Raw genomic sequence first — 72089 nt, 5'->3', positions numbered from 1 at the left:
TATATATTTTGCTAGTCTACCATCTTGCTTATTTCGTGTGAAATGAATGACTGTGACTCTTGGGTGATGAGACAGGTACAAAAATGATGCTTAGTTTCAGGGAAAATTTTGCCAAAATTTTCGTAGACTCAGACGCTTGCTATGATGTGAAATTTGATTGTTTTACAGTTTTATTTAAAGAAAAAATCGTCAAGGAAAATTGAGGACTTGAGAGTAACAAAAATCATGATCTTGAAACACACCTTGAATGCAAGAGGATTGACTAGCATGCTTATCTGGAACTTCGAAGATAACTTCGTTAGAAATGAAGGTTAAATCTTGATGTCGCTTTCTACCCATATATATATAAAATCTGGAATACCCTTAGCGAAACCTCTAGCTTCGCCATAGACCACTAAGTTCTACTGTTGTCACTTGGAACGTTAGAGCCCAAAATTGCACAATTTTGACGTAGAAATGACATCAGGTAGCTACTCTAAAAGGGATGTTATTTAGGAATTTGTCAATACGTCCTGAATTCACGCAGTTACACCAAAGCAAACAAAAGAAACAATTTGATGAAGTGTACCGCACTTTGGGTACAAGATCGGAAATTCCATTCTCTTTTTTACCATCTAAAATCGAAGAAAAGAAAGAAGGGCGAGATAAACAAATAAAGAGCTAACTTTCTTTATTATTATGTAAGATTATAAGGTTCAAAATTAATCGGCGCAGGAGCTGCTACAATTGCTTCAGCGGTAGCTGCTGCCGGTATTGGAAATGTTTTCAGTTCCTTAATTCTGTTGCGAGAAATCATTCATTGGCAAAACAATTATTAGGTTATGCTATTTTGGGATTTGCTTAAATAAAGTCGAAGTGCAGAAAGAGAATACGTGCAGAAAGAAAAGTCTAATGTCATTAACAGATAGATATAAGTTCATACATGAAGAAGGAATAAGAGAAAATAAAGAAAATAAAAAACTTAACATATCAAAACATATCTACAAGAATAGTGAAGATTTAGAGAATGGAGACCAAAAATAATTGCAGTCAATTATATCTGCACAAATTTACAGGTTATGACTTCATAAAATTTAGATATTTGCATGCTGTCCTTTCCGAGACGAAGAAACAGAACATTTCCTCGGTGTGCAAATGGTTTAAAAGCTCCTTCTCAATATATTCTCAAGCTAAATATACAGTTCATTTTTCAGCACAGTTTCTTGCAGAACTGAAGCATGAACTGGTCCAAAGATACAAATATCACTACTGGACATGATATAGTAAACTTTTACTAAATATAGAGGGAAAATGCATAAGTATGGGATTTCCAACGATACATTTAAACTTTGCGAGGTCATATTACCCTGAACTATTTTAAAATGGAATACATTTACCTGGAAAATGTCACAACCACATCTATGTTGTGCAGTGGAGTACACACGCCTCAATGCTTTTTACCACTAAAATTGTTAAATTTCATTTTTTTTTCAATCTTCTCCTTTTTTTCTCTGTTCTTTCTCTCGCCTCCATTATCAACAACCCAAAAAATCACTATTATCATTCCTGATTCACTAGATACCATATCTTTACCACCTCCAAAAGAAAATTTTGACTTCCATTTTTTATTTTCACCTATCATTGCATTTGCCACCTTCATTTTCCCCCCAATAACCATAGAACTTTATTACATTAATACAAACATAATTCTAACTACGCCGATCAATTAGAGTACAACATAAACGAAAGGTTGATATTTTAATCCTCGAGAACTTCTTGTTGCGGAAGCCAAATGTATATAGTGTGAATAAGTCACAACTACTATACCAAAAATTATGACAGCCACCAAATAATAAATAAGACAATAAAGCAACAATAAAGGGAACACCAGAATTTACGAGGTTCGGCTAATTTTGCCTACTCCTCGGACACAACCAATATTTTATTTCACTCCAAAAATACAAGTGAAATAATACTAAAGAGAGAAGATACAAATGCCTTAAACAGATGAGAAGGCAAATGAGAGGTGTGTTTCAATCCTAAACATTAGGCCTTCTTTTATAGGGGAAAAATCCCCCCAAACTTAACTCCCAACCAATGTGGGACTTTGGCATTTTGCCAAACTTCAACAAATCTCCACCTTGGCAAAATTCCACATTTTCAATTCTCTCTCAATAACAAATTTTGGTTGTGTCTTCATCTTCAATCTTCAGTGTTCAACAATGTTGATCAAATCCAAACAATGTTGAAACTTGACCGCAGTCACCACCTTTGTCAGCATATCAGCAGGATTCTCTGTAGTATGAATTTTCTTCACCGTGACTCCACCTTCTTCTATGATTTCTCGTACGAAATGATACCGAACATCAATGTGCTTCGTCCTTGCATGATAAACTTGGTTCTTCGCTAATTGAATAGCACTTTGACTATCACAAAAAATTGTGATACCTTTTTGTTCAACACCAAGCTCCTTTAGCAATCCTTGAAGCCAAATTGCCTCTTTCACAGCCTCTGTAATAGCCATGTACTCTGCCTCTGTTGTAGACAAAGCAACTGTTGACTGCAAAGTAGACTTCCAACTAACTGGTGCCTTTGCAAAAGTAAACACATAACCAGTAGTTGATCTTCGTTTGTCCAGATCACCCGCAAAATCTGAGTCACAATATCCAACTACAGACTGATTGTCTTCCTGCTCAAAAACTAACCCGACATCTACAGTATTATGAATATACCGTAGAATCCACTTCACAGCTTGCCAATGCTCCTTCCCTGGATTGTGCATATATCTGCTAATAACTCCAACAGCTTGTGAAATGTCAGGCCTTGTGCAAACCATTGCATACATCAAGCTACCAACAGCATTTGCGTATGGTACCTTTGACATATACTCTCGTTCAGCTTCATCCATTGGCGACATAGTAGTACTTAGCTTAAAATGGGAAGCAAGTGGAGTACTAACTGGCTTAGTCTTGTCATCTATGCCAAAACGTTGAAGTACTCTCTTCAAATATTCCTTTTGAGATAAACAGAGTTTCTTTGAACGTCTATCTCTAATTATCTCCATGCCAAGAATTTTCTTTGCCTCACCCAAATCCTTCATCTCGAACTCCTTCTTCAGTTGAATCTTCAACTTATCAATTTCTTCCAAATTCTTGGAAGCTATCAACATATCATCAACATATAGGAGAAGATATACAAAGGAACCATCTTTAAGCTTGTGCAAATACACACAATGATCGTATTTGCTTCTCTTGTACCCTTGCCGCAACATAAACTCGTCAAATCGCTTGTACCATTGTCTAGAAGATTGTTTCAATCCGTACAATGATTTTTCAAGTTTGCACACCATATTTTCTTTTCCAGCAACTTTGAATCCTTCTGGCTGAGTCATGTAGATTTCCTCCTCCAAGTTTCCATGTAAAACGCAGTTTTTACATCCATCTGAACTAGTTCCAAATCCAATTGTGCTACCAAAGCCAACATAATTCTAATGGAGGAATGTTTTACAACTGGAGAAAACACTTCATTGTAATCAATTCCCTCCTTTTGAGCATATCCTTTGGCCACCAATCTTGCTTTGTAGCGAACATCTACTTGGTTAGGAAATCCTTCCTTCTTTGCAAATACCCATTTGCACCCAATTGCTTTCTTTCCCTTCGGGAGATTGGCCAATCTCCATGTATGATTCTGATGAAGGGACTGTATTTCATCATTCATGGCAATCCTCCACTTATCTTCTTCTGAACTTTGGACAGCGTCTTTATAAGTAGTAGGAACATCATCAGCTACAATTGAGGTTGCACAAGCAACCGTCTCTATGAGACGAACAGGTTTCGTTATTGTTCTTTTTGGCCTGCTGGTTGCTATTGATTCAAGTTGTTGTTGAGGTTCCTGAGTTGGAATCTCCTCTACTGGCTCTCCTTCCAGAGGGTAATCTTCATTTGTTTCCTCCTCTGCTTCTTGTGTAGGAAAAATAAATTTTCCCTCAAACTCCACCTGCTTAGAAGCACCTTTATTTTGTTTGGTGTCTTCTGTTACCTTATTTACCATAGCAGATTCATCAAAGGTAACATCTCTGCTGAATATTACTTTCTTTGTCATAGGACACCATAAGCGATATCCTTTGACTCCAGAAGTAATTCCCATAAAAATAGCCTTCTTTGCCCTTGGATCCAATTTTGACTCCGTCACATGATAATATGCAGTTGAGCCAAACACGTGCAAAGAGTTATAATCTACAGCAGGTTTTCCGTACCATTTTTCAAATGGTGTTTTGCCATCAATAGCAGCAGATGGTAGACGATTAATGAGGTGGCATGCATATGTAATTGCCTCAGCCCAAAATTCTTTGCCCAAGCCAGCATTGGACAACATACACCGTACCTTCTCCAGCAAGGTCCGGTTCATACGTTCTGCCACTCCATTCTGTTGTGGTGTATGTCTAACAGTGAAGTGTCGGACGATGCCATCATTTTCACAGACCTTATTGAAATGATCATTTTTGTATTCACCTCCATTGTCTGTGCGAATACACTTGATCCTCCTGCCTGTTTGATTCTCCACCATCGTCTTCCATTTGAGAAAAATTCCCAACACTTCATCTTTGTTTTTCATTGTATACACCCACACTCTTCGAGAAAAATCATCAACAAAGGTTACAAAATAGTGCTTCCCACACAATGAAGGTGTTTTGGAAGGACCCCAAACATCAGAGTGTACATAATCCAAAATGCCTTTAGTATTATGGATCGATGTACCAAATTTAACCCTTGTCTGTTTCCCTTTGACACAATGCTCACAAAACTCCAAGTTGCAAGCCTTTACTCCTTTTAACAATCCTTGATCTGATAGAGTTTTCAAGGATTTTCCTCCAGCATGTCCCAAGCGCATGTGTCATAGCTTGGTTGCTTCTGCCTCTTTGTCGTCACTGGATGTCACTGTCGCTGTCCCAATAACTGTACTGCCACGATAGCGGTACATATTATTATTCTTCCGATTAGCCTTCATTACCACTAGTGCACGAAACATACTCTCATCACTCCATTTTCTGCAATGATTTTGAACCCTTTTGATTCTAGGGCTCCCACAGAGATGAGATTCTTCTTCAAATCCGGTACATATCGAACATCTATCAATGTTCTGATCATTCCATCATGGTTCCTTAATCGTATTGAACCAATGCCATATGAGGTAAGAGGGCTGTTATCCGCTGTGTGGACGACTCCATATTCTCCTTCTTGAAATTCCACGAACCAGTCCCTGTTGGGACACATATGATAGCTACAAGCCGAGTCCATCAACCATATGTCTGATGATGTTGATGACTCTGTTGTAACTAATGAGAAGTCTGAATCATCACAATCAGCTACATTTGAATCCATAATAGCCTTTCCATTGTTATGTTTGGCCTTATTCTTCAACTTCGGACAGTCTTTCTTCCAGTGCCCTTTTTCTCGACAAAAGGCACATTCATCTTTGCTGGGTCTGGATCTTGACTTGGATCTTCCCTTCTTTGTCCTCGTTTGATTTTGAGGACGACCCCTCACAAACAGTGCTTCTCCTTCTCCGCCCTTCTGTTTTTCTCGCTTTCTTTGTTCATAGCTGTACAAAGCCGAACAAACTTCTCTGAGAGAAATTTCGTCATTTCCATGGAGTAGAGTAGTTTCAAGGTGCTCGTACTCATCAGGAAGTGACGCCAACAACATTAAGGCCAAGTCACCATCATCATAAGTTGTATCCATATTTTGCAAATCTGTGACCAACTTATTGAAACTGGTGATATGTTCATTCATCGTGGTACCAGGAACATAGGTGAAGTGAAACAGTCTCTTCTTCATGTACAATTTATTTTGACTGTTTTTCTTCAAAAATTTATCCTCCAGTGCTTTCCATAATTTACTTGCAGAAGTTTCCTTTGTGTATGGATATTTCTGCTCTCTAGCAAGGTAGGATCGAATGGTACCGCAAGCAACACGGTTGATAATTCTCCAATCTTCTTCTCCAATAACATCTGGTTTCTTTTCTTCAATGGCCAGATCTAGCCCTTGTTGAAAAAGGACATCTAGAACCTCGCCTTGCCACATCCCAAAATGTCCGGACCCGTCAAATATTTCGACCGCAAATTTCGCATTTGACACAATTCTTGTCATAAGCGAAGATGTCAATGATGACGTATTGTTGACACTTGATGTAGATTCTTCTTGTTTATTGTCTCCCATCTTTGACACAAATATTATTTAATAGCTGACGACACAAATCAAGATTATTTCCTTTCTGATGTGGAAGATCAGACTATGCTGCAACCACAGAGCATACTTAGACAGTACCTTGGCTCTGATACCAATTGTTGCGGAAGCCAAATGTATATAGTGTGAATAAGTCACAACTACTATACCAAAAATTATGACAGCCACCAAATAATAAATAAGACAATAAAGCAACAATAAAGGGAACACCAGAATTTACGAGGTTCGGCTAATTTTGCCTACTCCTCGGACACAACCAATATTTTATTTCACTCCAAAAATACAAGTGAAATAATACTAAAGAGAAAAGATACAAATGCCTTAAACAGATGAGAAGGCAAATGAGAGGTGTGTTTCAATCCTAAACATTAGACCTTCTTTTATAGGGGAAAAATCTCCCCCAAACTTAACTCCCAACCAATGTGGGACTTTTGCATTTTGCCAAACTTCAACACTTCTAAGAGGATAGTACAAAAAAATTAGAATTGTTGTCGTCGCCGGAGACAAAGCCATCGCTGGTGGTTTTGATACTCTCGAGGCCCGGAGTTGTCAAAAGGGGATATTGTTGGGTCTTTGTTGTTGCTGCAAAAGGGGATGTATAGGTAAAAATGAAAGTGGGATAATTTTAGAAATTGGGTTTTGAGAAGAGGTGAAATTGGTGAATTAAAGATAATTAAAGGTACCCCAATTTCAAAATTCGTGTAATTCTACCATCCCAATCAAGAGAACCAATGGTGCGCAGACCTTCAGCGAACTTGCAACAGGCTTTAATGGAGTTTGATAATCTCCGGACAATGATTTCTAAACAAAAGGAAATAAATTAAAGAAATATTATTTTAAGTTATAAAGATAATTAATTATATAAATTTTAATTATCTTCCTTTTATTAATAAAATATAACTAAAGGTAAAGTATCCAATTGTAAAATGACACATGTCGATATTAATAGATTTTTACGGCAGTTTGTGCTTTCACACACTTTCTGTTCATCTCTCAAGGGAATATTTATTCCACTTAAAAATAGGGGGGTAATAAGACCCCCGTAAAATTTGAAAATCCAACTATAGGTCAGGATACTTATGCATCTTCTCAAATATGGATTTGATATTCCTATATCAAGTACATAAATACACAATAAAAATTACACTATTTTGGTATGTAAAGTTAAAAAGTTCCAATAGATGACCATCAGGCGACCGCAAACATGTGTAAAACGTAGTTCCTCAACAACAGCTTAGCTTAGTATAGCTTAACGTAACTAATGTGGCAATGCTGGATACTTCTGTTCAATAGAAGATGAAGTGGAAGGATAAAAAAACTTGTGATCAACATTAGGGGCGGAGCTAGCTTGTTAATTGCGGGTTCGGCTGAACCCAGTAGCTTGGTTCAACCCCAATATTTGTCTTAAAAAATTTATTAAACTATATACAAATTATTTAATTAGAACCCAATAACTTAAAAACTAGAATTTCGAACTCATAAATTTAAATCCTGACTCCACCTCTGATGAGCATCCATAAAAAAACTTATAGTGGTAGGTCATGGCCTCAGTTAATGTATCTAAAAAAAACATGTTGACAAACTATTGGGTCGTTTGGTTGGGAATCAAGCCATCCATGATTAATTATTCCGGGATAAGTTATCTACCCTCCCATAGGGATTAAAAAAATACTATAATTCCTACCGCGATTTTATTTCAACCAAACATAAGATAAACTCATCTGAAATTTAATCCCGGGATCCAGGTCTTGTGGATAAATGAAGAATTGTGGATCCTCCCAACCATAAAATAGGAGTTGACAGAGGAAGGAAATATGCTCTTAGTTATCCTTTATCCCTCATATCAAATGTTCATCTCAAATTTAATATCGAGATTAATTATTCTTATCTCTCGTAACAAACGAGCTCTAAGGGTGTTGTCTATGTTTCAACCACTCTTTCTTTATGTTTTTCCTTTAACTAAAATGGGAGGGAAGGGGCAACGATCCCCCTCCCACCTCATGTTATACCATTTTCATATACCTAATTTACATAGATTTATACTTTAAAAAAGATACGTAAGTGGATAATGCTTATTTAATGAAGTAGACTGTTATAATATTTAATTTAATACTAACAGAAATAGACTATAACCTAAAATTATGTACAAACAACCGCGACTAAATAACAGTGAATTTCAAGGTTGTTAATTCAAAACGGATACGTTTTATTCTTAAAAGTCAATTCCCACGTCTGACTTTTTTCAAATTTGGTATAATTGATATAAATATAACCAAAAGTAAAAAAATCCTCAATAGAAATGTATTGACGTTTTCTATTATCAATTTGTACAATACATGATTTCGTGAATCGTGATCATCTCGAAGTACTCATTGTTATGAGTAAGCAATATCTCAGACTGTAATCCAGCTTGTGCATTTTTTTCACTGTTTGGTGTCCGTTATCAGTATTAGGGTCCCAATTAATTTGAGTTCGCATCACATGACACACATAATAGTTGAACTCAACATTTTAATAAGCTTAGTTGCGCACTGTTCACATGACTCTACGTCAACGCCCAAGTCTAGTCATGTCTGTGAAAAAAATGACCTTAAAAAAAACAATCTTAGTGTACAAAGCATATCATATTTAAACAAGGTTCGAGAAAGGGTTATACCCCAAAGGGTGTAATATAGATAGTCTATCTTAATGCAAGCGTTAGTGACTAACGCCACAGTTTGACCCGTGACCTATAAGTCACACGGAAATAATTTTACCATTGATCCAAGGCCCCCTTCGTCAAGAAAAAAAGGGGTAAAATTCAAAATAGACAGATTTACAACTGGTAATTGAAAAATAGTTACAGTTTTAAAAGTAATCGAAATTTAGCTATTTTCATGTAAAGATAAAATTTGAACAAAACCCTGTTAAAAATCCAAAAATATTTCGGCATAATAAGTTGGAGTTCGAATTTTTTTATAAATGAACTTCCAACATAATATGCTGGAATTTTATAATGTGCTAGAATTCTATCATAATATGCTGGAAGGTCATATGCAAGAGCTTCATAATACATTTTATGCTGGAACTTTCCGTGTCCTGGAGTTCCAACAAAATATGTTAGAAGTTTACGCGCATGAACTCCATAATCCCGCATATTATGCTAGAACTTTCCATGTTTTAGCAATACATTATATAGTGACTATTTTTAATGACTTTGCAAACACTACTATTTTTTTATTACGAATCCGAAAAATAACTAGCCCGTGCTATTTTAACCAAAAAAAGACCATCATTGATATATTTTTGTCCATTCACGAAAGTGAATGGACAAAAATAGTATTTGATACCTTTAATATTGGTTGCGGATGAAATTCTAAGTGGGCGTTTGGACATAAGAATTGTAAAATTCCGAAAAAGTGAATTTTTAAGCGAAAATAGTATTTGAAAATTAGAGTTGTGTTTGGACATAAATATAATTTTGGATTGTTTTTGAATTTTTGTGAGTTAACTGAGTAAAAATTTTGAAAAATGGTTTTTTGGAGTATTTTAAATTTTTGAAAAATTTTAAAATTCATCTTCAAGTAAAAATTGGAAATTTTATGGTCAAACAATAATCTTCTATATCTATACTATATTAAAAGTACGAAGGCCTTTAGCGAAATGTCGTTCATCTTTTTTACTCTTTAAGAATTACTTTAACACTAGACAAAATAGTCATTTAATTATTTAGCTAATATTTAGGAATAAATATTTAATTATTTTCCTAATATTTAGGACTTTAAAATCAACTAAATTTTGTGCGTTAAAATCCTTCCTTATTTGGACGTACATAATGCAACATCTTTGTATTTCTTATAGAAGGCTTTATGTAGTGAGATATATTGCTTCTTAACAAGTTTCCATATATTTCTTTTTTTATTTTGTTTCTTAATGTTTTAATCAAATTAGACTAAATTAGATTAGGAAATAAAATTTATAAGTTAAAAATAATACAAGTATGAACAATGAATGTATGAAATTATGCCGTCCTATGCATTTAAGTTGGACTCTCCTATTCTTAATATAAACATGCAAAATAAAATAAGAATTATATTTGTTGTAAGTTTACCTTTTTCAACTGTCTTCATTAAGATATCATTCAGGTATTTCTATGGCTAGAACTTTTCTTTTCGTTATTCTTTTGTAGGATTATTTTTCAGTTTGTTTTTCTTCTTGTTTAACCAAAAATCTGAGTCTTTGGTCAAAGCTAAAAAGAAATTCGGGTTACTAATAATCAGGAGACAAAAATAAAATACTTTTGAGAACGATGGTAAAGAAGCAAATAGATGTATATTTCAATAAATTCTCAATAGTATTTCGTGTCCTTACAAATGATGATACTTCTTCCTTTTATAGATAATTCTAGGTAAAGGAATGAAGCCTCAGCTTTAATGATATAATCATGAGTAATAAATGATATTAAATAAGCCGTTATACAATCATTCCTATTAAATACCGACTTCATAACGTATCAAGTATTTAATAATGAATTTGGACTCCTTTCTGTCACCAGATCTTTGCTTTCAATGCCTTCTATCCGTTGGCTGTAGATAATTTAAATTGGTACGAGACTCGTATCTATACGTTGTCTCGTGCCTATTTAAATTCTTCTTCCCGTGGCTGTTTCCATCCGTGCCTCTTAGTCAATTGCTGCGCTTTGACCATTTAACTAATCCACGTGTCATGCCACATCATCTTTTAATATAAACTCAGTTTTTTCCCAATACAGATAGTCCCCCCACTTTCCATTTTTTTATCAATTAAATAATTGGGAAGTGGATCCTCATGTAAAAGGAATTTTTACCACAATTAATGCTCATGACAGTACTAACGTCTCATCAGTCTTTTCCATTTAATGTTCTGCCCATGTGTCATTTTCTAATTGATTCCACTATTCATACTCTTTTTCGAGACTTCTTCACTCTCACTATTTACGAAGTGATAGCTGCCTTTATTATAGGCTTTTCATCATTACACTTAAAAAGTTGACGGTTCCCATTTTACACATAACTTTGTCCTCCTTTGTCTTCTTCACAAATCTTCAGCACATACTTCCTTCTTAACAATGTCTTCTTCAAACCCTAACCGTAAAAAAGTTCCAATTCTAGATCAATTCCCCAACGCCCCTGTTAGACACAGAAGAGGCGGAGGAGGTAGGCTTCGAACAGGGTTAGAATCTACGCGAGGCGGCTCCTCTGGTTCTTCTTCAAGGAGTTCTATCCCAAAAGCCCCTTCTTCTAAAAGTAGGGAAATTCTTGATCCTTCTCAAGAACCCTCAGTTGATGATATAGTTCCCGGCGATTTGTCTTTTGAAAGTGACAAAACGTCTCTTCAAAAACAAATTAAAAATTTAGAAAGAGCCGATACTTATCCAACAATAGTTACCGAGCTTACAATCCCCACCATAAGAAGAGATTGTAACTGGAAGGATAGTTTCTGAATGTCAATTCCTTCCCCAAATCAAAGAATTTCATCTTTTAGAAGTGTGTATTCTTCTGTTTACACTTACCCCTTCACTTTAGGTTTCAATCCTCCGATTGACCCAGTTATTCTCGATTTTTGTCCTTTCTTTACAATTTGTTTGGCCCAAATCGGTCCATTGGTGTGGAGAACAGTGGCTTGTTTGAGATATTTATCTTCCAAGGCCAATGTCAATTTCACTTTTTCTCACCTCATTCATCTATACCATCCTAACTTAATACGCCATGGAGTTTTTACCTTAACTGCAAGGAGCAAAAAGGTTTTGGTAAACCCTGAGGATGATAAGATCGTGGATGGTATATTCGTTACGCTGCTGTCCGTATAGTGGACTTGATTGGTCAAACAAATATTCCCTTCCCTGAGAAGTGGAATTTTGAACGTAGGTTTCCTTTTATTTACCGTACCTACTTTTGAGATTTTCAAAAGAAAGTTGTTTTTTAATCTCGTCCCTTCTTGGTTTTTTGTAGCAACCATGGGAGATGTGGAACCTATTCCCAACTTTCGTGATTGGGTAGACTCACTTTTGAAGATTGCTTCTAGGGAGCAGAGAACTTGGAAGTCAATTTCTTCCTTACATGGCTGGAAAGTCGAAACACACGGTATCCCCTCTTTTATAATTTTTTTTTTCATGTTAAGCGCTTTTTCCTCAACTTTAATCATGTATATCCATCCTTTAATCAGGATTTGGCATTAGAGGAATGACGACTGAAGTAGCTATGGCCATTCGCATGTCTGCGAATGCTGCTCTTGATTTGGATAAGGCTCGAGCCTCGCTGCCTAAAAGGAAAGCTGCAAAGGAAAGTTCTGAAGAAGAAGAGGAGAGTACCTCCCTAATTACCAGGCCGAGGGTCAGGAGACGAATAATCATTGATGATGAAATTGAAAACATTACTGCTCGTACCTCCGCCACCGAGCCTATTTTGATTCAATCTGATGAGGACACCGAACCAAGAGATAATAATGAATCAATTCAGCATCTTTTTGACAGTGGTTTCGGGAGTGGCGAGCTCGGCCCTATTTTTGATGAAGCTCCTCTTTCCTCATTTATTCCTATTTCCTCCATTCCTCTGCCATCCGTAAGTATTTCGTTACCAGTTTTGACGGCTTCAGTTCTTTTGCCTGTCTCTACCGCTCCTATATCCGTTCCCCTGGCTGTTTCTACCGCACCTTCTTCCGCTCCTGTGTTGGTTTCTACATCTTTTCCTTCCATTCCTTCCACTACTCCTCTTCCCTCTGTTCATCATACAGAGACAGGTTCTAGCAGTGGAGGTATGACTATGAGAAGTGTTACTTTGGAGGTTCCCGCCAATCATAGCCTCTTGAGGAAGACCGGCAGAGCTGATGTTTGGCTCGAACCTCTAATTAGAGATATCGAGAAGAAGAAGATGGAGAGCCATAGCTGCTTAACTCTGATGAATGACGTAGTTCATTCTACTTTGAAGGTATTTTTACCAACAAGTTTTTTTTTAAAAATTATCTTCAATCTCTCATTTCCATGACTTACCTCTGTAGGCTAATCTTATTGGCACGGAATTAATGGGAAGAGTTTCCCTACTGGAAAGAAGAGCTCGTGAGTCTGAAAAGACTATGCACGAGGCCGAAGAAATAGATAGGGGAGCCCAGCTTGAAGCAACCAATTGGAAGGAGCAGTTCGAGAATGCTCAAGGGACCATAGAGGAGTTGCAAGAAGATAAAAATCTCCTGGAGCAGCAAAACCGTGGTTTAACTTCTGAACTGGCAACTGTCAAAGCCTCTTCAAGCCAATTGAAAAGAGACAAAGAGCTTTTGGAATGCTCTTTGTCAGAACAATTATCCAGGGCTAGTGAAGAAGTTAGAGAGCTGAAGGCACTTTTGGCTAGGAAGGAAGAATATGCAGGAGAGTTAGTGCAAAGCTTGACTCAAGCTCAGGCTGACTTACAGACTTCTTCTGACGAGATTCATGCCTTGAAGAGTTCTCATGCTTCTCTTGAAGCTTCCCTTGATTCCCATTTAGCTGAATATCAAATCTTAAAAAACGATCTTGCTATGTGGGAAAAGGAATATGGACTTCTAGAGGAAAATTTTAACATAGAAGTGAGTTGGGCTTTCCTGAAATCTCGTCGTGATGCTTTGACGGAAGCTGCTCAAGAAGGTTTTGACTTGCAGTCTGAACTGGCCAAAGTCATAGATACCATTGAGAAAAGTCATCAGTCTGCTGATACTCCTTCTCCTGCACTTGAAGTTCCTGGAACAGAAGAACTTTTAAATGAAGAAGTGCATACTGCAGCAATTGGGATTACAATTCCTGCTTCAGCTGAAAATGTTGCAATTCCACCTTCAGAGGGTGAAACTTCTATAACCCAGTCTGTGAAAGTTGAAGTTTCTGTGACTCTTGTTTCCCTCATTGATCCTAACATCTCAAGCTCTGCTGAAATCGTTCCTGTTGCTACTTCTTCAGAAGTTGCCACCGTGCCTGTGGCTGAAAGTGAAATAAATATTGCAACTTCTGATGTGCTGACCCCTTCAATTGAATGATGGTTTTATCCCTTAGTTTTTAAGGGATTTTTTGGTGAAAGTCCCCAGTTATCATAATGGGGAACTTGTATAAACTTTAATTGACTAAGTTTCTACTTAGTCTTTTTAATTATATTAAGAAGTTTTGTTAGTACTGCAATGTGTTCTATTCTTGCCTTTACCTTACTTATTTAGGACTTATAGAATAGTTTAGCATTTTTATCCTTTGAAAATGTTTTATGACACTTCTCATGACTTATTAACATGAGGCTTATAAAAGAGGGCCCTTTTATTTTATCGACACTTAATGAAGAAGACGTCTCAACTTCATAATGGTGTTATAATACGATGAAAGTAATAGGAAAACACACGTTTTATATGAAACAACTTTGGCAAGTTTTTATTCATAAACTTTTAACAAGTGTTTGACTGTTACATGTATTACAATACATCTACAACTTTCTCGTAACTGTTTTTCTTGTAACAGATTTGTACATAACATAAAATAAACAAGGTTTTTCTTCATAACCTGTTTCAGTACATAGTCATGACCCTATCTTTACATGTTAAGAAGGGTTTGAGAGGTGACTTTGTTTATGAGTTTGAGAGATGACTCTGTTGTTCTCATGAATGCTGAAGACTTCGTAACTTTTTCTCAACACTTGCTTCTTTGTGGCCGATTTTTGTTCGATACTCGTATCTGTTTCTCTCTACACATATCTGTGTATAATATGTAGTCCCCCAAGTGTTTGAGCGGTGAAGTATGAAGCCTCGAGCACTTGTTTATTTCTTTTACTTTGGCCCTTTTCCTGAAACAGAAAGATATACGGGACTCGACGGTGCGATTATAGATGAAGACTGCCTAACTCGTGTGTATTTCCATCAGATTAATTGTAACCCTGGGCTAGGAATTTAAGAATACTCCATTTTGCCTTGCAGGTTGTGACTCATCATTTGGCACGAGTTAGGATATTTTGCCTAGCATCTAAAATCGTTAGTAAAATATTAATAAACCAAGAGAGAAATTTTAACATGATGATACCTGACCGTAGGTACTTTCTTAAAAGTAATATCTTTTTAAGTGGACAGCATTCCAATGTGAGGGTAAAACTTTACCATCCATTGTTTCCAACTGGTATGCTCCTTTTCCCGCAATGCCACGGACTTTGTATGGTCCTTCCCATGTTGGACTTAGCTTTCCTGAGTTAGCAGCTTTTGCAGATTGGAACACCTTTTTAAGCACGAAGTCCCCAATTTTGAAAAATCTGAGGCGTGCTTTCCAATTGTAATATCGTTCTATTACTTGCTTTTGTGCTGCCATTCTTATCAAAGCAGCTTCTCTTCTTCCTTCAAGTAAATCTAGGCTAACCCGCATCTCTTCATTATTAGATTCCTCCGTTGCCTGATCGTATCGTGTGCTTGGCTCACCTATTTCAACTGGAATTAAGGCTTTCGTACCATAAACCATCGAAAATGGTGTTTCTCAAGTGCCTGTTTTGGTCGTTGTACGATAAGCCCATAGTACTCCAGGTAACACCTCAGGCCAATTACCTTTTGAATCTTGTAACCTTTTTTTCAAGTTATTGATAATAACTTTGTTAGTTGATTCTGCTTGTCCATTCCCCACTGGATGATATGGCGTAGACGTTATTCTTTTGATCTGCCAACTTCGAAGAAATTCTGTAACTTGTGCTCCAATAAATTGTGGTCCATTGTCACACACGATCTCCTTTGGTACTCCAAAGCGGCATATTATATTTCGCCATATGAAGTCTTTAACTTCTTTTTCTCGTACCTGTTTAAATGCCCCTGCTTCTACCCATTTAGTGAAATAATCTGTAAGTACAAGTAGAAATTTTACCTGACCTTTTGCTTGTGGAAGTGGACCTACGATATCCATTCCCCATTTCATAAAGGGCCAAGGGGCTAAAACAGGATGTAGTAACTCAGCTGGTCTGTGCATATTATTGCCGTACCTTTGACATTTATCACATTTGGACACGAAACTGGTTGCCTCTTCTTCCATCTTAGGCCAATAATATCCTGTGCGAATTAACGTTCTTACCAGTGACCGTCCTCCTGCGTGATTCCCACAATGTCCTTCATGTACTTCTCTCATGACATATTCGGTTTGAGAAGGACCGAGACACCTTGCTAGTGGTCCGCCGAACATCTTTCGATAAAGATTACCTTGATATAAACAATATCGTGCAGCTTTTTTGCGAAGCGCGTAAGCCTTTCCTTTGTCATTAGGCACGGTTCCGTGCTGTAAGAAGGCAACAATTTCATTTCTCCAATCCCATGTTAGATGATTAAAATTTACCTCGTTTTTATCAGGTTCAAGAACGGAATGAAATAGATGTATGACTGAAGCATCTGTATTGTTTGCCACGTCTGCTGCGGATGCAAGGTTAGCTAAAGCATCTGCCTCTATATTCTCATCCCTTGGGATCTGCACTACTTTCCAAGTTTGGAATTGCTTTATTAACTCCCGTACCTTTGCGAGGTATTCTTGCATTCGTGACTCTCTGGCTGTATAAGTCCCCAGCATCTGATTAACCACGAGTTGAGAATCACTCTTGATTATAATCTGTGTTATGCCGAGTTCTCGTGCCAATTCTAAACCTGCAATTACAGCCTCATACTCTGCTTCATTGTTAGTTATAGAATGACATTTTATAGCCTGTCTAATGGTCTCACCCGCAGGTGGTACGAGGACTATTCCTAAGCCTGCCCCTTTTACATTAGATGAACCGTCAGTGTATAAAACCCAAGTCCCCGGGTTCGCACCATTAAAAACTAATAATTCTTTTTCTGCTTCTAAATGCATCCCCTGGCTAAAATCAGCCACGAAATCAGCTAGTACTTGAGACTTTATAGCGGTCCTGGGTTGATAAATAACTTCATACTCACTTAGTTCTATAGCCCATTTTGCTAATCTTCCTGAAAGTTCGTGTTTATGCAAAATATTTCGAAGCGGAAAAGCAGTAACTACAACAATGGGATGACATTGAAAATAAGGTCTTAACTTTCTAGATGTCATGATCAAAGCTAATGCTAATTTTTCTAGCTGTGGGTATCGTATCTCAGCTTCCAATAAGGACTTGCTTACATAATAAATAGGAGATTGTTTACCTTGGTCCTCGCGGACTAAAACAGCACTTACTGCGACTTCAGATACGGCCAGATAAATGAGAAGTTTTTCCCCCACCTTCGGTTTTGCCAACAACGGTGGTTTTGACAAATAAGCTTTCAAATTTCTAAGGGCTTGTTGACAATCTTCATTCCATTCAAAATGATCTTGCTTTTTAAGTGCAGAGAAAAACTTAAAACACCTTTCCGAGGATTTGGAAATAAATCTCCCCAAAGCTGCAATTCTTCCCGTTAATCTTTGTACTTCCTTTTTATTAGTAAGTATATCCGGGATTTCTTCTATTGCTTTGATCTGAGAAGGATTCACTTCAATACCACGATTAGAAACAAGAAAACCCAAAAACTTACCTGATGCCACCCCAAATGCACATTTTTCTGGGTTGAGTTTCATATTAAATTTTCGCAAAATTTCAAAAGTAACAGATAGGTGAGAAACATGGTCGTGAGATTGCTGGGTTTTGACGAGCATATCGTCTATATATACCTCCATCGTTTTCCCTAAATGTTCTTGGAACATTTTGGTGACCAACCTTTGATAGGTTGCCCCAGCATTTTTGAGGCCAAAGGGCATTACCTTATAACAGTAAGTCCCCCTGTCTGTGATGAAAGAAGTTTTTTCTTCATCACCAGGATCCATTTTAATCTGATTATATCCTGAGTATGCATCTAAAAAACTTAAAAGTTCATGATCTGCGGTTGCATCAATTAGTTGATCTATATGCGGTAAGGGAAAGGAATCTTTTGGATAGGCTTTATTTAAATCGGTATAATCTACACAAACACGCCACTTACCATTTTTATTGGGTACGACCACCGTATTAGCTAACCAAGTAGGATATTTTACCTCACGGATTGATCCGATTTTTAATAACTTTTGGACTTACTCCTGAATCACCTGGTTATTGAAAGCACCTTGTTTCCGTTTCTTTTGCTTTATTGGTGTGAAAGAGGGGTCCTCATTAAGTTTGTGAGTTACCACATTTGGTGGAATACCTGTCATGTCAGCGTGGGACCAAGCAAAGCACTCTAAGTTAGCTTTTAAAAATTCGATTATCATACCTCGCATGTTCGTGCTTAAATTGGCCCCGACATAAACCTTCCGTTCAGGCCATTGATCAAATAACATCACTGCCTCAAGATCTTCAATTGTCGTTTTGATGCTTTCATTTTCTTCAGGTTCTTGAATTGTGTCAGGTCTTGAGTCCAAATCCGTCTTTTCTTGTTCAGTTGAAGTTTGATCTTTTTTACATTCAACAGTTTCCTGTAATTGCTACTTTTCTTTATTCTCGGCGCTCGTACTTGTTACAACGTTGACACTTTTAGCCATCTGCTGATCCCCACGAATTTGGCAAATTCCCCATGGTGATGGGAATTTAATAACCTGATGTAGAGTTGATGGGACAACGTCCATATCGTGTATCCATGGTCTCCCCATGATCATATTGTAGGCCATTTCCATATCAACTACCTGAAATTTAGTTTCCTTCACAACACCCATAGCAAAAGTTGTTAGAAATACCTCACCTTTTGTTACTACACTTGAATTGTCAAAGCCTGACAAGGTGTGCGCCTTGGGTATCATTTTGTCTTCAGCTTGCATCTCTCGTAGTACCCTTAATAATATAATGTTTACAGAACTCCCTGGATCAATCAAAACTCGTTGTACATTAGTATCATGTACAAGTAAAGATATTACCAGTGCGTCATTATGTGGAGTTGTTACTCCTTCGGTATCTGCTCATCAAATGAAATACTTTCATTTTCAAGGACCTGCCGCACTCGTTTCCCGTGTGTAATTGTTACCTTAGAAACCTTGTTGGAGGCTGTATAGGTTACGCCGTGAATGTCCTCTCCCCCGCTTATGACATTCACTGTCCTTTTGGGTGAAGGAGGTTGTGGTGGCTCTTGTCTGTTTTTCATATAAGCTTGTTTTCCTTTCTCACTAAATAACTCAGTGAGGTACCCTTGCTTTAATAAATGATCCACTTCACTCTGCAGGAATCTGCATTCTGAAGTTTTGTGCCCGTGATCGTTGTGAAATTCGCACCAATGATCCGGATTGCGTCTACTTGGATTTGACCGCATCTCTTTTGGCCACCGTACCTTATCTCCCATGCTTCTTAAAACAGCTACGAGCTCGGAGGTAGAGACATTAAAATTATATCCACCGAATCGCGCCTTTAAAATCCTGTCATCGTCTCGTGATTCTTGTCTGTTCCAATCATTCCTGAACTTTGAAGAAGAACCAGAATCCCGATTCCTTGATTTTTGATCATATTGCTGGCTATCTTGTTTCGACCGTGGGTCCTTTCCTGCGGGTCCCATATATGGATCGTACCTGTTTTTACCTGATCTTTTTTCGGTTTCTGACCTTCGGGTACCGCCCCTTTCTTCATGATGGAGCTTAGGTACGGTATCTTCTTCGATTCGCAGCTTCGTGCTATACCTGTTGTAAACATCATTCCATGTGGTTGCAGGAAATTCTCTAAGACTTTCTTTGAGTCGTCTCGTGGCTTCAGAACTTTTGTCATTTAAATTACTTGCAAAAGCTATAGCAGCCCAATTGTCAGGCACACGAGGTAGAGTCATTCTTTCACGCTGGAATCTATCAACGAAGTTTCTAAGCAACTCCGAATCCCCTTGTTTGATTTTGAAAATATCTTCCATCCTTTTCTCAACCTTTTGTGCTCCCGAATGTGCTTTAATAAAAGAATCTGCAAGCTCAGCAAAAGAATTAATAGAATTTTCAGATAAAAGAGAATACCAGGTTAATGCACCCTTGGTGAGTGTTTCTCCAAATTTCTTGACCAATACTGATTCAATTTCTTGTTTGGTCAAGTCGTTGCCTTTTACGCCGGTTGTAAATGCAGTTACGTGGGTCTGTAGTACCATCATATTTCGAGATGTCAGGCATTTTGAACTTTTTCGGAATTAGAAGGGGAGCAGCACTAGGCTTCCATGGTTGTTGTGAGTATTTGTCCATGTCTACTCCTTTTATTACAGGTGGAACTCCAGGGATTTGTTCAATACGCTCATTTTGTTCTTTAAGCTGTTTCTGCAAGGTTAGTACTAAATTTTGCAAATATGAATTATTTAAATTACCTGGTCCCCCTTCTTGTGGTTCACTGGGGGTTGCTCCGTTTCCAGAATTATCAAGACCAGAACGGGGGTTCTCCAATGTATTATTATTAGGAGTTGGTGTAGGTGGCGCAGCAGGCAATCGACTAACAAGTGCCTGAAGAGCTTTGCCGACCTGTGCATCAATTAGCTTTTGCAAAGCTTCAGTTGTAACTCCTTCAAAATGTTCAGATTGCTCTTGTTGATCAGCACGTGATTCAGTAACAGGAGTGCCTTCACGAGATTGACGTGGTGAATTTAGAGGAGAAGGAACCACATTATCTTGATTTTGATGTATTTGATTCTCATGGTTTCCCAATGTGTTGTTACTATTGTTGTCGGCGTTGTTGTTTGACATGGTGACGCCTAATAGATAAGATGTAGCTTAAATGGAAAGATTATCAGATTCCCGGTAACGGAACCAATTTGTTTAACCAAAAATCTGAGTCTTTGGTCAAAGCTAAAAAGAAATTCGGGTTACTGATAATCAGGAGACAAAAATAAAATACTTTTGAGAACGATGGTAAAGAAGCAAATAGATGTATATTTCAATAAATTCTCAATAGTATTCCGTGTCCTTACAAATGATGATACTTCTTCCTTTTATAGATAATTCTAGGTAAAGGAATGAAGCCTCAGCTTTAATGATATAATCATGAGTAATAAATGATATTAAATAAGCCGTTATACAATCATTCCTATTAAATACCGACTTCATAACGTATCAAGTATTTAATAATGAATTTGGACTCCTTTCTGTCACCAGATCTTTGCTTTCAATGCCTTCTATCCGTTGGCTGTAGATAATTTAAATTGGTACGAGACTCGTATCTATACGTTGTCTCGTGCCTATTTAAATTCTTCTTCCCGTGGCTGTTTCCATCCGTGCCTCTTAGTCAATTGCTGCGCTTTGACCATTTAACTAATCCACGTGTCATGCCACATCATCTTTTAATATAAACTCAGTTTTTTCCCAATACAGATAGTCCCCCCACTTTCCATTTTTTTTTTTTTTTTTTTTTGTTTCCCTCTTTAACGGTAGTTGATTATTTGAAGGCTTAGATGAACATGTTATTGTTATGATTAATATCGGATAAAGATTTACATGTTTAGGTTAACAGTTTTGTGTCTTTTATTAAAATTTTATAGTCCCCTAACTTATTGGATAGGTGCTTGATATTGCTGGAGTAAGATATGTTATTTATTCGTATTTATTTATGTACAGTTTGTTATATATATGGATAAGAATACCTATAAAGATTAGATTGTAGTTTGCTAAACATTCACTTAAGGTGATGGATGCTTCATCATATGACTTACTTGCCACCAATATTTCATGTTGGTAAAGTTAAATATAACAAAAAATTGAGCATTTAACTTTTGAAATTTTACAGTCTAAGTCATTTTTTCCTAAAGAAGTTATAACAACAACAACAACAACGTATAATCCCACTAGTGGGGTCTGAGGAAGGTAATGTGTACGCAGATTTTACCTCTACCCTAGGGTAGAGAGATTGTTTCTAATAGACCCTCGGCATCCTTCCCTCCAAGAACTCCTTACCTTGCCCTTGAGGTAATTCGAATTCACAACCTCTTGGTTGGAAGTGGAGGCCGGTTGCTTACCATCAGAGTAACCCCTAAAGAAGTTATAAGAGCCGAGAAAATCTAAAAGAGATACTAAAGAAGTAAGATTTGGTTATTATCTATATCTTCCCAATTAAGTGATGGCGCTTAATAATTTTGAAATAAGAAATGCACAACACCTTTTTTATAGTTTTTTGAGATTGTGATATGGATTTTAGTTATATTCGTATCAATGGAATTTAGACTTGAAAGAAATTAAAATTCAGTGAAATTAACATAAAAGATATTAGAATTTGATGGAATATATCAACTTAAAAGGTAAACTTAATTTGTTTGACTAAGATGATTGAATAGGTCTAATATGGGACATAGTTTCTTTCTTTATCGTGCAATTAAATAAGATTAACAATAATCTTTTTCATGAACTTACATAATTTTTTTAGTTTTTTTCATAATTCAAACACAAATTTAATATTTATTTATTTAACTTTACAAAATTTATACTCATTGAGAGTGGATACTTGCGCAACACACCTACCAATGCACTAGTTTAGAAAAAAAAGGTAAAAAAAATTCGAAAAAATCATGACCAAATGGGGTCAAGTGTGAGAAAAATGATAACAAGGCAAATCCTAACAACTTGTTTGGATGGTTGTTACGCATCGTTTCATAATGTATCGTATCGTACTGTATTGTATTGTACTGTATCGTTTAATAAATACAATGTTTGGATAGATTGTGTCGTTTGTCATCGTTTCATGATATCAAACACCAGTATTATGAAGAATAAACTTGCAATATTATAAAGAAAAATTATGATGCAAAGTAAAATTACTATATAAAAAAGATAGGGTAAATGATAAAATAAAATAATTTAATAATAATAAAGGGTGAGATTGAGAGAAAAAGACAATGTAACGACGCGACCACACCAAATCGGTACAATAAAATTTAAGTAACAATCAAAACAAATATTTTATTTAAAATAACAATACAATACGATACAATGCGTAACATCCATCCAACCAAGCTGTAAAGTACTTTTAAACATAATAATCTTTTTAAAAAATAATATTTTTTTTAAAAGAGAGAAAAATAAAAATATAATTTTGTAAACAAAAAAAAAAGAAAAAAGAAAAAGAAAGAAAACCAAACTATATAACCCTTGCCGTCTTGAACAAGAAATCTAAGTTATAAACTCTCTTTCTCTTCTCTTCTCTACTCTTCTCCAGCAAATTGGTCATCTCTTTCTCTACCATTTTCTCAGTTCCTCTTCCAAAGAAAAGCTCTAGTTTTATTTCTCAAAGAGCCAAACGCTAATCTTACAAAAGCTGATAATGGCGACAGCAGCCACAATGACGGTGAGCTCTGCCGGCGGTTTACTCGCAATGCTGAATGAAAGTCACCCGCAGTTGAAACTTCACGCGCTCTCTAATCTCAATGCTTTCGTTGATTACTTCTGGCCTGAGATTTCCGCTTCTGTCCCTGTAATGTAATAATAATACTTCAATTTCCTCCTAATTTTACCTTGATTTTGTGTGTCTCTGCGTGTGTGTGTGTGTGTTTTATGCGTTAGTTTCTTTTGTTTTGTGCAATTTAAATGTTTAAACCCTAATTGAGTTTTCACTATAGAGAAGGTGTATTTTTTATTCATATAGTTTTCAGAATACCGAAAGAGTCTTAGCGTAACTGGTAAAGTTGTTGTCGTGTGACCAACGTCACGGGTCGAACCCGTGGAAACAGTCTCTTGTAGAAATGCAAGGTAAGACTGCGTACAATAGACCCTTATGGTCTGGCTCTTCGCGGCGTCCTGCGCATAGCGGAAGCTTAGTGCACCGGGCTGCCCTTTAGTTTTCAGAATACTGTGTTGGTGGGTGGGTTTTGGAGGGGGGGTTAGCAGTTGAAGTAAAAAGAACGAAAAAGACTGTAACTTTGGGGGAAAGATTGGAGGAAAGTAGTTGATTGATTGCACATTCATCATATGTGTTTTATGATACCAAAAGCTTTTTTTCCCCTTCTTTTGCAGAGAAAGCTTGTACGAGGATGAAGAGTATGACCAAAGACAACTAGCAGCATTAGTTGCTTCAAAGGTATTTTTTAAAATTTTTGTTTAGAATCAATTCCCCTCACCGATCCAAAAGAAAGGAGGTCAATTATTCTGCAGAGCAGATAAGAAAGTAAAAATGTCTAGCCTCAGTGGCGTAAGCAAAATTTTCCTTAAGCGGTGTCACATATAAAGAAGTAAAAAATGGCATTTTCGACACTGCTTCAACCTCGGTACATCCGCCCGGGTGTAAACCTTATACTTAAAAATACATTTCCTCCCTCTTGATTAATGAATTATCTTGAATCATATTTGGTTACAACCTATTATACCTAACAAACCTTTGAATATCAAAGCGACAGATTTATCATAAATTTTCTGTAAGAAAAGTTGTGATTTTGAGGTTCGAAAAGGCTTGTTATTGCATCATGGTTATTTGGATAATATTTTTGAGTTGCCAATCTTTTTTTAGGGCCAATCTTTAAGAAATTTAAATTAACTCCTTCAATTTGACGATGTTGCTCCTACCATTGACCCTTTCTTCCAAGTTAGATGCATTTTGAGATTTTGAACTTGATTTTGAAAGTTTGGAAGATGCTTTAGAATAATCTATTGAAATTTGAGTTGAATTATAAATTAAAATATCTATTTGAGAACCTCCAAATAATTTTATAGAGTATACTCATAAAGTAAAACTATTTTAAGAAATTCAAAAAAAAAAAAAGGTAAAAGAACGATATAATGAAAAAGTAACAAAATAACTTACTTGACCAAATTAAAAAAAAAAAAACAATGGCAAGAAATACTCTCCATCTCAAGAGATACATTCTTCCGGGTAGTGGCTCAAATCCTTGTCCTTTTTTTTCCAGCACAAATCCTCAAAACAAAAAAAAAAATAGATATAAACCTCATCAAGCAAGCTCGATCTCACAACCTTGCCTAAATAAATCAAACGCTACGCCATCCCAGAAGAGCTTGATGACAAGCCGTGTCACGCTTATTTGTTTTTGTACCTTATATGCTATTTTGCAGATTATTTATATATACATTTAACAAAAAATTATGACAAAGCGGTGTCCTTCACCCTTACTGCATCTTCCCCTGTCTAGCCTTATTTCACTAGATAATTGTTGTGCAAAAGAAGACCGAGAGAGGGAGAAAGATTATCATAGAAAGAATTGATTTTTTATGAAAAGATGAATAATTTTCTCTCTAATCCTCTCACAGATTATCACATGTTCTTCAGGTTTTCTATCATTTGGGTGGACATAATGACTCATTATCCTATGCCCTTGGAGCTGGCCCTCTTTTTGATGTTACTGAGGACTCTGACTATGTTCATACCATTCTTGGTAAATAAATGAAATCTGTGCATACTCTTCCAATGAATTTCTATCTGTGTATGCACTTAGTTACTTAAGATTCATATATTTGCAGCTTTTCTTGTAAGGACTTGATTCCTAGCTTAAACATGTCTGTTGTTTCTGTACTGTATCGGCCAAAAGCTGTATTATTCAGTCTAATGGTGTTAAAGCTCAATACTTGAGATAGGTGCTTCCTGGGTTGATTGAACTCTCGAAGTGGGAGGCTTTCACTTGTTTTAGCTGCTGTATCTTAGATCATTAAGCTGCTTTTTTGTTTCTCATTTAATTAATAAGCACCGGGTTTGTTGATGTGCTTTTGTCCTCTTTTCAGCTAAAGCACTGGATGAATATGCAAGTCATAAGACTAAGGCAGCCGAGTCAAATGATGAAGCTGTAAAGGTGGATCCTAGGTTGGAGGCTATCGTTGTGAGGATGCTTGATAAGTATGTTAACTTTGTCCATATTATAAAAGATAATGCATGTATACTTCTTTTATTAGTAAGTGAGACTGATAATATATTATGTATATTTCGTTCCTTAGGTGTATAGAGGAGAAAAAATATCAACAAGCCATTGGCATGGCTATTGAATGCAGAAGGCTGGATAAGGTTGTTAAAGCAATTAAAGAGAGTGGTAATGTTGATGCAACTCTATCATATTGCAGTAATATCTCCCATAACTTCGTCAGTCGCAGAGAATATCGGAGTGAGGTATCGATTATTATGATATGTACACAATATTGATCCTTGAACACACTAGGCCTTGTGCTTTTCCCCCTTCTTTTCCCCTTTCAGTGTTGCTCTATAATCTGATCTGCTTGCTTGAGTTTACCAAAAAAGGCAGAGATGTTGCCCCCTTGTCTGTTCCCATGACTGTGTTGTCACTAGCAAATAAGTAATTTTGTAGTAGCTTATTCTGTAATTCTCACGTACTACTAGCTCTCTGTTCAAAGCAGTCATTTATACCTCACCAATTGTTTCCTTGTTTGCATCACCTTCTTCAATTCCCTTCTCAGTATGATCACCCTGATCTAAATCTGCATGTTATCTTCGTTTCTTTGGATGTATTTTGTTGTAGATAAAGGTGAAATACTGAAAATGATTACCTTAAGTTGAGGAAGTACTGTTTTCACATTTATATACCAGATTAATAGACTACTAGCGATTTAATTGCTTCTATATCAACAGGTGCTTGATCTTCTTGTTAAAGAATATGAGAAGCCAAAATCATCTCCAAACTATTTGAGCATGTGTCAGTGGCTTATGTTTTTGGATAAACCAGAGCGCGTAGCAAGCATATTAGAGAAGCTTTTACGTTCAAAAAATAACAATGATGCTCTACTGGCATTTCAAATAGCTTTTGACCTAGTAGAGAATGAGCACCAAGCTTTTCTTTTGAATGTAAGAGACCAACTTTCCAGTCCACAACTACAACCACCTTCAGAACCTGCACTCATACCTGCTGAGTCTGATACTGCACAAACTGGAGATGCTATTGCTGCAGAGGATGTTGCAGTGAGCGATGAAAATCAGCCTTCTATGCCGATTGCTTCTAGTGCAGATCCAAACGAAGCAATATATGCAGAGAGGCTGGAAAAGATCAAAGGGATTTTATCTGGAGAGACTTCAATAAAGTTGACCTTGCAATTTTTATACAGCCATAACAAGTAATATTAATGCCTTTTAAAGTTTCTTTCTATATTACTTTTTCGACACATGAATGAAAACACTTAGTTTTCCCTTTTTCCATTAATCTGTCCTACAGGTCAGATCTCCTTATTCTCAAGACAATAAAGCAGTCTGTTGAGATGAGAAACAGTGTGTGTCACAGTGCAACGATATATGCAAATGCACTTATGCATGCTGGAACAACTGTAGATACATTCCTTAGGGAGAACTTGGTGAGTTGATTTTGAGTATCTGGCAAATAATCTTCTCTTTAGCATATTGCGTCTGCAGCACAGCAGTTTGTTCTAACAGAAACATTCTGGTCAAATTATCAGGACTGGCTAAGCAGGGCAACAAATTGGGCCAAATTTAGTGCAACAGCTGGATTAGGTGTTATTCACTGTGGCCACTTGCAGCAAGGAAGATCACTTATGGCCCCTTACTTGCCGCAGGGTGGGGCTGGGAGAGGTGGCAGTCCATATTCGGAAGGTGGTGCATTGTATGCTCTTGGTTTAATTCATGCAAATCATGGGGAGGGCATCAAGCAATTTCTTCGTGATAGTCTACGGAGTACCGACGTGGAGGTAATTAGTTAGATCATGCTTGCCGGATGTCCTGTAATTGTTCCTCCTATTTTTTTCTCACATTGCATGTCTTTTTTTTCGGCTGCAGGTTATTCAGCATGGTGCCTGCTTAGGGCTTGGGTTGGCAGCTTTAGGAACTGCTGATGAGGACATTTATGACGACATTAAGAATGTGCTATATACTGACAGTGCCATTGCTGGAGAAGCAGCTGGTATTGGTATGGGTTTATTAATGGTTGGAACTGCAAGTGAGAAGGCAGGTGAGATGCTTGCTTATGCTCATGAGACGCAACACGAGAAGATAATCAGGTAAAGTAGACAGCTTATGCTTGGCTTATGCTTGCTGAATACTTGAACTGTATTCATCTAATGGGTATCTTTTGATTTTTATCTCAGTATGAAATATCTTTTGCTTGCGTATCTTCAGAGAACATTATATTGATTACTTTGATAATGCAAAGAACACAAAAGCTGGACGATTATAGACTATGTAAAGCATTTCGATTAGCAGTACAAAATTAAAAAAAAAACAATTAATTGCAGAGATTTATTTGATTGCATGTATAAAAGGAACAATTTTGACTTATTCTGACTGGATAAAATAAGGTCAAAATTGTGAAGTTATTTGAATAATGTTAATTCAACTAAATGAGGAGTCAAATAAATATGTTTGTTTGCTTTATTTATTTTGACTGTTATAAATAATTAGATATATATAAAAGTATAACCTATATTACTTTACATGAATAGGATAACCTGCATATGTCATTCAAAATGTGGGGGATGATTGAAGTGTTTTCAGATGTTAATATATGATAACATGTACTTGACCATTTCCTTCTGATGTTGCATGCAGGGGTTTGGCATTGGGGATATCCCTCACAGTCTATGGAAGAGAAGAAGAAGCAGATACACTGATCGAGCAGATGACCAGGGATCAAGACCCTATATTGCGTTATGGTGGCATGTATGCTCTGGCATTAGCATACAGGGGAACAGCAAATAATAAGGCTATCCGTCAGTTGCTACATTTTGCTGTATCAGATGTGAGTGATGACGTCAGGCGGACTGCAGTCTTAGCGCTTGGATTTGTTATGTATTCTAATCCAGAGCAGGTTGGTACTTTTCCGATGTGATGTCGTTCTTATTGACCTCGTCGTGTTATATTGTCTCAGTTTTAAACAGGATTACTAGTTTTCACTGTCTTCTAAAAATGTGCAATGTTTGGTTCCGCGTACCCATCTCCCCACCTCCTATCCATACCCCCTAAATTTTTTTTAAAAAAAGAAGAAGAGAAAGGGATTAGCTAAAATTTCAGTTCTAAAAATGCAAATTGTGTTTATTTGCAATTTTGCATTGAATTTGCAGATGCCTCGTATTGTCTCATTGTTATCTGAGTCTTACAATCCACACGTGCGCTATGGTGCGGCTATGGCAGTTGGCATTTCATGTGCTGGTACTGGTCTGAGTGAGGCAATCTCATTGTTGGAGCCTTTGACATCAGATGTAGTTGATTTTGTACGTCAAGGCGCTCTCATAGCCATGGCCATGGTGATGGTCCAAATAAGTGAAGCTTGTGATTCCCGTGTTGGTGCCTTTAGGTATTTTACCCCCAAATTTCCGTGTTGAGTCTTTCTTCGTTTTTCCCATCATCCCTTTTCTTAATAGCCTTTTGCTTTTATCTTTTTCAGGCGGCAACTAGAGAAAATTATCCTTGATAAGCATAAAGATACCATGAGTAAGATGGGTGCAATCTTGGCCTCTGGAATTCTTGATGCTGGTGGAAGGAATGTGACAATAAAGTTACTTTCGAAAACAAAACATGATAAAATTACTGCAGTTGTTGGACTAGCTGTTTTTAGTCAGTTTTGGTATTGGTATCCGCTTATATATTTCATTAGCTTGGCATTCTCACCCACAGCTTTCATTGGGCTGAATTATGACCTAAAAACGCCAAAATTTGAGTTTGTATCACAAGCTAAGCCGTCGTTATTTGAGTATCCTAAGCCAACTACTGTAGCCACGACAACTTCTGCGGTCAAACTTCCTACTGCTGTTTTATCAACTTCAGCGAGGGCCAAGGCCAGGGCTAGCAAGAAAGAGGCAGAGAAAGCTAGTGCCGAGAGAGCATCTGGTGTGGAGTCATCTTCTGCTGCCACAAGTTCTACTTCTCCGTCTATGCAGGTTAAAATAAGTTTCTGTTTACCCATTTTGTCTTCACAGTTTGCTTCTCTTGTATTGTACACTGCCATTGAAACTGTTATTATTTGCTCAGAAAATGTGACCTTTCTGATGGCAGGTGGATACCCCTGCAGAGAATTTGAAAGTACCAGAGCCATTATTTGAGATTTTGACAAATCCCGCTAGGGTAGTTCCTGCTCAGGAGAAGTACATAAAATTTTCAGAAACAAGCAGATATTTGCCAATCAAAGCATCACCTTCTGGCTTTGTGCTTCTGAAAGATCTACGTCCCGATGAACCCAAAGTATTTGCTCTTACCGATACACCCTCATTAGCTGCATTCAGTACCAGTGGATCAGCTGGACAACAGGGCTCAGCCTCAGCGATGGCTGTTGACGAGGAGCCTCAGCCACCGCAGCCATTTGAATACACGTCGTGATCTATTGTAATCGAAAAGCTTTGGCTGAATGATTTGGTGTTAATCCAATGGGAGGAGGCTGAGAAGGCATTGAACCAAAGAACAGTTTTCCGTTTAAGACTTGCATTGGAAAGGCAAGAAAAGGAAAAGGAAAAGAAAAAAGAAAGGATTGACACTGTTTAGATGTATTTTACTTATTTTCCTTCTTGACTCTGTTAATTTGTACAGTTTGGACAACTCGATTTGTAGTTTACAAATTAAACCTTTTTAGTTTGTCTTTGCACAATTATTAGGAAAAAGAGTTGAAATTATTTCTTGTTTTGGACGAATATGAAAGTAAACGTGCTAGTATCTCTTTTAGTTTTATCTAGGAAAAACGAAGAGTAAGTACAAGTCTCATGGAGACTTTATCGGAGTGTAATATTACTATGTTTTAGATGTCAACTTTGTGAAAGTCAACATTGTTTACAAGGACTTAAAATGAAATTTAAATTGAAAGGAATCATTTTTGCTAGAGAAATAAAACAAGATAGTACTCCCTCCTTCTAATCCATAATAAGTGATTTTTTAGCTATTTTTACGTAAATTAAGAAATTCACCTTTTAACATTAATTAACAATGAAATTGACCATATTAACATTTACTATCTCTTCACATAAACACTTCTAATACATATATACTCTAATATTATATACTCCAAGGGCAATCTAAAAAAAAAATTAATTCATTCTTGAAATCTGAAAAAATTAGATATTTTAGACCACAAAAAAAGACCAAAAAGTTACTTATTGTGGATCGGAGGGAGTATATGCTATGAGTGAGTGTTATAGTCGTTTACTTAAGCAACCCGAGCCAACCATCGTAAGTCATGAAACACCAGATGAACTTAGTGTCAAATAGAAAAAGTGGGTCTTAGAACTCAAAACGAATGAGGTAGAAACATCAAATGAACTTAGTCTCAAATAGAAAAAGTGGGTCCTAGAACTCAAAACGACTGAGTTGGAATAGGGCTGTGCACGGATCGGATCGGATTGGAATTTCGGATTTCGGATTCTAGAAAATGCAATCCGATCCGAATTATATCGGATCGGATTTTAAAGTTTGGATCGATCGGATATCGGATCGTATTATTATGCCTCAAAGTTAAACTAATATGCATATTTTCTTTGTAAAAGAGGCAATACATTAAGAAAAATTCATGTTTATGCAATTATGAGAGTACTATGGTGTCAATTTAGTTAAATCTAGCAATTGTAAAGGTAATAACTTGGAGGTTGATGTAAATTAAAGTGTAGTATTTATACATGTCCTAATAATTTCGGATTTCAGATTGGATTGGATTAAAATATACCAATCCGAAATCCGAAATTTTAATAAACATAATTTGAAATCCGATCCAATCCGAAATCCGAAATTCAAAATTGAATGGATCGATTCGGATTTCGGACATCCGATCCGAATGAACAGCCCTAGGAATCATGCTCATTCAAGACTTAATATTTACACCATATTAAATAATTTAATCTTAGGAGTTATAGATTAAAATAAAAATATATATCACTTAATTAAATATAATTAACTAATAAAAATTCATATACACAACACTACCTTATATTAATTAGTTTAGTACAAAAACCAATTAAATTTTGTCTCGTTTCACTTGCCCCACGATGAAGCAAGTCCAAGTGATGACAATTCACCTTCGTACATTAATTTTTCAATTGACAATTTCTAGGCTGCTAAAGTGCTCACGTGCATGAATTTTATTAAAAGGAATATCTCCAATATGCAATCCAAAGAAAAATTCAAACTTTGAAAAAAATTCAATTTCTTCAAAATCATAAAAAATCACATATCAGAGCTTAAGTATTTATTAAAAGCTCATGTAAAGAGGTGGTAAAGTTGTTCTGCCTGTGATTCACATTAATATGTGGAGGTGAAAAGTGAGTAAATTTGTGAGGTGGAAATTAATCCACAGGCTCCTCTTATGTATATATATATATCTTTATATGCATGTATTTTTAATTTTTTTAATATATAGAGAGATATATAAATACAAACAAATATCACATAAAAGTCAAAGACAACTTCTAGCTGGAAAAATTGGTCCATCATTTTAGATAATCTCTTCAACACCATATATTATCTGTTTTGGTCTGTCCTTTTGGTTTTTGTTCTTATTTCAAGCAAAATCTCACTTAAGTTTACCTCTTCTTGTTTTATCCACTACTTGTTGTCCAAAGGTTAGTCTTCAAATCTCTATCTTTTTTTATGAGGGACGGATTTAAAATTTTAATTTGATGGACTCACACTGAATTCATTGTACTTTTAAAATTATGGGTTCGAATTTAATATCTGTTGAAATTTTTGTTGATTTATACGTAAAAAGTATACTCCGCGTCAAGAAAATACTTGATTTTGAGGAACGTGGTGCTTCTTGTACATACAACTTTTTTCATTTGATTCTTATAATTTTATTTTCATAGTAATATTATTATTTAAAAAGAAGTATTTTCCTGAATATCTTTTTTTTGGTTTTGTTTCTTAAAAATCTTGTCATGATAGTTTGATGATGAATTTGTCTGTTTCATGCAGGTGGACCCAAAGAGTGAAATTCATCAAATTTGAGTTTGCATGAATTTGTGAACAGTCAGAGTTTTAGGGTAAAAACAAAGAAACTACAAACATACAATGGAGAAAAGAGAAAACAGCCAGGTACACAAAACACACACACATATATATAGAGAGATTTGTACTTCCTCAGTTTTCCTTTTATCATTTTCCATTGTTTGTAATATCTCTTACTTTGACATATCATTATATTTTTAGACTCTCCATATATGTTGTTTCACTTTGAACATGAAATATTATTGCAGGCTTCTTTACCTACAACTTTTCAAATGGTTGGTGAAACTTCTCATGTAGCAAATAATACAAATCAAATGGTTGATTATTTGCTTAATTCGCATTCTGTACAACAACAACAACAACAACAACAACACGAGAGTTCATTAGGGTTTTGTCCCTCTGGTACTTCTCTTGACAAGTTGAGCTTCGCGGATGTGATGCAATTTGCAGATTTTGGACCAAAATTAGCCTTAAATCAAGCCAAGGTATCAGAGGAAGATGCGGGGATTGATCCTGTTTACTTCCTTAAATTCCCAGTTTTAAACGAAAAGTCGTTGCAAGATGATGATCAAGAAACCCTAATGGTACCACAAAAAGAAGAGAAATTTAAAGTTGTAGATGAAAAGGCTAATACATCAATGCAATTACCATATGTTGGTGAAAATATTGAAAGAAGTCCAGGGAATGAAGGCAAAAGCAATAAGAGAAAGAGACCAAGAGTAAAGACTACTGAAGAAGTTGAAAGCCAAAGAATGACACATATTGCTGTGGAAAGGAATAGAAGAAAGCAAATGAATGAACATCTTCGAGTTTTGAGGTCTCTCATGCCAGGCTCCTATGTTCAAAGGGTAACAAATTCTTGACTATAAATTAAGTTTATGAAAAATAAATAGTATCGTAAGTTTTTTATATAGAGTATTAAACTGTGTGTGACCACTTTATCTAAAAGTTTAGACTGTTCGAGAGAGCATACTTTTATTTATTTAATGATGTGACCAGGAGGTTACGGGTTCGAGCCGTGGAAACAGCCTCTCGCAGAAATGCAGGGTAAGGTTGTGTACGATAGACCCTTGTGGTCCGGCCCATCCCCATACCCCGTATATAGCACGAGCTCAGTGCACCGGGCTGCCCTTTAATGATGTCTTCAATGCGTCCCCTCACATGTGAGCCTAATTAATTCTTGTGCCAAGACATTAAAGTTCTTTTTGATAATTTCTTATTGGTCGTATGTGAAACTCGAACAAAGAACCTCTATGACATGCTCTTATACCATACTGAAGTGTGTAATGACCATCTTATCTGAAAGCTTAATTAAATTGTTAGAAATAACACACTATTATTTACTTACTGATGTCCTCGACATTATTGTAGGGAGATCAAGCATCAATTATTGGTGGAGCAATTGAGTTTGTGAGAGAGTTAGAACAACTCTTACAATGTCTTGAGTCACAAAAAAGGAGAAGAATCTATGGAGATAATGGTCCAAGACCATTAGGAGATAATTCATCAATTCAAAACCCTAATACTCCTCAACAACCAATAATCTTTCCTCTTCCAAATGATTATATTGAAGCAGGAATTCAAGAAGAAACAGCTGAGAGTAAGTCTTGTTTGGCTGATGTTGAAGTGAAACTTTTAGGGTTTGATGCAATGATCAAGATTCTATCAAGAAGAAGACCTGGCCAACTTATTAAGACTATTGCTGCATTAGAAGATATGCAGCTTAATATTCTTCATACAAATATTACTACTATTGAGCAAACTGTTCTCTACTCATTCAATGTCAAGGTATTTATAATAGCACCTAATTGTTTTCACATAGTAACAATGTTTAACGCTATGTTGTTCGAACTCTCCAAAATGTTGTCGCACCCAGGGGCGGAGTTAGGGTTCAGTTGAATCCAATCGTTTTTGCTCAATCAGTATATTTGGTGTTTAAAATTCATCAAATATGTAAAAATATTAAATTTAGAACACAGTCACTAACACTTGAAGTCGTGTTCTAAAATCTAGAACCTACAAGGTTGAAGTCCTGGCTCCGCCTCTGGTCGTACCCCTGCCGAATTGTCCAAAAATGCACTACTTTTGGAGGATCCGATAAATACCTAGCGATATTTTTGAACAGTCTAAGCAACATAAGTTTAAAATACTCCAAATGAACTTTAATATGAGCAAGTTCTTTATTGCCTCATGTAATAGTATATTTAATTTTTATTTTATTTATTTTGCAGATTTCTGGTGAAACAAGGTACACAGCTGATGATATAGCAAACTCAATCCAGCAAATATTCAGTTTCATTCATGCAAATAGCCCCATATGATGTCAACTAGCTAGTTGAAGATTATAATTTTCTAATTTTTGTATTTCTAGTTAACCACTCTAAGGCATATCATATAATTAGTAGTAATAAATATTGACCATTAATATAAGAATGCTAAATTTGTATGTTATATTTTAGATTCCCGAGATGTATATTGGGAGCAAAGCTCTTGAGAATTCGATATATTAATTCGTAAAAGATCTAAATCATTATTATATGTCACAAATTTAGTTGAGCTTTGTTATGCCTACATATGCACCCAAAGCACGAATTGTCATCTCTCTCTTGATCTCGATATAATATATACGTAATTAAGTAATTAAAAGTGTACCCTTTCAAAAAAAAAAATCAACTTTTTGATGAGATAATTATACAGTTTAATTTAACACTCTCTCTATAGCCTTGCCTCTCCTTAAATTTACAGCTAAAAGAAATGTCATTATCAAGATATGTGTGTAGGAAAAATATGCTTGATATTGTTTTGTGGGAAGAAATAAGAGTGGCTATGGAAGAGAACTTTGAAGCAACGGTAAAATTACTTTTTTGTGCTTTATAGGCCATGAGTTTGAGCCGTAGAAACAGCTAATAATGATTGCATTAGATTAAATTGTCTACATCACATCACTTGAGGTGCGGTCCTTCCACGGATCCTGCGTAAATACGGGTTACTTTATGCACCGGCTGCCCAAATAAGAGTGGCTATGTTGACATTATCTTATATGGTGTTTAATAAGGTCTTATTATTATTTTTGGCTATTTTGTGTGACTTAGGGAAGGTCAACGTGCCCAACAAATCGTACCTTCATCTCATAGATTGGTTTGACTTGTCAGGACTAAATCTTGGGATTATTAGGCTGGCATTACATGATAGGGTCTCCTGTCCTAAGAATTTGGTATGGTCTAATTTTATAATTTATTTATTCATTTTTTTTTTCTTGTGTGGGGGTTTCAGTGACATAAAAGATTTTTCAATATTTGTGAAGTTTCTGACATAAATTTATGTGTAAAAAATCTAAAATATGAACAAATAGTAAATACGATCTCATAACTTTAACAATATAATGAGTTTAATGCTAATTTTTTTACTTATTGAATCCATAAAATTTAAATTCTGGATTCGCTTCTGTGAAGTTTTGATATTGGTTCGACGACATCAACACCACCCCATAATAATAATAAAATTATGAGTTGCTTTGTATTTACAAAACAACAAATTAATAAACCTGACTATAGATGGTCCTTTAATGAAAATTGCCGTTGGTTAATGAAACATGACAATTTCACAAAAAAAACAAACATGGAAATTGAGGTGTCTACAAAGGTCAACTGGACAAGAACTGGTCCTGCACTTAATAACACATGTACATGACTTTGGCTTTTACAATGTTTCTATTTTTACAAGCATTGGGAGGGTAGTGTGTACGCAGACCTTACCCCTACTCTAGGGTAGAGAGACTGTTTCCAAATAGACCCCCGACATCCTTCCCTCCAAGAACTTCCCACCTTGCTCTTGGGGAGGCTCGAACTCACAACCTCTCGGTTGGAAGTGGGGGTTGCTTACCATCAGAGCAACCCCTCTTGTCTATCATATCATAGACGATTAAAATCTCTATTTTAAAAGGTAGAATTGGGACTCGCTCGGGGCTCGCTCCGGGGCGGGGCACTCGTAAAACGCCCCTGGGCTTATGTGTGGGGCTTAGTTCCGTGAGACTTACGCCTCCATCGGCGCTTACGTCCCAGACACGCCCAACGCCCAGCGTATTGGGCTTGCCTAATAGAACTTTATGCAATTGTGTGTAACGAACCTTGTAAATCCTCAAATTTTCTTGTAACTCATAACAAAAGTTAATAAATCATTGGCTATTCAAAATTACTTTTTTCTTAATCAGTAAATTAAGAGTATTTTATGTCATAATTAAAATTAAAATTATTCCACGTTACCCACTAAGACTGCTATGATAATAAATTTTAAATAAATCTTTCATTTAAAATTATTTATTTATTAACTTTTGTTATGTCTTTATTATATAATAGTCCTTAATTTTTTTTAATAATTATTTTCCCAACTATTATTTTTTTCACGTTTACGAGATACAATACTTATTAATTTAATAGTCCAGTATTAGCTAGTAACTATTTACAAATAATTAGTTATCATGGTATGGTATGGTGAATTATGTGTCACTTTATTAACTTGTTGAAACTTAAAAATAAATTATGCTAGAGAATCATATTTAAATCGTGAATTATGTTTTTACATAAATTCTCTTTCAAATAGAAAGCATATTAATTAAAAGGAGTATTTAAAAAAATATCAAATTATAATATCAAATATCTTTCAAGATTCAATACTCCTTAAGAGATACATATAAGATTTCACATCGAATATATTACTTTTGTTGTTTGAGTTGCAACGACATTGCAGCTAATTTGCATATTATGATATATGTCATACTTTTTATATTATTCATAGTTAAATTATAATTTATAAATATTTTAAATAGATTTTTATTATAATTTTTTGATTTTAATGTAATTTTTATTAATATTTTTTATTTTATACTATATTAAAATTCTTGAAATTAGTAAAATTTAAAGATCCGTGGGACTTACGCCTTGTGTCTTAGGGCTTACGCCTCGCCTCGTCAGAGGTAAAATGCCCCGCCTCACGCCCCCACCTTGTAAAACATTGATTAAAATATCTCAAGCAACTATTCTCTTATTTAATCATCAAAGTATGTTACTTGCACCTAGTGATGGATGTAATTATTTCTAATCCTGTGTGATATTTTATAGCTGCATTTATCCATCTTAAGATCGGCATTTTCATTACCCCCGTATTGCAGATATATTGGGCATTAAAGCAGTGATGGAGTCAAGAATTTTCTTAAGGGTATTCAAATTTAAAATAAGTGAAAAAAGTTCCGCATAAAGAATGTTCGATATATATTATGTACCTTTAAAATCTAATATTTTACTTATATACAGTGTCGGCTCAATGGGAAAGTCACTAAAGCAATTGCTTTAGACACCCTAAAATTGAAGGCCCCAAAATTGTTTAATTTTATACATTATTTATATATATTATAAATTTATTAATAACGAGATTAAATTTTATACTTCATATTTTTGAATGTGATAGAAGTTATTAAGATAAATAATTAAATTTTATAAGAAACAAGCAATATATGAAAACGAATAACTTGATGACGACCAGATAATTAAAACAATGAAGTATCTTTTGGAGATGAGATCGAATAACGTTTTTTTTTTTTTTTTTTTTTTACTTCAAAATAGAATTGAATTATTCCAAATGTATAAAATTATTATGATATCTACTTAGTAGTAAAAAATTGAGATTATTACAATATGAGAATTTATAAAAATAGTATCTCAACTGTCAATATATGTTTCTTATAAAATATAATATACGGCTTAGTAAGGTTGAGTTACCAAATATCTCCTGTGGTAGGAGCTAGCGGGTAACCGAGTGAAAAATCAAGATATGTATAAATGGATCTGTATGCAATCGTTACAAAAACAAAACAAAACAAAAAAATTATTAAATAAATTTAAGGCCTCTTATTAAAGTTTGGCTTTAGGCCATAATTTTTCTTGAGATGTCTCTGCCTATATATGCAGTATAATTTTTCGGCGAAGGATGACCAATTAACCACCCTTTAATACATGTAATTTTGACCCTGCATTAAAGGCTTAATATCCACTCTCATCTATTATTGTCGGTCTTGCAACAATTGACATAACTTGTCTTTTACTTATTTAGGTATCTTCTTATTGTATACTACTCATGTAATAAGGGCGTTCTTAGTTTAAAACCTTGTGCAAGTGAGTTCAAGAAAAACTGAGAAATCAAATTGAATCGAAAAATTGATTCAAACTAATGTGAAAAGCTGGTACATTTGTTGATTTGTAATAAGTTTACTTTATGTTTTTAATAAAATGCTACTCCTTAGCCGAAAAAAAAAACGAAACTTAGCCAAGATTGAATAGAGGATATACTAAAACTGGACTTGGAGAAGGGACCTAACTGGATATGGGCTTCGAAAGACTAGATCTAGTTCCTGGACTTCTTCGGGGGATTGCATCTATACCCGTTTTTTGGGTCATGTTTTAACTTGTGTCCGCTTTGCAAAATGAATTACAAGCTTACCCAATTTTTCGCGTAACTCAGCATACAACCTGAAATAGCAAAGGCAATCACGCAAAACTTCAGCATTCTAGTAGACGGGCCTGAAGTAGAAAAAATTACTGAACCAGGTATGCTGAAGTTTTTGTTTGTAATTGCTGAACTTAAGCATAATAGCTGAAGTTTTGTTCTTTATTTGCTAAAGTTTTTGTTTGTAATTGCTTAACTTAAGCATTCTAGTAGCTGAAGTTTTGTGATGCTGAAGTTATTTAGTTCATTTGTAAAAACTTCACCACTAAATAAGCTGAAGTTTTTTTGTCCTGGATTCATTAATTTTGTCATTAAGCTTTTTCAAAAACTTCAGCAGAAGATGTTGAAGTTATTTAGTTCATTTATAAAAACTTCAGCACTACATAAGCTGAAGTTTTTTTGTCATGGATTCATTAGTTTTGTCATTAAGTTTTTTCAAAAACTTCACCAGAAGATGCTAACGTTATTTAGTTCATTTATAAAAACTTCAGCACTATATAAGCTGAAGTTATTGAAAAAGCTTGCTAACATACTAGATAAATAATCACCTTATTATTTCATAGTGTATTACTACTATAAAATAATCAGATTGTCATGAGTATCTAAAACATAAATTTTGGAAACAATGAACGTGAAAAGAACAGAATTATCATGAAAAGAATCACTAAGTGTTTCCACGTTGGGTAGAATATGGTATAGTTTCCACGTATATGGGGTTGCTCTGATGGGTGTCAGGGACTTGGGCATAGTGATGGTCATTGGTGGAGTTTTGTTGATCGGGAATGAGTACTGGTGTATTTTGGGGAGTGTGGTGTTGCGACCAAAACACTCACGCAAGTGTACGCGATCGACAAGTAATATAGTAGTAAGTTAAGTATCGTTCCCACGAGGAATTATAATCAACTTCTTGACTGATATTAACTCAAATAATTATCAATTTATGCTATATTATTACAAAATATTTAAAGAACCAATTTACAACTTACTTAATAATTGCACAATAATTCAACACAAAATTACTACACCAATTTCACAATATGTTTATAACAATTTGGATAAATATATTCCCGGGTCATGGACTTGCTAGAAATTATGCTACTATTTTAGCTTAAAATGGATTTATTGAATTATCCGGGTTATTGATTATAGGGTTAATAATATTCATAAGAATCTTTCGAGTTCTTATGCATCTATTCAAGTTAAACTAATACCTATATGTCTATGGTATTAATATTAGCATGAATGCATTTACAACTCCTATTTTTCAACCAAACACGGCAATTAAGTATATGTCTATCTTAATTGCGAATTCTTCACCCGATGCCCGAGATTCAAAACTTGTTCTATTTGATTCTATATGCAACCAAGAATTTTCTTTGTCAAGTTTAATTCAAGATTCGTAAATAATATTTCACTGTTAGCTGTGCAGTAAAATAATTAGAAGCAGAATCAAATAAAAACAACCCATAACAATAAATTCAATATCTTTAATCTAAGCTTCAAATAACATAATTATCTAACATCCATGACCCAAGAATACTAGAGTTTTTAGCTACTCATAATCATAAAAAAATCAATAATAAAAGTTTTAAACATAATATTAACAAGCAACAAGAAGAAAGTTTGAAAGAACTCTTTAAACTCTTGATCCAAAATGATGTTTATCCTTCTCTTTCTTAGCTCCAAGCTTGATCTTCAATGGATTTTCTCTCAAGGATGAATAGTATTTTTGCACTTACTCCCCTCAAAATCTGATTATCATCCATAATGGAACTTTTACTTTATGGTAGTTTAGTGGATTACTCCCAAATTAACCAATTTACCCCTCAATAATTGCTTTTCCGGACAGGACTAGCGTGGGAGCGCATGACCAGCGCACATCCCGCACATATCGAGTTTCTTTCTGTCCAAATCACTGAACTAGCACGGGAGCGCATGACCCGCGCTAGTGGGGTTTTCTCTTGTTAAGATGTTGCTGCTCAACTTTTCGTCATTTGACTTCATTTTTCACTTGATTACCATCATAAATCCTCATTTGTTTATTGAACTCCTGTGAGACATTAAAGTCATGATTAGAGTTAATTTTTGCATTATTTGAACATTTACAATAGTAAACTATCCTTAAGTTGAGCTAAAACATAGGCTATATTAAACAATTTAGCCTATTATCAACACCCCACACTTAGCTTATTGCTAGTCCTCGAGCAATCCACTATATTCTTTTTAGAGAATTCTTCACTCAACCATTTCCCCTCACGCATTACACCTAGAACATTGTACATACTTAACACCTAGCAGTGAACAATCCTAGCCTTAAAGTTGTCTCTCAAGTGCTATGCAATATTCAAACTTCCTCAACTTACTCTTCACAGAAGTCAAGATTTGCTTTTCTGTCACAAGTCATATGCCCTCACCATCATGCCAACAAGAAATATTTGGTAATTACTCCGCACATTCAAGTCATATACTTATAATAATCAATTAAAACACTCACTCTCACAATAGAAGTCACATGCATGCAATGGGTACTATAAGCTTGCCCGTAATATAAATCTCTACTAATTTAGGCTAGCTCGACTCAAAATTAATTAGGACTTTTTCATGGTTGTAATGTGGGCTAAGGGATAGGTATGATGCATTTAGGAAAGGTGACTAACCCCCCTAAGCACTTTAACACATCATAATTTGCGATCATTATTCTTTTTCAACCCAATTATTTTTATTCACAAACAATATATCACCAAATAATCCCTTCTTATTTAAGCACTATATTAATTCATACCCTCTAACTGGAATAAAACACAATGTACTTATTCATTCAATTTCCGCTAGTGGTGTACATGTTACATAACAAGTGCACTTTCTAATCTTTTCATGGTTTTCACTCAAAAGCCACCCCACACTTAATTTCTTCTTAACTCTTTTAGCAATCTTCTAACAATTAAAGTGCTTTAAGAAGAAAAAAGTTTCAAACAAGATCAATTAAGAACAAAAGGGTATAGGCTTGTAATGTGGTTGCCAAAGAAAAGTCTATAGGCTCAAAAGGGTTAACTAGGGATAAATTTTATTTGTGATTAGCAATTAAGCTCAAAAAGGTCAAAGAAAGCCTAAGATCATTTTTATAAATCGAGCATCACCTAGTATTTCGCTTTAATTCACATACCAGGCAAGTTCTAGACACAAATACAATGCATGGACTGTATAATTTTCACCACTCATAGCATATGACTCATTCGAATTAGCTAATCAAGACTCTCCATAATGAGCAGCAATTCAGTGATAAATATACAATTTAAGGCACTTTTACTGAGATTCGACAATTAGGACTAGTCGTAGCACTCTAGGGTCTAATGTGTTCAGGTGTGTCAACGATATGAGTTCTCTTCTATAGCTTGCATCCCTTTATTTAATATACAAATCAAAAAAATGAAAACAGAAATTTAAAACTACCTATGCCCGGTTCAAAATAAACCCTTGGAAATGAACCGTGGCTTAAAGAAAAATCAAGGGGGATTTGTTATACTACCTAAAAATAAAAAATAAAAACAAAAATCTTTTTGTTGTTTTCTATAAGCTCAGTCCCTCAAGACTCCTATATAAAAGAATCCGTCATCGGGCCGCGCCAATATAACTACTAAAAAATGTTTAAGAACAAACAACAATTACTCCAACAATACTAAATCACCAAAACATTTAAAAACAAAAGTGAAATAGTCACGCAATCCCAAAACATTATATATTGTACCACACCACCAAAACATTCCAACAATCCAAAACAATTGAAACAACCTAAAAATCCATAATAATTACTACCATCCAAAATATTTAAGAACAATTAAACATATGTTTAAGGGAATCCTCCACCCCATACTTAAAGCGAGACATGTCCCCATGTATTTCATTATAAACAAGAGATGAAGCAAAGATACTTCCCCGAGGAGTCAGTCCTGGTCGGAGACAGAACCGGTATCCATATTGCATGCCCGACCAATTGCACGAAGCCAACCCAAGAGCTGGCTTTCCGTTTTCTTCTGCTGATCTTGCATTTCATCAACACGTCTCCCCAGATCTGTCACTGATGTTTTAATTTCAGTGATTTCCTGCTCCATGCGGTCTATCCTTTGTCCCCGACTGGCCCTAGACGGTCCTGCTGCATCAAAAGCTTGTGGTTGTGCAGGTGGTGCATCTTCTCCCATCTCCACATCATCAGCTCCTTCTTGTTGGTCCTCTCCTTCCTCATCGTCACTATCATCAGAATCAGGAGCAACCAATTCAGTTGGATGTACAACTTCCTTTCCTTTGGTGACCATTTTAGCCGTGAAAGGATTGACTTTATCTAGTCGTCCATCTGCAGCAATATTGTTTGGTACATTGGCTCGAAGGCACAGTAGGGTGACAAGAGATGGGTAATACAACCCGTAGCGTTGAACTCTAACCCTCTGGAACATTTCTTTATGTATCAACAATGGCACATCAAACCATCCCCTATTCATGAAACACCATATTAAGCAAGCTCGAGGGATGTTTACTTCAGACAAATTCTTGGAAGGCAAGAGATGGCTGTTGATGAAGTACAACCAACATTTGGCCTCGAACTTTAGGGCATTAGCGTAGAACTTGTTCCCATATTTATACCATTGGATATCTGCATCCGGGCGACAAATTATGTCAGTGAACGTGGACCATGGTATTAGCTTGCTGTTATATGCCTGGAACATATCCATGTAATCTTCCTCCACTGGGGGTTGCCTGTACTCATCCCGAATTGTTTCTATAGATGCATTGACTTGTCGCTTTCGGACTGTAACATTGTAGTTATCATGTTCCGGAAGGTTGGTATAATATTCCCTCGCTAGCATTACATTCGCCGCGATTGGATCCTCGAAGAATATGTCAAGCCCACGCCTCCTCAACTCGTTTGCTATGTTGGGACAATTAATAGCCAAAGCATTTGCATCCATTGCTTGTTCATGCACTATTGTTTTCTCCTCCTTTTTGTTAAATCTGTCATGTGCCTTGGCTGACACAAACTTTTGACTGTTGAATGGCCTAGTATCAACTGATTTTCTGGGCCGTCCATCAACATTTGCTGTAGCTGGGCGTTTGGATGAGGAACTTGATGTTGGGTATTTACGAGGGGCCATGGTACCTGCAAGTAGTTTAGATTTAGCCTTATTCAATTGGGTGACCAAACCGGGCTACTTAGACTTCACCACATAGCTGGTCACATCACTTCCTCCAAAGAGGCATTTTTTCAAACACATTGTGAGCATGTTGAGTTTCAAGCTTTTTCCAATCCTATGTCACAATTTATTCACCATCAACCAACACAATTACTACTTTACACCACCATACTCCTAATTTTTCACTTCCTCAACCCAACCAAACATCAAACATATGTTTAAATTTTCTATAAATGCTACATTCTAATGTTAAATAAGAAAAAAATTAAGAAACTACCCTAAAAATATACAATCTTGACAACCACATAATAATATTACATAATAAAACTAAACAAGGAAAAAAATGAAGACATTATACTAAATATATGCAAAGAAATTGAAAATCGAACAAAAAATAGAAAATTAAAACTATGTTCACCATAAAAACGAAATTAATCTGAAAATAAAAAAAATTAACTAATAAGAAGAAGATGAAGAAGACATACCTTAGAGGAGATGGGGTATGGGGTGAATGAAGAGGTAGGGAGATTTGATGAAGAACAAGAAGAAAAAGATTAGGGTTTTGTTGGGAGAGTTGGAAAGAAGAAGAGGTGGGGAGTGTTTTCAGATTGATTTAGTAGAATGGGGGTTTTTAGGTTGTGGGGGGGAGGTATTATTAAGTTAAAGAAGTAAAAAAAAAATTTAAAACGAAGTTACCTGTGACTAGGGCGGGTCGTGCGCTCCCGCGCTAGTCATTTTTTTCTGAGGTAGACTAAAACCCGATTAGCGCTGGTTATGTGCTCCCGCACTAATCACTGAACGTTTCTCTTGTTTTTTTAACATATAGCCTCTCAATAAGGCCAAGTTATAAATTCTCATTTACAAACTATATTTACAATATAGTTGTGGGTTGCCTCCCACACAGCGCCTGATTTAATGTCGCGGCACGACGCCATATTGCATTATACATCAATTAAATCTACTGAGGTTTTGTGACGTTGAATGTCACCACCCCAATAGTGTTTAATTCGTTGCCCATTTACCAAGAAAGTGCATGTTGAACTCATGTCTCTCAATTCCACGACTCCATGAGGTTTCACGCTAACCACAACAAAAGGGCCAGACCAACGAGATTTAAGCTTTTCTGGAAAAAGCTTCAACCTCGAATTGAACAATAGAACTTCTTGCCCTGGCTCGAACTCTCTATGATTAATGTGCTTATCATGCTACTTCTTAGTCTTCTCTTTATAAAGCTTGGCATTCTCATATGCATGTACGCGAAATTCATCGAGCTCATCAAGTTGTAGTAACCTTTTCTTTCCTGCTAATTCTTCATCCATGTTCAGCTTCTTTATTGCCCAATATGCCTTATGCTCAAGTTCTACAGGCAAGTGACATGCCTTACCATACACCAATTTATATGGAGAGGCACCTATGGGAGTTTTGTACGATGTTTTGTATGCCCACAATGCACCATCTAACTTCCCAACCCAATCTTTTCTATTGGTACTCACTGTTTTCTCTAGGATTTGCTTAATCTCTCTGTTTGAAACCTCTACCTGACCACTTGTCTGAGGGTGATAGGCAGTAGAGACCTTATGCTTGACCCCATATTTTGAAAGAACATTGTTCAAATGTTTATTACAGAAATGCGTTCCTCCATCACTGATTAAAACTCTAGGAGTTCCGAAATGTGTGAAGATATGCTTCTTGACAAAACTCACCACCACCTTTGCGTCATTGGAAGGAAGAGCAATGGCTTCCACCCACTTAGAAACATAATCAACCACCACCAATATATACCTTTGACCATTTGAGGAGGGAAAATGTCCCATGAAGTCAATTCCCCAAATATCGAAAAGCTCCACCACCAGAATATTCTGTAGTGGCATTTCATGCTTCTTAGTGATTATCCCGATTCTCTGGCACCTGTCACACAATTTAACAAATGTATGTGCATCTTTAAATAATTTGGGCCAATAAAAACCTGATTGTAGCACTTTCTGAGCAGTCCGGTCTCCTCCGTGATGACCTCCATATGGTGAGGCGTGACAACTATGAAGGATGGCGCTCATCTCTTCCTCAGGAATACATCTCCTGACCAACTGGTCTGTACAAAGCCTATATAAGAAGGGCTCATCCCACATATATAATCTCATATCATGCAAGAACCTTCTTCTTTTGTCTAGTGTTAATTCTGGCGGAGTCACTCCACTTGCAATGAAGTTCACATAATCAGCATACCACGTGGTCATGCTTGCGGTGACTGCCAATAGCTGCTCATCTGGGAATGTTTCTTTGATTGCACCCCCTTCAGTGACATGATTCCGATTCTCTAATCTTGACAAGTGATCAACCACTTGATTTTCTATTCCTTTTCGGTCTCGGATTTCTAGATCAAACTCTTGCAGCAATAGAACCCACCTGATCAATCTTGGTTTGACATCATTTTTCTCGAACAAGTACCTGATGGCTGAGTGATCCGTGTAGACGATGACTTTGGTCCCCACAAGATATTACCTGAATTTGTCAAACGCCCACACTACTGTAAGCAACTCCTTTTCAGTGACTGTATAGTTCATGTGAGCTGGATTTAGAATCTTGCTTGCATAACAAATGGAATGGAAGATCTTAGCTCTCCTCTGTCCCAAAACAGCCCCAATAGCCAAGTTGCTAGCATCACATTTCAATTCAAAGGGATGCTTCCAATCAGGAGCAATGATGATAGGTGCAGTTACAAGCTTTCCTTTCATCTCCTCGAATGCCTTCAGATAGGCATCATCAAATTTGAAAACTGCATCCTTCTCAAGCAACCTGCATAAAGGAGAAGAAATTTTCGAGAAATCTTTAATAAACCGACGATAAAAACCTGCATGCCCTAAGAAACTTCGGATGCCTTTGACAGATATTGGTGGAGGCAATTTTTCAATCGCTTCCACCTTTGCCTTGTCCACCTGCAAACCGTCCTTGGAAACTTTGTGTCCTAAAACAATTCCTTCCCGCATCATGAAGTGGCACTTTTCCCAGTTCAGCACCAGATTAGTTTTTTCACACCTTGCAAGTACTTTATCAAGGTTCATTAAACAATTATCGAAAGAACATCCAAAAACAGAAAAGTCATCCATGAAAACTTCCACAAACCTCTCAACCATATCAGTAAATATGGCCATCATACACCTTTGAAAAGTCACAGGTGCATTACAAAGACCGAAGGGCATTCTTTTGAACACATACTTGCCATAAGGACACGTAAAAGTGGTCTTTTCTTGGTCCTCTGGGGCTATAGTGATTTGATTATACCCCGAGTAACCATCCAGGAAGCAGTAGTACTCCTGGCCAGCCAATCTATCAAGCATTTGGTCAATGAATGGGAGGGGAAAGTGGTCTTTCCGGGTAGCATTGTTCAATTTTCTATAGTCAACACAAATTCTCCACCCTGTCACAGTTCTTGTTGGGATCAAATCATTATTTTCATTTACTACCACAGTCATCCCTCATTTCTTGGGGACACATTGCACTGGACTTACCCATTTACTGTCAGAGATAGGGAATACTATGCCTGCATCAAGCCATTTGATCACCTCTTTTCTTTCCACCTCTTTCATGTTGGGATTTAGGCGGCGTTGTTGTTCTATGCTTGGCTTGTGTCCTTTATCCATGAGTATTTTGTGCATGCAGAAAGCAGGACTAATACATTTGATGTCGAACATTGTCCACCCAATTGCTTTCTTATGCTCTCGCAATACTCTCAGTAATTTTTCTTCCTGCAATTTAGATAAATCAAAGGAAATAATAACAGGTAATGTATCAGAACTACACAAGTAAGCATAAAGAAGGTGAGAAGGTAAAGGCTTCAGTTCCAATTTTGGAGCTTCTTCAATTGATGGTTTCGGAGGTGGGCCATCTGGCCTGTTCAAAGGTTCAAAAGGAATTAATCCTTTCAGGTATTCACAAGATGCATTCAAAATATGCTTCATTTCTTCTACCTCGTCATCAATCTCCAGACTATCAAACAATACAATTGCCTTCTCTAAAGAATCCTTCAAGTACACACTTGGGGCTATGAGTTTCTCATCCATCTCCATGACCGAGATCATAGACAATTCTTCATAATGGCGAGGAAGTTGCATAGCTTTATATACATTAAAAACAGCTTCCTCGTTGTCCACTCTCATGATATTTTACCTTCCCTGACTTTAATTATAGCATCACCTGTGGCCAAGAGACGTCTTCTTAAAATAATAGGAACTTTTTCATCGGCTTCAAAATCTAAGATGATAAAATCAGCTGGAAAAATAAATTTCCCAATTTTCAACAGTACATCTTCAATCACTCCTTCCGGGTAGGCTATGGACCTGTCTGCAAGCTGCAGCATAACAGTTGTGGGTTTTGGATCTCCCAAACCCAATTGCTTGTACAAGGACAACGACATCAAATTTATACTTGCTCCCAAGTCAAAAAGTGCATGTCCTACATCAATATTGCCAATTCTCACTGGTATAGTAAAACTTCCTGGATCCTTAAGCTTTTGAGGAAGCTTATTTTGAACCCTTGAAGTGCACTCCTCAGTAAGTGCAACTATTTCAAATTATGTCAATCTCCTTTTGTTCGCCACAATATCTTTCAAGTATTTGGCATACTTTGGAATGCCCCGAATCGCATCTACCAACGGAATGTTCAATTGAATTTGATTCAACATAGTGAGAAATTTGTTGAACATGCAATCATCATTCTTTTTCTGCAGCCTTTGTGGAAATGGTGGTGGTGGTCTTGGAATGTTTACAGGTGCTGGAATTGTATCATCTTTCTTTTCCTATTGTGCTTCTTTGGGAATTAATTCACCTTCAGGTATTTGCTTGTTCTTTTTCTTTGATGGAACTTCTTCTAACTCCCTTCCGGTTCTAAGTGTAATTGCACTCACTTGAGGATTTTTTTTCTGTATCACCTGGAAGAGCCCCTGCAGGTCTAGTATTTTGATTTGCAGCCAGTTGTCCCATTTGCCTTTCAAGATTTCTAAAGTCCGTTCTGAGTTGCTGATTGTCTTGCAACAATTTTTTCAACAAATCATTTTTACTTTCTTCTGCTTGTTGTGGCAGCCTTTGAGGTTGATTAAAATTTCCTTGGGGTCTAAATTGATTTTGATTGGGTTGATTCCCACCCCAAGAGAAATTAGGATGATTCCTCCAATTTGGGTTGTAAGTGTTCCCATATTGGGCTTGTTGGTTCATCGGCCCTCTGTTTTGTTGCCCCACATAATAAATAGATTCAGGATTCGTTTGGCACATGTCACTTGTGTGATTATCGCCACACATTTCACAACAAATCGACATTTGTTGAACATGTTGCATTTGTTGTGTTTGGTTCATTGTCATTCTATTCATTTGATTCGCCAATTTTGCTATATCTGCTCTCATGGCGGAAAAGTCATCAAGTTCAAGTACCCCTGCTGCTTTTTGTTTCATTGCTCTCCTTGGTTCTCCCTCACCTTGCCAATTATGATCATTGGCAGTGAAGTTGTTTAGCAAAAGTTGTATTTCACTATATGGCCTCGTCATGCAACTACCTCCACAAGCTGAATCAAGATTCATTTTTTGAAGTCTTATCTAATCCATCAACAAAAGTATGGCCCAATACCTCATCAGTTTGACAATTATGTGGGCAGTCTCGAAGTAATTTCTTGTATCTTTCCCAAGCTTGGCGAAGAGTTTCACCATCCCGTTGTTGAAACCCAAGAATCTGACTCCGCAAAGACTTTGTCTTTTTAGTGGGGAAAAACTTGATTAAGAATTTCTTTGCTAAATCATCCCAAGTATGGATTGAATTAGCAGGCTCTTTCTGCAACTATTCTTTAGCTTCCCCCAGCAATGAAAATGGAAACAAGGTCAGCCTGACATAGTCCTTGGAAACATTTGGATAGTTGTAAGTATCAGTGATTTCCAAAAAATTCTGAATGTGCCTTTGCGGGTCTTCATGAGATAGACCTACATATTTCCCGGTGGACTGAATCAGTTGTACCATATACTGTTTAAGCTCAAAGTGACCAGTGATATCAGGCTTCACAATAGCTTGAGTCATATTAGCAAGATTTGGCCTTGCAGCTTCTATCACCGGACGCCCTCCATTACCTGCCATCACTGTTGGATGTGGTTGAACTAAGATGTCCAACGCTCTTTCTGTTTTGTATTTAGCTTCCAACTCTTTCCTTGCCTTATGAAGTGTCCTTTCAATTTCAGGATAAAGAGGGAAGAGATTGCTTGTGCTTCTACTCCTACGCATTTAAGAGAAGAGCCTGCGTGACACAAACAAAGTGAACTGAAAATTAATGCTTAAACCAATAGCTGATAAAGGCTTAACTCAGTCAAGTAGCTAATTTCAATTCCTCGGCAACGGCGCCAAAAACTTGTTGCGACCAAAACACTCACGCAAGTGTACGCGATCGACAAGTAATATAGTAGTAAGTAAAGTATCGTTTCCACGAGGAATTATAATCAACTTCTTGACTGATATTAACTTAAATAATTATCAATTTATGCTATATTATTACATAATATTTAAAGAACCAATTTACAACTTACTTAATGATTGCATAATAATTCAACACAAAATTACTACACCAATTTCACAATATGTTTATAACAATTTGGATAAATATATTCCCGGGTCATGGACTTGCTAGAAATTATGCTACTATTTTAGCTTAAAATGGATTTATTGAATTATCCGGGTTATTGATTATAGGGTTAATAATATTCATAAGAATCTTTCGAGTTCTTATGCATCTATTCAAGTTAAACTAATACCTATATGTCTATGGTATTAATATTAGCAAGAATGCATTTACAACTCCTATTTTTCAACCAAACAAGGCAATTAAGTATATGTCTATCTTAATTGCGAATTCTTCACCCGATGCCCGAGATTCAAAACTTGTTCTATTTGATTCTATATGAAACCAAGAATTTTATTTGTCAAGTTTTATTCAAGATTCGTAAATAATATTTCACTGTTAGCTACGCATTAAAATAATTAGAAGCAGAATCAAATAAACAACCCATAACAATAAATTCAATATCTTCAATCTAAGCTTCAAATAACATAATTATCTAACATCCATGACCCAAGAATACTAGAGTTTTTAGCTACTCATAATCATACAAAAATTCAACAATAAAAGTTTTAAACATAATATTAACAAGCAACAAGAAGAAAGTTTGAAAGAACTCTTTAAACTCTTGATCCAAAATGATGTTTGTCCTTCTCTTTCTTAGCTCCAAGCTTGATCTTCAATGGCTTTTCTCTCAAGGATGAATAGTATTTTTGCACTTACTCCCCTCAAAATCTGATTATCATCCATAATGGAACTTTTACTTTATGGTAGTTTAGTGGATTACTCCCAAATTGACCAATTTACCCCTCAATAATTGCTTTTCCGGACAGGACTAGTGCGGGAGTGCATGACCAGCGCACATCCTGTGCATATCGAGTTTATTTCTGTCCAAATCACTGAACTAGCATGGGAGCGCATGACCAGCACATGACTCGCGCTAGTGGGGTTTTCTCTTGTTAAGATGTTGCTGCTCAACTTTTTGTCATTTGACTCCATTTTTTACTTGATTACCATCATAAATCCTCATTTGTTTATTGAATTCCTGTGAGACATTAAAGTCATGATTAGAGCCAATTTTTGCATTATTTGAACATTTACAATAGTAAACCATCCTTAAGTTGAGCTAAAACATAGGCTATATTAAACAATTTAGCCTATTATCATGTGGTAAGTAGTAGTTGGTGGGTACTGAATTGGTTGATGATGTTGTTGTTGTGGAGTTGGTATTGGCAATGGATTGATATTTTGGGGTGGAGTTGTGTATTGATTTGGTGCGGTAGTTTATGGCTGTTGGTTTTGTGTGTTTTGATGCGGTGTTGGGTTCTTTGTGTTCTATTGGTAGATATCAGGGACATTGAGGGTGAGTGACAAATTTTCCAAATTGCGGACCTGCTCAAGTTCTCCTTGCAGTTCTAGTATCTTTTGTTCTAGTCTCAAAACCAGGCCATTCGGGGCCGGAGTACTACGACCGTTGGAAGTCTCTGTGTTCTCACTGTTTTCCTTTCGTATTCCACTTAAGTCATCCATCTTTGCTTTACCTCTACTTTTTGTGTTGCTTAGAGGAGGAGGAGGTGAAGGGCCTCTAGATCTGGTATGATATGCTGATGAGACCAGTATGGATGAACCAACCTAAGGGGATGGGAATAATAATAATAAATAAATAAACAAAAAAAAGGTAGCAAGTTAGTGAAGATTCTGAAATGTTTGTAGTATTTAAACACATATTGCGAAATATAAACTCGTATCCTAATTTGAGAGCCTCGTTGTGTCCGAGGTAGTCCTAGTGACAAATAAATTTGGAGAACTTCAAATTCCAATAAATGCTTTATTTCATAATATAGAAATAGATGAATCCAAAAATGACACTAACATAATAATAAAACAAGTCACTATTAGCACTTGGCCTTATTACATTTTAAGAAAAGCAAGTAAATCTAATCTATTTGGTCCCAGAAGGACCTTCCCCAGATTCGATCTTCTGTACTCCATCAAACAGATCTCCCAGCTTGCACAGTCCCAGCAGCAAGTAGGCTCGGGCCAGATGTCCTCCCTCAGCTCCCTCAGCATTCTAGTAGTTTTCGATCCTTTTTATGACTTTGCCCTCCAGCTCCATTATTCCTCGCTCCATATATTCTACTCTTCTGTTCAAGGTTACTGCCATCTCTTTCCATTCCTCAATCAACCTCATGTTCCTCTCATGTATTTTCCGATGCTCATTCTCAGAGTCGTGGACCCTCTTGCGTAGCCTGTTGTATTTGACTTGGGCCTCAGCTTCCTCATCTATGATTCTGTTCCCTCGACTAGTCTCCGGTGTCACCATTTCTTTCAGATTGTCCTCCAACCATGCTGGGTAGAGAGGCTCTCACCCCGTATGATATCTGTCTGGCTTAACAGTGCTTTTCTCCACAATGATTTTGTAGTGCCACATGCGCTGAGCTTGGCACTTGTAAGGTATGTCATCGTCCTGGAAATCCGCCCTGAAATGACTCATCTTGACAACCCTTGGTACAACCTTCTTTCTTCCTGCTTGCCTCATAACTCGCATAGGGACATATGGATATATCCCTCTCAACCCGATCAACACCAAGTGTGGAGCATCCCTGGACCTGATAATAAACTCGTTTGTTGGGAACCATTCAAACATCCACTGCACCTGTCCCTCGGTCAGATTATCGAAGAATTCTACCCATTCGCTGGCACTCTCCGGCTAAGCAAATTTGTCTGGAATGTAGGTCATCTGCTTAGGGTGATGGAAGGCAATGTGGTCGCTCCAAGCCCTTCGTGGAAATTCTTGACGGTAGCTACCCTTTTGGATATGCTCCAACAACCATAATTGCAGCAATAAATTACAACCTTCGAACTACTTGACCCCTCTTTGATAGCGCTCCAGGGCCCTGTAGATGTCATCTATGATCATGGGGACTATGGTATATGTCTTTCTATTAATCCCTTCCATCAAAGTTTTGGCGACCATAGCCAACCTAGTGTGAATTCTTCCCTTTTTCATTGGGAACACTATCAGCCCTAGAAAGCACACAATGAACATGAACACTCTGCGGTGGATGTGACCCAGTGAAGTGAGGACGATCTCATCATGGTAAGTGCGGAAAGACTTGTTTTGGCCATACCTCTCGTACAGATATTCGAAAGGTATGTAGGAGTCATCTAAGCACACTAGGTCGACATTCTTTTTCAGCCCCATCATCTTCAAAAATCCTCTGTTCGTACGATTTTCTGGCACCAAAAGCCCAGGACTATCCTAAGCCAACCCTGCAAGTCCTCCTATGTCCTCTAGAAGCGATGTCATCTCTATGTCACCGAAACGGAACACAGCTCTTTCACTATCCTAGAATAGGGTGGCAGCCTCGATCAATTTGTTGTTTTGTTCAATATCTAGCAAGGAAGGCAAGTTACCCAGATACTTTTTCACATGCTTCTTGTCACTTGAGGAAAGATCATCCCACCAATCTAACAACAATGGAGGGATGTTGCTAACCATACCGAATCTGGGGACCTCGTGCCTCAATTTCTGCAAAACAAAAGGGTTAGACCTTACCCCCACCAGTCTCGACTATTTATACATTTATGATCAACATATCGGCATTTAATTCTCCAAATTAATGCACAAAACGTGGTTGCATTCATTGGGATTATGGAAAACCCGATGGACTTTGGATAAGGCTTATCTTAAATGATCATTATGTGGACAACATAACTAATCTGACTAGGTTTGACCATGATGCATGCACAATTTAAACAAAGTAAGGTTTTTATGGGGTTTTAGATTGGTACCCTCAAGTGGACAACTTGAGGGGGAAGGCACGGAACTATCGACTACATCACTGATCAACTGGTTTTACCGCAAATAAGCCTTTCCAAATTTAAGGGTAATAAATAGGAAGAGCGCAACCACTCATTAAAGTGTTGCTATAGGATTTGATACGCATGAGTGGAATATGATGCGGCGCATGATTTATGCAGCAATTAATAACATGTATTCAAGTATTTTCACATAAGAAAATAAATACAGTATATAAATAATTAAAAAGACAGTTACAGGAAAAAGAAAACAAAGAGACAAGTCAGTTTCAAGGAAATAAAGAAATCGTAAATGCTTAAAAATAGGCAGTTAAATTCAGATAAGAGAAAAGGGTACGGGATAAGCATACTTGGACTAATTTGTAAAAGACAAGTTCGTGATGGTAAGAGCCTAAAATATCCCCAGCAGAGTTGTCACGCTGTCGCGCCCCCTTTTTCCCTCCCTTTTTTCGGGGAAGAAGTCCGGGTTTCGACATTCACGAGGTGTAATGACTCGTTTCCTTTTGGGAATTGGGTATTTGAAGAGTCGTCACCTAACAGATTATGGTGTGTTAGGGCACCTAGAGCGATTAACTCTTGGGTTGGTTTGCATTACCAGAGATTAGGGTAAGGGCTCGAAATAACCTCGAGGGGAGGGTGTTAGACACCCCTCTTGGTCCAAAACTGTGGGTCCCGGCCAAACTTATATTCACAAATTAGTCCATATAAACAATTGAATCAAACAAGTTGCAAGTAAAGCACGTGGGATAACTCAAGTAGTAAGATAAAGGTTTGAACAAGTTGTAAAACAAAGATTTAATAAGAAATGATTAGGTAAAGGGGGGTCCTAGGTTGGTTATCCTATAGGATCACCCTACGCAATGTCCGGTAAACACTCCTCAACTGTGGGGCTACACGTGACATTAACGCGTAGTCATCATATCACATGTCTACCCTTCCCATCCCCTTATTGGTCATGCAAAGCGAGTGTTTGGTCAACGATTCCTATTACGTGCTGCTACACGTCCCTTCTTAATGATCCTGGAGGGAGTTAGGACCTCTACCTATAGGTGGTTCTAGACATACCCCTAAGGTTTTAAAAGGCAAAAATTCTAAGGCAACAGTCAAAAGCATTTAGGACTTTCACACATAATGGAAAAAATTAAGAGGCTCAGAGTTTCCTCCTCAAATAAACATATAAGCAGCACGACTCAAGCACAGTTAGGGTCTTTTATTAAACAATGTCCTAAAGCAGGATATCTAAGTAAATATGCATAAACAGACAACCCTTTTCCTTTTAGACTCAGAAGTTACACCTTAGTAGTTTCCTAGGGACTCTTTTAAAAGCCTGTTAGGATCAGAAACGTTAAGCGATAGAGATAGTTTTAGAGAAATGCAATTTTTGAAAACTCCCTAAAGGCTTGCCTATATGCAGAATATTGGTGTCTATATTAATGTAGAAACAAACAGATTCTGAAGTAGACTCCTTTGATACCTATAGGCATGATATCTAATGTGATTGAGGCAGTTTGAAAGAACTTGTTTCAGAAAACGCTTAATACTTAATAAAACCAATTCATAAATAAACTAGGTGTGATTAAGTCGATTTATTAGACTAAATTAAACTATTAGACATAATTGCAAGTAGAGCTCCATATAGGCATGATATCTAGGCGAATTACTGATTTTAATCGAGTTGTAGCATAATAACATACAGAAATACTCGTTATAACTGAATCGGAATTAAGTCTTATAGGCATAGTGTCTTTTATTGAACTAATTTAAGACATGATTGTTTGGAACCAATATGCATGGTTTCTAAACATGACGGAATGTAAAACCTTATAGACATGGTTTCTACAAACTTAAACATGAAGTCCTATGGACATGATTTCTATTGGGTAAAGTAATCAAATTCAAACGAGTAAAACCTATGAGCATATTTTCTATTGAGTAGAGCAGACAGACTTTGAAAGTAAGGTCCTAAGAGCAGGATTTCTACCTGTATTACACCATAAAGTATACATCTACCCATCCCCTTTTACTAAACACCCCCATATCTGTTTACAAATTATTACATGCCAATGAATGAACTACATAAGTAAAATAGAAAATTAAGAAGCTGTTTTATAGGGAGCCTGCAATTAGGCCCAAGTTTCCCAAAGCTTCCAATGGCCGCATACACCTTAGTTCCATAGACAAATCAGAGTCTAGGTGCATCAAAGCTCCCTAAGAATCTCAAGGATCCTGGACAGTGCTTACACCTAGACTTAGTAACCAAAGATTGAACAAGTGTAGTGTGGAAAGGCCAGCCTTAGTATGCCAGAGTTCAGAGGGTTCTCAAAGGATCCCAAGGTAGCACACATACTAGAGGGGGCAGAACTTATTGACTAAGAGTAGAGTGAGAAGTGATGGACACAAGTTGAAAAAGTTTTAGTAAGATTGTACTTAACAAGAGTCCCTTTTGAAAGTAATTCAGTAAAGCAACCAAGATTGTTTGAAAAAGATATTGGAGTAGTTAACAAAGTTCAAACACCTTAGTATAGGATCATACATAGCTAGTTCACAGAACCAAGTGAATTCAGTAGTCACACACAAGGGTCAAGGGGTTTGGGACACATAGAACATTTGGCTGCAAACACATAACCCAGCAAAGGTCTTAGGACTGGTTTGGACATGCTCAAAAATAGCTGACACTGGCATAGTCACAGAACCAGTCATGAAGAACAAAAACACATAGATGAGTGATAGGGATTTGGGGATCCATGGGATATAGGAAGGTAAGTACACAACAAAATAAGAGGTTATTGGTAAGACATGATCAGAAGCACACATAAGGGGTATTTACTAACCTAAGGGAAGGGGAAGACATAATAACATGCTGATAATGTAAATCTTAACTACAAATTTCACAACAGAACCACAAATAGAAGCAAATCAGAAATAAGAGAAACTGAAACAATGGGAGAAGCATGTTGTTGTTGGAACTTTGAATTGAAACTAGGACATACCAGTGAAGATGAGAGTAAGCAGAATGAAAGAACAAGAGAGCACAAATGGTTAGCCTTGGCTTGCAGCTGGCTAATAGTAGCAAATAGCACAAGAGAGAGACCAAAGATTTTTTAGTATAAGAGAGAGTTTTTGAAACCAAGTGTTTGTGTCTGTGTCAATGAAAGAATAGAGTACTTATAGTTTTGAAAATAGGCAGAAAATAAGGTAACAAGCAAAGGTTTAGCATAATTATGTAAGTAATCACAATTATAATCCAATTAATACAAGTACTCCCTTTAATCAAGGAGTCACAGCTTAAATAGATACCAACAGGGATAATCAAGGAAAGAAAATTAGTTGAGAAAGACTGATTTTACCATATAAGGGGGAGTAAAAGTATAAAGCATATGATTGAGTCTAAGTACAGAATATACCAATTAAAGAAAGGATTCAGTAAGAATGAAGTACCACAACAAATAAGGAAATGGAATCAGTCAATTTAAACAGACGAGGTAAAATTTTAGGGTTTTAGAAGAAAACCTTTCAATCAACCATCAAATAAGGAAATCAGAATCAAATCAAGAGAGGGTTATGATTCTATACTTCAACATATAAATAAAGAAGGACAAACAGACGAAGCGAACAGGCAAGGTCATCAATATTGACAGAAAGAGGCAAGAGATGAACAAATCAAGATGAATACAATCACACAAAGGTGATAAAAGTAGGCTAAAGACTCAGTAAAAAAAACCATTCGAAGCATGGTAACCACAGAAACTTAACAAGAGTCGAGTAGTCATGATAACCCACAGAACCAAACAAAGAAGATCTAAAAAATTGGGGCTATTAACAGAGGCGAGTTGAAAAAGCAGTAAGAACATAGAATCAGTCAAGATATGCGAGGAAAGAGGTTTAAATTTAAAGAAAAATCAGTTTAAACAAGTGTAGAAGAAACTTCGAGAAACCCTAACTTTAAAAAAAGTAAAAATGGCTTAAAGTTGAAGATTTTTCCAGAGAGGTTTGAGAATAGTGTAAAACATAGAAAGAAACAGACTTAAATCGTTAAAAAGAGCATGGATCTGAGAGATACAAACGAAAGTTAGGGTTTCTACTATAAACTTCAAGATCGTAACAAATATGGTGTGATTTTGCCCAAAATCACACCAGAGAAGCCATGAACAACCAAAATAGAATCCCTAAATACATATCGGCATGGCCCAGGGCCCTTGAAGGCCTCAGAGATGATAAGCAAGGCGATGGAGGGACCATTGGAGGCTTGGGGTTAAAAGGTGGTCGCCGGAGATGACCGGAGAGGGAGGCGGTGGTTGAAGAAGGCTAGGGTTAGGTTGAGAGAAGAGAGGAATGAGAGAGTTTGAAGGTGGCGGAATCTCAAAAATGAGATAGGGTTAGGGGTCGTTTGGAATTAAAAAAAGTAAGAAGTGATGTGGGGCATTAATCTGGGAGATCAATGGCTCGGATTTGATCGGGTAAATGGGTTCTGGGTTTGGATAGGAGTTTATAGGGTCGCTGTCGGGTTAATTGGGTAGGAAATTGGGTTAGGATTGGGTTCAATTTGGCTAAAATTGAAAGCCAAATCTGGCTATAAATTAAATAGCCAATGTTCCCTATTTTAATTTATAATAAATAATAAATAGATTTCTAAAAATAATTTTTCTATACAAAAATGATTTAAAATATTTAATCATCATTTAAAAATATAGGGGCCAATTTTACGCATATAAAATATAATTATGCATTTAAATAGGCTAACATTGCAATTATATGCAATTTAGCTTAAAAAATACCAAATATAATTATAAAATGCATGAAAAATATATTAGTCATATTTTGGCATAAGTATAGAAATTAAATGAATAAATCATCATAATAATAATCTTGGAAATAATTATTGGGGATTTTGGGAATAAAAGGGGATAAAATAAATCAATTTAAACTGTTAAATTAGGGTAAAAATTATGAAAACCTTGTGCATGCTTATATATGTATATATATACTATTTTGAAGGTATTTATGCATATTTAAAATATATAGGGAAAAATTGGGTATCAACAAGCCCCATGATTCAAGCCTCATATTCCGCCATGTTGTTGGTGCATGGAAACCAAAGCTTCGCAGATACAGGGTAGTGTTGACCTGTTTCTGATACCAAAACCGCTCCAATGCCCGCTCCTTTGAAGTTTGCCGCTCCATCAAAGAACATCCTCCAACCGTCGTAAGCTTCGGTAATGCCCTCTCCTACGAATGATACTTCTTCATCGGGAAAATACATTTTTAAGGGTTCGTATTCCCCTCCCACGGGATTTTCAGCAAGATGGCCTGCCACTGCTTGTCTTTTAACTACCTTCTGAGTTACATAGATGATATCGAACTCACTTAACAGTATCTGCCACTTGGCTAACTTCCCGTCGGCATGGGTTTCTGAAATATGTACTTCAGAGGGTTCATCCTGGATATGAGGTATGTGGTATAGGCACAGAAGTAATGCATCAATTTTTGAGCCATCTAGGTCAAAGCACAGCAAGTGCATTCCAACAGAGAGTATCATGCTTTGTAAGGTGTGAACTTCTTACTCAAGTAGTATATGGCTTGCTCCTTTCTCCCTGTCTCGTCATGTTGTCCCAAAACACATCTGAAAGTTCCATCTAATACATATAGATAGAGTAGCAAAGGTTTCCCAGGTTCTGGCGGGACTAGGACTGGCGGTGTGGACAAGTATTCCTTGATTTTGTCTAAAGCCTTCTGACAATCTTCGATCTAACTTGTTTTAGCATCTTTCCTCAGCATTTTGAAGATGGGTTCACATATAACTGTAGATTGTGCTATGAAGTGACTGATATAGTTGAGACGTCCCAGGAAGCTCATCACGTCCTTCTTGTTCTTTGGTAGTGGTAACTCTTGAATATCCTTAACTTTGGACGGGTCCAACTCGATCCCTCGACAGCTTATGATGAATCCCAACAGCTTTCTTGCGGGAACCCCAAATGCACATTTTGCAGGATTCAATTTTAGGTTGTACCTCCTTAGCCTGTCAAAGAACTTTCTCAAATCCGCTATGTGATATGCGGCCCTCTTGGATTTGATAATGATGTCATCAACATACACCTCTATTTCTTTGTGTATCATATCATGGAAGATGGTTGTCATGGCTCTCATGTATGTAGCCCAGTGTTCTTTAGACCAAATGGCATCATCTTATAGCAGTACACCCCCCATTGTGTAATGAAAGTTATTTTCTCTACGTCTTATTCATCCATCCAAATCTGGTGATAACCTGTGAAGAAATCTACAGAGGATTGGAGCTCATTCTTGGTGCAATTGTCGATCAGGATGTGTATATTTGGAAGTGGAAAGTCATCCTTGAGACTTGCTCTATTAAGTCTCGATAGTCAACCCATACTGTGACTTTCCCATCTTTTTTTCGGAACTGGTACAATGTTGGCTAGCTAGATTGGGTACTCGACTACCCTGAGGACTTTGGCCTTGATTTGCTTAGTGACTTCCTCCTTGATTTTCAGGCTCATATCTGGTTTGAACTTTCTGAGTTTCTGCTTCACCGGCAGACACATTGGATTGGTAGGCAACTTGTGAGCCACTATGGATGTGCTTAGACTGGTCATGTCATCATATGACCATGTAAAGATATCCTCATATTCCCTCAAGAAATGAATGTACTCCTTCTTCTCTATCGGTGATAAGTGAATGCTTATACGAGTCTCCTTGACGGTTTCGGCGTCTCCCAAATTTACTACTTCGATTTTGTCCAGGTTGGACTTAGGCTTATTCTCAAAGTTCTCCACCTCTCCGACAATTTCCTCAAGTATTTCATCTTCTTCCTATGAGTCACTATCCTTATGTTGTGTTGTCTCATTACATGCCACAGTATTAGGAAAAGTAATAATAACGCCAGGAACTCGGCGGGCCTGGGATGGTGTGGCAGTCCAATCCTTGAGAACGGATCCTTTCTCTACGGTCTGAATGGTGTGGCACTGGTTGCTCAAGAGGGTAATAAGTACCACGCCATGGAGGCGGCTAATCATCATACTCTTGCCATGTATACTGGTATCCGAGCCCGAAGGTTGTACCATGACGTTTCAGCTGTATAGGTTTAGTAATGCCTTGGAGATTCTTTCCAAGCCCTTTGCCAAGTTCATACCTAGACCATGCTAGTATACTTTCTATTTTGTTACTCCACCATTTGTCTTTCTCAATGGCATTGACATGTTCGATGTGGTGATAAGTTTCCCCTCCTAGCCTTCTTATGTTCCTGATAACCAGGATGGTTTGACTGATGTAAATGGGTTTACTCCCATCTCCGTGAATGATCACATTTTGATGGTTCCATTCGAACTTCACAGCCTGGTGTAGTATGGAAGCCACAGCCCCAGCGGCATGTATCAAAGGTCGACCCAACAGAAGGTTGTATGTAGCTGATATGTCAAGCACTTGGAATTCAACGTCGAACCAAGTTAGCCCCATTTGCAGCCAAAGATTAATCTCCCCAATTGTGGCCCTTTGAGACCCATCAAAGGCTTTTTACGTTCATACTTCCTGCTTGTATCTCATGAAAACCTTTTCCCAATCTTTTCAGAGTAGTCAACGGACAAAATGTTGAGGCTTGAACCTCCATCTATCAGGACCCTGGCAATGAATTTATCTTCAAACTACACTGTGATGTGCAATGCCCGGTTATGACTTAACCCTTCATACGGTAATTCATCCTCGTGGAAGGTGATCTTATGACTTTCCAGCACTTGCCCTACCATGTTGGCCATTTCTCCGCATGTGATATTGTTAGGCACATAGGCTTCACTTAACACCTTCATCAGAGCATTCTTGTGCACCTCCGAATTTTGGAATAATGATAAGATGGATATCTAGGTGGGGGTTTTGTTCAAATGATCGGCAACGGAGTATTCCCTTACCTGTACTTTTCTCCAAAGTTCATCCAGTCCAGTTTTAATGATAGGTTTCTTAGTGGCAGCCTCCTTGCTTGATCCTCCCAAGTGTTCATGTGTATAGATCCTTCTCGTTCTGGTGATTCCTTGTGCAGCATCAGATTATTCCATCTTTGCCTTTCCTTTTGCCTAGCTTCGGCAACGTAATCCCAAGGTATGGCTTTGGAATTGAAATGAGGTGTGGTTGATATTGTTACTGTGAAAGGTGTGGCCACTTCTACCTCAAACGGAGCAGGTGTGTCTTAGTCGGATCTACCTCTACCTTAAATGGAATTGATGCGGCTACCTCAACCTTGACTGGAGACTGTGTCTGCACCACAATATGAGTGAGTGTGACTTCAAGTTTAAAGTCGTCGCCTTCTCGAATAAGCCCGATTGACCCCTCAGGATCCCATTCCTCATCCGTCTCTATCACATGTACCCCCTCGCCCCTATGATCTAGGAGAGGATTGTTATGGATGTTTAGCGCAACTTCCTTTGCCTATATGACCTTGTTGTCAATCAATGTCTGGATTTTATCTTTCAATATCCAGCACTCATCAATAGTGTGCCCCTTCATACCGGAATGATATGCAAAGACTTTGTTTGGGTTGACCCATTGGGATGAGTTTTCTACTGCCACAGCAGGAATAAGAGTGACATAACCAGTGGCCTTCAACCTTTTGTACAGCTGGTCGATGGGTTCAGCAATAGCGGTGTATTGTCTGGGTAGTTTGAGATCAAAGTTAGGTCGGGGTTTCTAGTAATATGGATGAGTTGGAGGTGAATGATAGTAGGCTGGTTGGGTGTTATAAGTATGATAGGCGGTGGCGGGTTGAGAATATCTGGTTGATGAGGGTTGGTATGTAAATGGAGGTGTTTGGTATGTAGGTGGAGGTGTTTGGTGTGTAGATGGAGGTGTTTGGTATGTGGGTGGAGTTGTTTAGTATGTGAGCGGAGATTTTGGGCCTTGAGCCACCATTACTGCCCCCACTTCTCTTTTCTTTGATATGCCGCCTGATTGTAATGCTTTGTTCGTGGCATGTAGTGCCTCGAAATTTGTCAATATCCCGCTTGTGATCCCTTATTCGATCCTTTTTCCGAGTTTGATAATATCAGAGAATTTATGATTCTTAATGACCATTAACCTTTCATAATGTTGTGGGTCTTGTGCCCTGACAAAGAACTTGTTCATTTGTTCTTCTTCTAGTGCTGGTCTGACCTTGGCTGCTTCTGACCTCCACTGAGTAGCATACTCACGGAAGGTCTTACTTGGCTTCTTCTTTAAATTCTGGATGTAGAAGACATCCGGTGCATTCTCCGTGTTGAACCTGAACCGGCCCATAAATTCTAATGCCATACTCACCTAGTTGGCCCACTTCTTAGGATTCTAGCTTATGTACCAGGATAGGGCATCTCCGGTAAGACTTCTCATGAAGAGCTTCATTCAGATTCTTTCATCTTTTCCTACCCCCACGAGTTTGTCGTAGTAAGTTCTCAAATGAACCTTGAGATCACCTGTTCCATCAAACATTTCGAACCTGGGAGGTTTGTAACCCTCTGGCAGTTCCACATCCAGTTGTATGCATAGATCCTCATAATTCAGACATTCTATCCCTTTACCTCTTTTGACACCCTGAACTCGACTTGCCAGTTTCTTGAGTTCCTCGGCCATGTTCTTGATGAGCAGGTCCTTCTCAGTGGATTTTGGTGTTGAGTAGAGTGAGGTACGGTTTCCACATATATAGGGTTATTTTGGTGAGTGCTAAGGACTTGGGTGTAGTGGTGATCGTCGGTTGAGTTTTGAGGATCGGGAATGGGTTGTGGTGTATTCTGAAGAGTGTGATAGGTGGTGGCTTGTGGGTACTAGATTGGTTGATGATGGCATTGTGGTGGAGTTGGTATTGGTAAGGGATTGATATTTTGTGGTGGAGTTGTATATTGATGTGGTGAGGGAGGGTTTTGTGGATGTTGGTTTGGTGTATTTTGGAGAGGCGCTGGGTTTTTTGTATTTTGTTGGTTGATATGGGGGACGTTTAAGGTGAGGGATAGGTTTTCTAAGTTGCAGACCTACTCAAGTTCCCCCTGTAACTCCAGTATCTTTTGTTCCAACCGCAAAATCAAGTCATTTGGTGACGGAGTACTCCGACCGTCTGAAGTTTCCGCATTCTCTGCATTTTCCTTTTGAATACCACTTAAGTCATCCATCTTAGTTTTCCCTCTACTTCTTGTATTACTTGGAGGAGGAGGGGGTGGAGGGCTTCTAGATCTGGTGTGATATGTTGATGATGCCAGTATGTGCGAACCAACCTTGGGGATGGGAATAGTAAAGCATAAAGAAAAATAAAAGGTAAACAAGTCAGTAAGGGTTCTGAAAAGTTTGCGGTATTTAAACACATATTGCGGGAATGTAAATTCACGTCCTAATTTGGGAGCCTTGTCATACCCGAGGTAGGCCTAGCGACAAATATATTTGGAGAAATTCAGTGCCAATAATTGCCTCATTTCATTAATGTAAAAATAGACGACCCCAAAACGACACTAGATAAGATAATGTTACTAATGGCACCTTGCCTTATTACATTTTAAAAAGTAAGTAAACCTAATCTACTTGGTCCCAGAAGGACCCTCTCCAGATTGGATGCTCTTGTCGATTAGTTCCCCCAGTTCGCACAGGTTCAACAGTAAGAATGCCTTTGCCAAATGTCTTTATTCGTTTCCCTCAGCGTTATGGCAATCAGTGACTCTCTTTCTCATTTTTCCTTCCAATTCCATCAGACTGTACTCCAGATATTCCAGCCTCTCGCTGGATTTAACAACTCTCTCTTTCCACTCATTGATCATTTCCATGTCAGCCTTATGCTGCTCCATATGCTCAACTTCGGACTCACGAATTCTTTTGCGCAGCTTGTTATACTTCACTTGTGCTTCGACAACCTCGTCTATGACTCTGTTTCCTGTACCAACCCTTGGCTCGAAGATTCATGTTATGTTATCATCCAACCATGAGGGGTAGAAGTATCTGTGACCCGCATGATATCGGTCCGGCTCGATGGTATCCTTTTCCATGATAATCTTCAAGTTCCACATGTGTTGTGCTTCATTTTTATATAGGATGGCGTCACCCTAAAAATCGGCTATGAAGTGACTCATTTTAATGACTCGTGGTGTGACCTGTCTCCTGTTTGCTTGTCTCATAACCCTGAGGGGAGCATAAGGGTATATGACCCTTAACCCAATCAACAGCAAGTGTGGAACATCCCTGGATCTAATGATGAACTCGTCGATGGGGAACCACCCAAATATCCGTTGAACCTGGTCCTCAGTTAACTTGTTGAAAAATGGCACCCATCCTACAACATCCTTAGGTTGAGCAAACATGTCTAGAATATAATTCATTCTTTTAGGATGATGAAATCCTATGTGATCATTCCACGGCCTTCGCGGAAATTCCTGACGGTATTGACCCTTTTGGAGATGTTCTAGCAACCAAACTTGCAGCAGTAAATTGCAACCCTCAAAGAATCTGAACCCCTTCTAACAACGTTCCAAGGCCCCTTACATATCTCCAATGATCATAGGGACAATGGTATATGTCTACCCCTCGATCCCATCCATCAAAGTTTTAGCCAACATGGCCATCCTGGTATGGATTTTGTCCCCTCAGATCAGGAATAGTAGCATGCCCAAGAAACACACAATGAACACAAAGACCCTGCGATGAACCCAACCCAAGGATGTGATGGAGAATTCATCATCAAAAATACGGTAAGAGTTGTTGTGACTGTATCGTTATGTAGGAGTTTTTCAGGCACTCCAAGTCGTCATTCTTCTTTAACATCATCATCTTTAGAAACCCCCTAGTGGTGTGATTTTCTGGTGCCAATAAACTAGGGCTATCCCAAGGTAGCCCAGCAAATCCCCCTATTTCTTCCAAGAGGGGGTCATTTCTATGTCTCCAAAGCGGAACACAGCCCTTTCCTTGTCCCAAAATATGGTGGCAGCCTCGATTAATATTTTGTTTGGCTGAAGATCCAATAGAGAGGGAAAATTTCCTAAGACTCGTCTCACATAATTTTGGTCACTTAAAGGAAGATCCCTCCACCAGTCTAGCAAAAGTGAAGGTATGCTACCGACCATGCCGAACCTGGGGACTTCGTGCCTCATTTTCTGTAAAGCAAAATATAGATTAGGCCATTTCCCCCTTTAGGTTCGTCTATTTATACAACAATGATAAGCATATTGGCACTTATTTCTCCAAAATTAATGCACACAATCGTGGTTGCGTCCGTTGGGATTATGGAAACCCCAATGGACTTTTGGTGAGGCTTGTCTTAAAGGGTTATTATGTGGACAACATATTAACCCGGTTAGGTTTGACCATGATGCAAGCATAATTTATCAGAGTAAGGTTGCTATAGAGGTCTAGACTGGGACCCTCAAGCGGACAACTTGAGTAGGAAAGGCATAGAACCATCGAACTCACCACTGATCAACTAGTTTTACCGCAAATACGCCTTTCCGAATTTAAAAGGGTGATGTATAGAGAGCGCACACTTATCAAGCGTTGCTATAGGATTGATTACGCATGAGTGGAATATGATGTTGAGCATGATTTATCCAACAATAAATAGCATGTTGTCAAGTATTTGCACATTTTAAAAAAATGATAAATAATTGAAAGGCAATTACAAAAAGAAAACAAGGAGACAAGTCAGTTTCGGGAAATAAAGGAAATCATAAATGCTTGAAAATAAGCAATTAAATCCAAGTGAAAGGGGGAAAGGGTGGGTTAACAGAAATAAACATGCTTAAGACAAATTCATAAAAACAAGTTCGTTATGGTAAGAGCCTAAAATATCCCCAGCAGAGTCGCCATGCTGTCGTGTCCCCTTTTTTCCTCGCGGAATTCGGGTTTCGACATTCATCGGGAACAACTCATTTCCTTTTGGTAATTGGGTATTTGAATTTGAAGAGTCGCAACCTAATAGATTTAAGGTTCATTGGGGAACCTAAAGCAAGTAACTCATAGACCGGTTTGCATTACCAGAGATTGGGTAAGGGCTCAAAATAACCTTGATGGGATGGTGTTAGGCACCCCTCGCAGTCCACAACGGTGGATCCCGGCCAAACTCGAATTATATGAATTAGTCATTTAATAGATAGGCAGTCTAAGCACACATATAAGATAAAGGAAATTTAACAGATAAGCAGTCTGAGCACACATATGTAAATAAGATAAGGGAAGTCCTAGTTTGTTAGCCTATTGGATCACATCTATACAATACCTGGTAAGCCTTCCTCAACTAGAGGGGTTACACGTGGCATTAGCGCACAGGTCATCATATCCTTTACTACCCAATTACCCCCCCCCCCTTGGTCATAGCCTAAAGCATTTTAGCAACCTTAAGGTGTATCTTATACGTGCACTACCCGTCCCTTTACTTATATAGTCCCGGAGGTATTTAGGACTTTTAGTTAAGATATATCTAGACTCTCCTACAGTAATTAAAAGGAGAAAACTCTAGGCGACAAACAAAACACGTAGGACTGGACCAAGGATAGAACAATTAAAAGGCTCACATTTTACCTCCACAAATAGAGCAAGCAAGTGCATGTCTCAAACAGCAGATTTCAGATATTTGAGAGAGGCCCTAGAACAGGATATCTAGGTGAGCATGACAAGCAGAGAATAAGCAGTATTGAGTTAAGGGAAAGTGTTAAAGACCTGATCAGTTTGCCTACTAATTTTAAAACTTGTTGAATCTGGGCAGTCACAAGTAAGCAAAGCATAGTTTCACAGTTTATTAGACCTTGATTACCTATAGGCTTGTCTAGGTGTGGATCAACAGTAACATGTCATCTAGACATTAATAAAGACAATAATTCTGAATCAGTAATTGGCAGACAGATTTTTATTTTATTGGACCTATATGTTGTCTAGGTGCTGAAGAATGATCACATGTGTTATAGAACTAGTTTTACATTTTATCTCTACGAGCATGATGTCTAACTGTTGAGATTGTTTTTATGCTTATTCCTTAGAGGCTAGGTGACAAAATTGATTTTTATGTGTTTAAACTTAGGCATGGTATTTAAGCGAGTGCAGTAAAAAATCCTAGAAACATGATCTCTAATGCACATAGGAAAGTTTGTGAACATGATTATTAAGGCACAATTGACAAATGACCTAAGAGCCAGATTTTTAATGCAAGTGTGAGAATGCAGGATTTTTTTAGAATGGAGATTCAGAACAAATAGTATAATGAGCCTATAAACATATTTTCTAATGCGCATAACAATCCTGTAAGCATGGCTTCTAATTCATGTAGATAATCATAACAGTCATATGAGCATGGTTTCTAATGCATGTAGAAAATCATAACGGTCCTATGAGCATGGTTTCTACCCAATTCCCACAAAAGATATATAAAAGTCCCTCTCATTTTACTAATATCCCCAATATATGTTTGTACAAGAGTTATTATTACAGGCCAAATGTAAATAAATTATAGAAATGAAATCATTATACTATAGGGAGCCTGGATAGGCCAAATAAAAACCTGGGAAACCAGGCCTTTGACCCAATCTGAATTATGTCAGCATCTCATAGTACACCAAATGGTATTTCGATGTGTCAAAGTTCCCAAGGGCCTCAAAGACCTCGGGCAATGCTCACATCAGAAACCATTTAAAGAAAACAGTTTTGTGCATAAGCGTGGAAGAGCCAACCCCAGTGTGTCAGAGTTCGGAGGAGTCTCATGGACTCCTAGGCAGTGCTCACACTGGAGGGGCAGGACCCTAGATATTCTAAGAGTAGGAGTTAAACATAGTGCTTGAAAATAGAAATAGTTTTAAGAAAACAGTTTAGAAGTAAAACAGTTTAGAAGTGAAACAGGAGTAAAAGTGAAACAAGAGTAAACAGAGTCATTGCAGCCCTCTGCGTTTAAACAATCAAACAAAGTACAAAACAGGCTCACAACCATTTCAAATAAGCTTCAAATTGCCTAGATTCAACCCAATCCATTAGTTATCACTAGGTGGGGTACATAGCATGCTGGGAATAGAATAATAATAAACAGAAAGCCATACAAAAAAGGGTAGTAAGGGTTGGGAACATATAAGTCATTAGTCAGGAACACATAAAACAGGTCAGGAAGGAAAGCATGCCAGTTAACACAAAGCAGGTTGACCGCCAGATTCCATAACACTCAATAGAGGATAGATATGCTGATTAGAAGCCAAAAAACACATAAACTTAACAAACAGATTACTCAATACTGTATGGGACATAGCAATAAAAGTAATCATGCTGATTTAAAGCAATAGACAGGAAAGACATAGAGCTAAATACAGAAGTAGCCGTGTTGATTTAAAGTAGTAAGACATAGACCTACATACAGAAGTAGTCACGTTGACTGGGATAAAGGAATATATAGGTTCAATTACATAGAAGTAGCCATATTAGTTGAAGTCCATAAATAGGAAAGGCAAAAGTAGTCATGCTAATTGAACTAGAGAAAAGTCATGGATTCAACAGAAGTAAAGCAATAGACAAGAAAGCACATAGGTTTAAGCTTCATAACATAATGAATGGCATTAAGAATCGAAACATACCAGTAAAAGATAGCAAAACAGAAGGTGAAAGTATGCAGAACCCAGTGATCTAGCCTTGGCTTTCAGCCGGCTAGACAATGTAGTGAACACAAGTAGCAGAAAGGTTTTAGTAAGAGCAAAGTTTGTGTGTGTGTGTGTGTTTCTGAGTTGTGCTTGTGTCCTTAGAAGAATCAGAATGAGAGAGCATTTAGTGAGGTAAAAACAAATAAGGCAAAGAGTGAATCTTAGTTCATAAAATAAGGGTAATCAAATAAATCAATCAACCAATTAGCGAGTCAATTCATATAGAAGAATCTAGAAGAGATCCCTTAGAATGAAGAGAGTCAACTAACGGTACAAAACTAGGGCTCAAATAAGGTAAGAAATCATTCTCATACCATGTAGGAATCAATCAAATTCCTAAGTCAGACTAATAGTTTCAAATAAGGCAAGTATTAGTAATTAAAGTCACAAATAAGAAAATAGGTAAAAATCATAGAGATCTCTGATCTTAACATGAAGATATGATTTGAATCCCAAATAAAAAATCAATCAGTATATTGGATTGACAGAAATAAACAAATAAGGGGAAAAATCACTAAAATAACTAGTGTCAGAAACAGAAAGACCTAGGGTTTAAGCATATACACAGAAAATAATCAAACCAATAAAGAATAGTTAGATTCAACACTTGGAAGTTTGAAAATCATTTGAAGAGAACTTAGGACGAACCCTAGTTCTTAGAAATCACTGAAATCAAATAATGATAAGAGAAATAGAAAGTTGTTTTGTAGAAAAATACCAAATATAGGAAGAAAGCAGCACTCACAAATGAAAATGGCCATAGACATGCCTGTGAAAACGTCCCAAGCAAAACCAGGCTGAATCTCTTTGAGATTCTCTCATAGATCAACGAAGCCGAACAACCAGAAGATGTAGCAGGCCGGCGAGGGCCAGAAAATACAGAGAAACCCCATAGACGGGGAGTTTTGCAAGTGACGGCGGCTAGGTTTTAGGGTTAGGTTGAGAGAGGGTTGAGAGATGAGGGAATGAAGGGCAGCGGAAGTTAAATAAATGAGCGAGTTTAGGGGGTCGTTTGGGATTAATATGGTAAGTTTAATCATGATTAAACGGAGTTACTAGGTCGGGTAGGTTTAATTGGGTTAGGGTTATTTTTAAATTGGGCTTGGGTTTAATAAATTGGATTGGGGGAGGGTCCGATGTTGGGTGTAAATTAGGGGCTGTTATTTAAATACTCATTTTACTAATTAAAATAATTTTAAAAAATAGCTAATAAAATGATAAAAAATGGTTTTCAAATATGAAGTGGTTTAAAATAGTTATTCAATATTATAAAATATAAAAAGTCAATTTCTGTATAGATAATGTAGTTATGTCTATGGAGGGGCAATATTCGCAAAATATGCAATTATAGTCTTAAACCTGCAAATGTAATTATAAAAAATGCAATTAAATTGTTTGAACGCTCATATGAACATAAATGATGGATTTAGATGATTAAA

General features: G+C 37.1%; 3 protein-coding genes across 3 annotated transcripts; 2 read left to right on the top strand and 1 right to left on the bottom strand.

Moving 5' to 3' along the window:
- The first annotated feature begins 23295 nt into the window (after positions 1-23295).
- On the top strand, positions 23296-30601 carry LOC104242620 (26S proteasome non-ATPase regulatory subunit 1 homolog A). The gene is made up of 13 exons (XM_009797694.2): positions 23296-23565; positions 24100-24163; positions 25364-25469; positions 25813-25924; positions 26023-26191; positions 26669-27147; positions 27246-27381; positions 27484-27732; positions 27821-28041; positions 28589-28847; positions 29101-29333; positions 29424-29916; positions 30032-30601. The coding sequence occupies exons 1-13, from the start codon at positions 23411-23413 to the stop codon at positions 30350-30352; spliced, it is 2997 nt and encodes a 998-aa protein (XP_009795996.1). The 5' UTR covers positions 23296-23410; the 3' UTR covers positions 30353-30601.
- A 1786-nt stretch (positions 30602-32387) lies between these two features.
- On the top strand, positions 32388-35497 carry LOC104242621 (transcription factor FAMA). Its single transcript, XM_009797695.2, has 5 exons — positions 32388-32574; positions 32927-33046; positions 33208-33807; positions 34331-34747; positions 35191-35497. Exons 2-5 carry the CDS (start codon positions 33023-33025, stop codon positions 35278-35280), a joined length of 1131 nt encoding a protein of 376 aa, XP_009795997.1. The 5' UTR covers positions 32388-32574; positions 32927-33022; the 3' UTR covers positions 35281-35497.
- Positions 35498-48790: 13293 nt separating this feature from the next.
- LOC138868230 (uncharacterized) lies at positions 48791-50207 on the bottom strand. Its single transcript, XM_070145759.1, has 2 exons — positions 49565-50207; positions 48791-49197 (listed from the first exon to the last, which is right to left on the bottom strand). The coding sequence occupies exons 1-2, from the start codon at positions 50205-50207 to the stop codon at positions 48791-48793; spliced, it is 1050 nt and encodes a 349-aa protein (XP_070001860.1).
- Positions 50208-72089: the final 21882 nt, after the last annotated feature.

This window comes from Nicotiana sylvestris, chromosome 5 (genome assembly GCF_000393655.2).
Source record: "Nicotiana sylvestris chromosome 5, ASM39365v2, whole genome shotgun sequence".
NCBI classification, from domain to species: domain Eukaryota; kingdom Viridiplantae; phylum Streptophyta; class Magnoliopsida; order Solanales; family Solanaceae; genus Nicotiana; species Nicotiana sylvestris.
This window is presented reverse-complemented; position numbering and strand designations above follow the sequence as displayed.

Bases quoted from the DNA above. Each gene is read 5' to 3' on its own strand.
- LOC138868230 (XM_070145759.1), bottom strand. From the start codon at position 50,207: ATGAATCTTGATTCAGCTTGTGGAGGTAGTTGCATGACGAGGCCATAT. The intron at 49,198-49,564 runs GTGATACAGAAA...AATTTGAAATAG, and splicing joins ACCTGCAGGGGCTCTTCCAG to TTGCACTTACTGAGGAGTGC.
- LOC104242621 (XM_009797695.2), top strand. From the start codon at position 33,023: ATGGAGAAAAGAGAAAACAGCCAG. The intron at 33,808-34,330 runs GTAACAAATTCT...ACATTATTGTAG, and splicing joins CAGGCTCCTATGTTCAAAGG to GGAGATCAAGCATCAATTAT. The intron at 34,748-35,190 runs GTATTTATAATA...TTTATTTTGCAG, and splicing joins TCTACTCATTCAATGTCAAG to ATTTCTGGTGAAACAAGGTA.
- LOC104242620 (XM_009797694.2), top strand. From the start codon at position 23,411: ATGGCGACAGCAGCCACAATGACGGTGAGCTCTGCCGGCGGTTTACTC. The intron at 27,733-27,820 runs GTAATTAGTTAG...TTTCGGCTGCAG, and splicing joins TACGGAGTACCGACGTGGAG to GTTATTCAGCATGGTGCCTG. The intron at 29,917-30,031 runs GTTAAAATAAGT...TTCTGATGGCAG, and splicing joins CTACTTCTCCGTCTATGCAG to GTGGATACCCCTGCAGAGAA.